Source organism: Apium graveolens, chromosome 4 (genome assembly GCF_009905375.1).
Source record: "Apium graveolens cultivar Ventura chromosome 4, ASM990537v1, whole genome shotgun sequence".
NCBI lineage: Eukaryota > Viridiplantae > Streptophyta > Magnoliopsida > Apiales > Apiaceae > Apium > Apium graveolens.
Window position 1 is genome coordinate 70,484,227 of NC_133650.1, and position 72,089 is coordinate 70,556,315.

Genomic DNA, 72,089 nt, shown 5'->3' on the forward strand with positions numbered 1-72,089 from the left:
ATCTGTGATTATATTCTGCTTCTTACTTAATGTCTTCAACTTGTACTTTCAAGCTCATTGTGCTTTCAAGCTTGGTGTTATTTTTTTACTTTTTTCGGGTATAACTTTTAGATCATAGTAGTGGATCTACAAGCTGTGCAATTGATTTCCCATGACATGAACAAAACCTTGTGTATGTGAAAATTTTGATTAACAATTTAACATACACTATGCTTCAATAGTTAAAACCTAAGAGTGAAGTTCAGTTCTACAGAACTCTGTGTTACTTAGCTTTTTCGTCATTTGTTGACCGATGTTTAAAATAGTTGAAAGTAGGAGGCGACCAGCAGGAACATATTCATAGAAGATAAAAGGGAAGGGTTTTTAGTAGAGCACTTGTTTCTCCTAATTTGAAAGATATTTTTAATTTCAGCTTACTGATGTAAGGATTGATTCTGCTTGCAGTTTCTTGTTAAAAAGTTTCAACATGAAATTTTCTGCTTATGGATGATAAGTTGTTACCAAATACACATACATATATGTATATATTTATATTTCATCTCTTACGTCTTTTGTGATAAGTTGTTGCTAAATACACATTTATATTTCATCTCTTACGTCTATTTTGTTGAATTTGATTGTTTGTTAATTGTTATTCATTAGGGAGACAATGTTCCTCCACCATTTACATCATTTGAGGCAGTTGGTTTACCTTCAGATATACTCAGAGCGGTATGGATCTTGTCTTTGGCTCTCTGCCAATCTGGCGACACAGGATTTTAAATTTCTGAAATCTTACATTTCTTTTTATCGAGTTTTTTCACTTTTGAAAATCTATTTCAACTTCAGAATTGATCTCTTGTACACTTTGATGCATCCAGTTATTACCCCCTGCATAACTTTGAAGTACTGTAAGAAAGTGTACCAGTTATTAACGGGTTTATAATTCATGAAGTTTCTTGGAGATGACCATTTCTGTTAATGATTTTGTCATATGGTCAGATTGGAAGCAGCTTCCTCCTGCTTCGACATATATCAGCAATCATTCCCTCCCTCAAATCGGGAAATGGTGCTCTTTTTGCAGTAGGCCCTCTAAAGTCGGTCCTTTTGATTTTAATTAATTTTAAAGGTTCCCTAATTTGCTCTTCCAGGTACTCCAGGCCGGGTTTTCTGCCCCAACTCCCATACAGGCACAATCATGGGCTATTGCTTTTCAAAGTCGCGATATAGTGGCCATTGCTAAGACTGGTTCTGGAAAGACCTTGGGCTACTTGATGCCAGCCTTCAGGCATCTTAAACAATGTCCCAAAAATCCTAAGTTGGGTCCCACAGTTTTGATCATGTCGCCGACTAGGGAACTGGCAACACAGATTCAAGATGAAGCTGAAAAGTTTGGGAGTTCTTCAAAAATATCTTGCACGGTACACTGATTCTTTAGTCCGTGATTGAGTTTTCAACATTCAAATTTATGCACAAGTCTTGGTTCATATATTAAAGCTGTTGGGATAAACTTTGACAATATACTGTATGAATGCATGTGGATATTGCTTTTGCTAAAATTATTTCAAGGGGGTCATTGTTTGATATTTGAGTTTGAGCTTGTCTGACTTAGAAATACTCCCTGTGTTATCTATCAAGTGTTTTTCAAAAAGATCATGTTATCCATTTTATATGTTATTAGTATATATTTTCCATAATTCTCTAGTGACTTTTGTGGTTTTTTCTTACCTGATCTTCTAAATAATACAAGTGTGATTTTGATGTTTCTTTATTCTTACCTACATAAGCTGTCAAGGTAGAGTTACTGTGAGCTTATAATAGCTTTAGAACTTCCACTCTCTAGTCAAATGAGTTTAGGAGTTTAAAATAGAAATTTATCAAAAACGAAAACAGCAACTTAAAAGAATTAGTCTTACAGTAATCAGTAAACTAGGGAATATTATTTGCAACACAAAAGTAAACTTAGTCATCAACATTAGTACATGAATGCATGTGTCTTTACTTGTAAAATGCTTATTAAGAGTACTTACATATTTTCAAAAAAAAAAGAGTACTTAACATATTTTTACTTATTTTCCCACTTAAGTGTTTGTATGGAGGAGCGCCGAAGGGTCCCCAACTGAGAGACTTGGACAGAGGAACAGATATTGTTGTTGCTACTCCTGGCCGTTTAAATGATATCCTGCAGATGGGAAGAGTGAACCTTGGTCAGATATCGTACATGGTTCTGGATGAGGCTGACCGCATGCTGGACATGGGGTTTGAGCCACAGATTAGGAAGATTGTAAAAGAGATCCCTGCACGGCGGCAGACCCTCATGTACACTGCCACATGGCCAAAGGAGGTTCGAAAAATTGCTACTGATATGTTAGTCAGCCCGGTTCAAGTCAACATTGGCAATGTTGATGAACTTGTCGCAAATAAGTCTATCACACAGGTACATCTAGCCCTTTTGTCCCTTAAATTGAATTTCTGTGATATTAATTTAGAGTAGGTACTGATATATATATTTAACATCTAGCATGTAGAAATTATACCACCAATGGAAAAACAAAGAAGGGTAGAACAGATAGTGAGATCTCAAGAACCAGGATCGAAAATTATCATTTTCTGTTCAACTAAGAAAATGTGCGATCAGCTTTCAAGGAATTTAAGTCGCCAGTTTGGAGCTGCAGCTATTCATGGAGATAAAAATCAGAGTGAGAGAGACGATGTACTGAACCAGTTCCGCACAGGTAGCTGTCCGATTCTTGTCGCCACTGATGTTGCAGCTCGTGGATTGGACGTCAAGGATATAAGGTTTGGTTCCCTGGTTGCTTTGTCTTGTGTATTGTTGCTTATTTTTTTTTTGGGTTGATCTTGAAACAAGCTAAAAAGGACAGATAAATGCATATTATTTTTGTCCAGTGCCTCTAAATCTTATATATGTCGTGCAACAATTTTTCTTTCAGGTTGGTGATCAACTATGACTTCCCCAAAGGAATTGAGGATTATGTTCACAGAATTGGAAGGACCGGAAGGGGTGGTTCCACTGGAGTGGCTTACTCATTCTTTGGTGATCAGGATGCAAAGCATGCTTCTGAGCTCGTTAAAATTTTGGAAGGAGCAAATCAGAAAGTACCAGATGAAATCCGTGGTATGACTTCAGGTGGTGGATTTGGAAGGTCTAGAAGCCAATGGGGATCTGGTCCTGGTAGGGGTTACGATTCAGGATATGGTGGAAGGGGTGGTGGTGGTCGTGGCTTTGAGAGCGAGTCATGTGACAGGTAAATACAGGTCTTTCTTTGACTAGTTTATGCTAGTGACAATTTTTTCGGTATAAATAGGGGATCATTATCGTTTTATACCTTGTAACCTCAGGAGTAAATGGTCTATAATTTTTCATATTTTTTCAGAGTACATTTTCTAATGTTCTAGACTTCGATTATTGTCCTTTTGCAGTTATAAAGGCGGAGGCGGTGGAAATGAGGTTGATGCCCAAGGAAGCTTTCATGCAAAGAGCTTTCACGAAAGCATGCTTTCTCGTCCACAGAAGCGAAGCCGCAGTAGGAGCCCCGGTGGGGGTGCTGGCCGATTTGACAGTTCTTCACAAGCAAAGACCACACTCAGGTGCATAGTTTCCATAAAGCCATGACGGAGCTGGCTTGATCACCAGTCACTTGATAATCGTAGTGGATACAGACTGAAAAAGAATTTATGAAGGTACTTTTGCTGGCGTCTTGACATCTAGTTTGCTGTAATATGCAAGTCCAAAATGTCTCTAGATTGGGTAACTTGCAAGTGTTTTGGTTATGTGGTTTGTTAATATTTATCATACTAGTAGCTGCCAATGCTATAGGAATAGCAGGTGGAAATCAAATTATGGCGCATGATACTGATGTGCCCTATTTTGGAAGATCTGTTTGTTAACAACGTATACCGCCGTAGTCCAGAAAGCCTTGATCATCGAAGGGGAAAGTGAAATATCTCAAAAAGATAGATAATGCATGTGGCATCATCGGAGACTTTAGTAAAAGAGCCTTTTCGTTGTCATTGAATTATTTTAAGAACACTTGCAAAATTTAGGGGGAGAAAAATTCAAGATAACACAAGGGGCAAGTTGACTTCTTTTTAATATGAAAAACAAATAAAAGAAATGTTTGTGCATAAATATATTCATAAAATAATATAGATTGTTATTTCCGACAAAAATAGAGAAAAGCCAAATATAAATAGTATCTAAATTAAAATCTGGGTTCAAAGTTGAAGACCCGATTTAGAGTTCTGAGCCCAAAGTATGAGCGAACGACCCCCTCCAGTCACATGGAAGGGAGAGCACGGTTTTGTTCGATTTTTTTTATAAAACCGGAGCGGAAGATTCTCGATTTTTAAAATTGCATATTGCTATCGCAACCGAATCATTAGTTTCGATTTCCGTTTCAGTTTCAAAAGTTTTAAGTTTTGTTTGTAATTTTTTGATGACAAAGAAAAATTATTGTAAATTGAATAAAAGGGGTCTGCTTAATTAAAGAAAAACATCATCTAAGTTTTCATATGAATCAAAATAAAAAATGACTTGTTACAAAATAAAGTTGTCTAAAAGCCAAAAGATGATCGATTAAATTGAACATAAAAGTCCCGGTTCGATTTCGATTTTGTTTCGATACTTTTCTCCCGAGACTTAGTTGGAGTTCTCATTTTTTGTGGAGTCTTGAAGTCAATTAATATTCTGCAATTAAAGTATTACGTGAAATATTGCATAACATATTATTTTGCGAATCATGTTATATAATGTTAGAAATATGTTGTGTACTTGATGATAACTTGAACAAAAATACTAAGTAGATTTTATTTAAGTGAATTTGTAGCTTTCAACGGATGATTATTTCAACATCCGTTGAAAGAGCAGCTTATATACAATAAAATTAGTAGCACATTTCTGCATACTTGAATGACTTAGTGAACTAGGTGTTGTAGAATGTTTAAGTCATGTTGACTACTAGATTGATATGAATGATAGGATGGTGAATTGTAAATATTAGATGACTTGTAATCTTGTATAAATGAAATATAGTTAACTGCCAAGAAGACAGTCTTAACGGGTGATTCACAAAGTTTCAACGAATGATCAACATAAGTCTCGACGGATGATCAACCAGAGTTTCAACGGATGATCAAACAGATTTCCAACGGATGATCAATCTAAGTTCCAACGGATGTTCAAATTCAAAAGAGCAGTTGATAGCGACTTGACAGTCACATGCGTTGGTTGTATGCAAATGGAATGTGATAACCTGTTTGAAGGATTTAGAGAACAAAGAAGCATTTCCATTTCTATGCTAAACAAATGATATTCAAAGATACTGGAAAAAGAAGTGTAGTAGCATAAAGTTAGACTAGATATAGTTTGTCTTATTATCTTGTCTTTTATCATGTAACTTGGTGATATATAATCCAAGTCTAGCAAGTTGAATTGTATCCAAGAAAGTAAGCAATTACCTGAGAAATAGATAACGCAAAATCTGTAAAGAATTTCTCAGTTCTTGTATTTCAACTTGTATGTGAACAACTTTGTTACACAGAGTTCTCAACTTAATATATATCTCTGGTGTAAAAGTTCAATCCACCAGAAAATTTTTAAATACTTGTATTTGATTACTTTGTGATTTGATTTCTTTAATACTTTCATTCCACACCATTGCTAAATCAAACACAGTTATATATTAATAGTAGAACTGTTCTTAAAATTAAAAAGAAACCAGAATTACATTCAAGCCCCCCTTCTGTAATTCTTGTTTAGATTGTTTGGGAATAACAATTGGTATCAGAGCAAGCTCTTGAAGAACAAAGAGTTTAAAGATCAAAACAACAAACAAGATGAGCATAAAAGATGTTGGAGTAAAGATTCCATTTCTGGACAAAGACAACTATCACCATTGGAAGGTGAAGATGCACCCGCATCTCCTTTCTCAAGATGAAGCATATGTGGACTGTATTGAGAAATGTCCACATGTCCCTATGAGAGCTGCTACAGGAAATGAACCATTTGTCCCAAAGCTAGAACATAATGGTCTGATCCTGATATTGAACAAGTTCATAAGGATAAAAAGGCCATGAACATTTTGTTTAATGGTGTTGATGGTGATATGTTTGACAACATCAAAAACTGTAAAACTGCTAAGGATGTCTGGGACACAATTCAAGTTATATATGATGGAACTGAGCAGGTAAGGGAAAATAAAATGCAACTTGTTAGTCCCTAACAATGCAACAAGAATTACAGAAGGGGGGTTGAATGGAATTCTTGAAACTTTTTATGAATTATAAAATATTCTAACTTAAAATATATATGACAGTGTTTTGATTTGCAAAGTGCGGAATGACAAGTTAAATATGAATCAAAACACAAAGTAATAAAAACACAAGTCTTTAAAACTTTCTGGTGGACTTAAATGTATCCACCATATATATATATATATATATATATATATATATATATGAAGAGAACTCTGTGAAGCTTGAATAGCTCACAGCTGCTTACAAATAAGAACAACTAAACTTACAGAGAAATGCTAAGGATACAGCTTACAATTGTTTCTCTGAGAAAATGTATTGCTTAGTCTTCTTGTTATTCTAATTGCTACTCTTGGTTTATATATCACCAAGATTACACAGTAATGAGACAAGATAATAAAACAAAACCTATCAAGTCTAATACTATGTTACTTCATTACTCTATTCCAGCATCTTTGTATATCTTCATAATAGCATGTAAATGGCAATGCTTCTTTGTTCTCAAAAACCCAGTTGAATAGGCTGCCACATTCCTTTTGCATACACTCGACGCATGTGACTATGTTGTCACTGTCAACAGATGTTTGAATTGATTATCCGTCGGGTACATGATCATCCGTCGGGTTGCCTTGTTGATCATCCGTCGAGTAGCTTTGTTGATCATCCGTCGAGTAGCTATTTGGTACTTGACTTCATTTCATTTATGTAGAATTACAAGACATCATCTATGTACAATTAATCAACCTATTATGCATATCTAATTAAAGTCAACATGACTTATATGCTACTACAGAATCTATACAAAGGTGTTTGCAGAAATATGCTACATGACTTATTGTTACATAAAATACTCACTCGATGGATGTTAAATCATCATCCGTCGGGACTATATTGAGTCATCCGTCGGGACTATATTTGCTTATCCGTCGAGTGCTACATATTTCACTAAGTTAAATCTACTAAAGTGTTTTGTTAATGAAATCATCAAGTTCACAACATATTCACAACAATCTCCCCCATGTTATGCCTACTATAACTGTAGCCATAAATTAAGAGAAATTTGATGATAACAAAACACCCTAAAAATACAAATTTAAATGGAAGTAGATAAAACTGTAAAGTGCTGCAATTAACAAAATGTACAAAGATTTGCTCACAGTCATTTTCAAGGTGCTCCTCTAGCCTGAGCAGATTAATCTATTTCCTTGAAGATCTGGATCTCTTTCCAAGCTTTCTGTTGTTTTCTTCTATCTGATTTTGGAGCTGTCTGTGGAATTCCAGTTCATCAGATTCTGAGAGATTTAGCATTCCTTGCATTTCCAAAAGAGTCTCATTACTAGAGATGCTCAACTGGTCTTTTAATATGAAGAATCTTCTAACTCCTTTATCATCCATGAATTCCATCAGCCAGTAGGGCCTTAGATGCACTCTATTCCCTGTGTAAAGAATAGTTAGAGTCTTTGGGAGTGCATCTTTGGCTCTAATACTCCTCAGTTCTTCAATTTTCTTTAGAACAAGTCTTCTAGCTGTCACATTGAATCCAAAGTTCTTCTTGAAGGATGAATAAACCTTTATCAACACAGATTGACTCTCTTGAAGGATCCTATGAAGTGGCCACTATATCTCTTTTCCTCCCTTGTACTTGAATACTAACCTTTCAGGTAGATTCCTGTAAGCATCAATCTCTCTAACTTCTTCCAGTTCATCTAGATAGAGGTTTAAATCTGAGAATTCCTTGATGTCACAGATGTACATGATGTCTCCCTTGTTGACTTTGGTTTGAGCTTTGGTTAGGGACATGGATCTGAGAGTTGAGGGCTTCACTTTCTTGACTGCTCTGGTCTTTATCTTCTTTGGCTTCATGAAGTGAGGTAGATTGAGTTCAGGTATTGGTAGACTATCCCAGTCTATTGGCTCATCCTTTGGAATGATAGGTTCACCATGAAAATTCTTGGATGGATCTATCTTGAATTCTTCATGTGCCACAGAGGGCATGGATGTTTGAGTTGTTGCAGATGTAGACTTTTTGGGAAACTGATCTTCCAATTCCTTTTTATCAAAATCCACTTTTCTCTTTGCATGAAGTTTGTATCTAAAACTTTTTATCTGCTGTGATTCTTCTTGCATTTTCAGTTTCTTAGATTCAGTGGTTTCAGATGATTGTTCAGGAATTTGTTGTGTAGGTTTTACAGCCTGTAGCTTGGCCAAGATAACAGCTTGCTCCTTCTTTTGTTTGACCTTTTTAGCATCTATAGCAGCTTGTTTCTTTTCTTGCTTCAATCTTGCCTTTTCTTCTTTCTTTGCTTCAGCAAATTGAGGGTGTCCAGCCACCACACAAATTTCCTTACCATTCCTGAAAACCTTAGAAATTCTTCTTTTCAATGCTGAATCAGCCGGATCCTTATAGAATGCAATAGACCTTGACAACAGTTTCTTCTCATCAGGCTTTGTTGTCTCATACACTGTGTCCAAAGGATTCTTTAGAGAGGATTTAGGATAGTTCACCTTTGGCTTCAAAATTAGCCCAGCCTTTGGAGATTTGATGCAGGATGGCTGTCCTCTTTCCAGATAATTCATGCTCATATCATTCACAGAGATTTTCCTTACTTGAGAGTGATGAATGGATGATTTTTCTGGCTTTTTTGCTAGCCCAAACCTCTTTTGAATGTCCTCATCAATTTTTTCCCAGTTGATTGGGCTCAACTGCTTTTTTTAGCTGCTCTCAATGTGGCTGCTGCTTCATTAATCAGATCAATGCTGTCTGTAGTTGGTGGCTTGGTGAAATCAATTGTAGGTACAATTACTTTGCTAACTTAAATATTGAGCTGTTTCTCCCCATCACTTGATCCTTTCTCCCCCTTTTTGTTATCATCAAGTTATGTGGGAGGGAGTTGAGCAGCCACCAACTGTTGGAGTAGTGCAGTCTGAGCTTTTTGATTGGTAAGTATCTTGGCCATTAACTTCTCTACAGTAGATAGTCTTGAGTCCATGACCTCAACTTTCCTATTGAGATCAGCCTCCTTCCTTAGCTTTTGAGCAATTTCAGTCATGGTGGTTGCAGGGAGTCTAACATCCATTCTTTCTATAACATCTTGCTTGACTTCAGAAATTTCCTGCTTGATTGCATCCACACTCTGACTGTGTTGAAGGGCTTGAATTTTATGCAGCTGAAGTGCTTCAAGATGTGCTGTGAGCAGCTTCTTTATGCTAGCATTGGAAGATGCCTGAATGACTGCTTGGGTGTCATGAATTAGCTTGAATAGAGTTGATTGGAGATGTGAGTAGGAACATTCTTTTGTAAGCATCCGGGAAGGGACATCTGTGAAGGGTTTTTAGCACATAAATGCAACGAAAACGTAAATTTAAATATTAAAAACCCGAAACCCTCCGCAGGATCCATGCGAAAAATAATATTTAATTCGTAGTTCAGTATGTTTACCTTAAGAAGCTTTACGTTAATGGAAAGATGGAGGTCTTTAGTAGCGATCCAAGAACGAAGAACGGAAATACCTAACAGCTGCTCCTCAAGTGTGAAGTACTCCACCGGTATCCACCAAGAGTACAATGTGATGGAGGAGGAAGAGGTTGAGAGAATTAGTTGCCTCCCTCTTGTTCTACTTTTGAATTAGGGTTAATTATTTGGGTTGAGGCAAATAGGGTTTATAATAGTATATTTATAGGCAAAATTTTCAGCTAAATTTTTTCCATAAAATATTATTATTATTAACCCTTTAATTGATTATTCTTATTAATCAATTAACTAATAATTAAAACACCTTTTAATCATTAATCCCTTTTCTAAACACTTTAGGAAAATAATTCTCTCACTTGATTTAATTTCCAAAATTAAATTCTTAATTAATAATATTAAGAATTAATTAAATCTCATTTAATCAATTATTAAATCTGCTAATTAATTATTTATTTCACAAATAAATAATTACCAACCATTATTAATTAATTCCTCCACCATTAAATTATTCTCTTTTATGGTGTGACCCTGTAGGTTCAATATTAAGCCGATAATAGAAATAAATAATAATAATAAAACTATTTTATCTTTATTTATATAAATTCTCTAATTCATTAAATATGATTAATTAATAAATTAATCATATTTATTCTACATCTTGAGGGATACTTCCATATCGCGACTATCCGGATAATACGAATTCACTGCTTAGAATACCAATAACCTATTCATTGAGTAGTTAAGGTACAATCAATTCCTTCTACCCTGCAATGTCACGATTAAATACAAGGCATGGAACTTGTGTCAAGCCTATCTTATTTAATCATTTGCTTTCACATTCACTATACTTAGTTCTATTTAATGTAAATTAGAAACTCCCTTTTAATTTCATTCACTCTGGCCAGAGATTCCTAAACTAGCATAAGTGGATCAGCATTGAACATTCTCTTCCTTCACTGGAAGGGGTAGATCCTTTATTGATCATACACTATCTTCGTGTACAAATTCCTATACCCAGTAGAGCCCTTATAATTTTCCCTGGAGACTAAGAACTAAACCAAAGCATAGTTCAGTGTACACAAGATGACTATGATGACCTCAAGTCTAAGGATACTTGTACAACTATCATTATGTGAACAACTGCTGACACGTGAGTGAACTCCATCAGTTGTTCAGCTGTGTGAGTCATGTTCAGTGAACTTATTCTATAATAAGCACCTACATACTAGCTATAGTGTCACCACACAAATGTCTATGAGAACAGACATCCTTCATAATGAAGCAAGCATAGTATGTACCGATCTTTGCGGATTACTAATTACCAGTTAGTAATCCTACGACCAGGAAATATTTAAGTTTAGAGTTATCATCTTTTAGGTCTCATTATTATGATCTCATCATAATCCATAAAAAGCTTTACTCTAAACTATGGTATATCTTATTTAAACACTTAAATAGATTAAGCCCGCAATAAAACCAAAACAAGTCTTTTATTAATATCAATGAAATCAAAACAGATTACATAAAATTTATTCCTAAATCATCATACATGATTGGACTTAGGACACATCTCTTTCAATCTCTCACTTGTACTAAAGCCAATCACTCTGGTATCTAATACCCATCTTGTCTTTATGACGATCAAAGTGACTTTGAGAAAGTGGCTTTGTGAGTGGGTCTGCTACGTTGTTATGTGTGTCAACTCTCTTGACGTCTCCTCTTTCAATACAATACAAGAAATGTTACCGCGCTCCCACTAACCTTTTTGTAGACACATAGTTCATCTATGTTTTTGATAAAACCAAACTCTTTGATTGTCTCATCAAAATTGATGTTCCATCTACGAGAAGCTTGCTTTAAACCATATATGGTTCACAGCAGCTTACACACTGAGTGTTCATATACACTTCCTCTTCAAGTTTCCCATTGAGGAAGGCCGTTTTCACATCCATTTGCCAGATCTCATAGTCGTAGTAAGCAGCAATCGCAAGCAAAATCCGAATTGATTTTAACAGGGTTACAGGCAAAAAAGTTTCATCAAAGTCAATCCCTTGGCTTTGCCTGAATCTTTTTGCCACGAGCCTGACCTTATAGGTCTCCACCTGCCCATCTGCTCCAATCTTTCTTTTGTATACCCACTTGCACCCAATAGGCTTAACACCTTCAGTCGCTTCAACCAGAGTCCATACTTGGTTGGTATACATAGATTTCATTTCGGATTTTATGGCACTATGCCATTTCTCTGAGTCAACACTACTCATAGCCTCATTATAGGTCACAGGGTCGTCATTATCAATGATTGACAACTCATTGTCATTCTCAATGACAAGGCCATAATACCTCTCAGGTTGGCGAGACACTCTCCCTGACCTACGAATGGGCTGTTCCACAGAAGGTTGTTCAGTCTGAATAGGTATTTCCACTTGATCCGTAGTAGTTTGTGCTTCTTGAACTTCATGAAGTTCAATTTTTCTCCCACTGTTTCCTTCAAGGATAAACTGCTTTTCCAAGAAGGTAGCATGTCTGGAGACAAACACCCGATGATCGGTGTAAAAGTAATACCCTAAAGTCTCTTTAGGATATCCCAAAAAATTACATTTTACAGATCGAGATTCCAGCTTATCTGGGTCAACTTTCTTGACATAAGCTGGACATCCCCAAATCTTAACGTGTTTAAGACTCGGTTTCCTTTCTTTCCATATCTCATATGGAGTTTGAGGAACAGATTTGGAAGGCACCTTATTCAGTAAATATGCTGAGGTTTCCAATGCATAACCCCACAGGAATACTGGAAGATTCACATAGCTCATCATGGACCGAACCATGTCTAATAAAGTTCGATTTCTCCTTTCAGATACCTCATTCAACTGTGGAGTATATGGAGGAGTCCACTGGAAGACTATACCATTTTCTTTGAGATAAGCTAGAAACTCTCCATTCAAGTATTCACCACCTCGATCTGATTGAAGAGTTATAATACTATGTTTGGTTTGTTTCTCCACTTAATACTTATATTCTTTGAACTTTTCAAAGGCTTCAGACTTGTGTTTCATCAAATACACATATCTGAATCTAGATCGATCATCTATGAAAGCAATGAAGTATGAAAATCCACCCATGGCTTGCGTAAACATTGGTCCATATACATCTGTGTGTACCAATCCTAGCAAATCTGCAGCCCTCTGTCCATGTCCACTAAATGGAGATTTGGTCATTTTACCCAATAGACAAGACTCGCATGTAGGATATGATTCAAAATCAAAGGGGTCAAGTAACCCTTCCTTATGCAATGTCCGCAGTCTATTTTCACTAATATGACCAAGTCCGCAGTGCCACAAGAAAGTGAGATTTTCATCATCCTTTTTTCTTTTATTAGTATGTTCAATTTGTAGTAGATTATGCTCTACGTCATATACATACAGACCATTGCTTAAAAGACCACTTCCATAAAGAACGTTATCTCTAAGAATTGAACATTTATTATTCTGAATAATAAATGAAAATCCAGCCAAGTCTAACATGGAATAGAAATAATATTCCTCACAATCGAGGGAACAAAATAATAATTATTTAGAACAATAGTCTTGCCCGTAGGCATATGTAAATAAAATGATCCTACAGCTTCAGCAACAACTCTTGCTCCATTTTCCATCCGTAGAATCACCTCCTCTTCTTCAAGAGTCCTACTTCTCCTTAATCCCAGCAATGAATTACAAATATGAGAACCACAGGCGGTATCTAATACCCAAGTAGAAATTTGACTTAGTGACATATTAACTTCGATCATGAACATACCTGAATCAGAAGCGGTAGTCTCACTACCCTTCTTCTTCTTCAATTCTGCAAGGTAAACCTTGCAGTTTCTCTTCCAGTGCCCCACCTTGTTACAGTGAAAGCAAACAACTTTGCTCTTGGGGTCTTCAGCTTTTGGTGGAACCGGCTTTTTCTCGCCTACTTTCTTCTTCTTGGAAGGGTTCTTCTTCCTTTTCTTAGGATTGGAACCTTCACCAATTAGAAGAACAGAACTCTTCTTAGGGGGAAAATTCGATTCCGCAGTCTTCAACATGTTGTGGAGTTCAGGCAGGCTGACATCCAGCTTATTCATGTGAAAGTTCACAACAAACTGCGAGAACGAACTCGGAAGTGATTGCAAGACCAAGTCCTGGCTCAGCTCCCCATCCATTTCAAAACCAAGTTGTCCAAGACGTTCAATCAAATTGATCATCTTAAGTACATGGTCATTGACAGATGATCCCTCAGACATCCTACAACCGAACAATTCCTTCGATATCTCATATCGAGCTGTCCTCCCTGCCACATCATACAACTCTTGTAGATGCATAAGGATAGTGTGAGCATCCATATGCTCATGTTGCTTCTGTAGCTCAATGTTCATGGAAGCTAGCATGATGCATTGAGCAACATTTGCATCATCTATCCACTTACGATACACAACATGTTCATCATTATGTGCACCGCTAGCAGGTTCAGTAGGCTTAGGTGAGTCAAGCACATATTCCAGCTTCTCAACCCTGAGAACAATTCTCAAGTTTCGAAGCCAGTCAGCAAAATTAGGACCAGTCAACTTGTGAGCATCTAGTATACTCCGGAGTGATAGTGCAGAAGACATAACGAATATAGTAAATCTGTAAATGATGAACACATAACAATACTTAGCAAATATTCAATTTCATTTCAAGACACTATATGAATCAGGTCTTTATTCATAAGTGGCTCCCACTAGTTTATCTAATTTATACAACCCCTAAGTGAAAATTAAGCATTCATAATGCTAGTGGGAATAGGGATCCTACATTCCATCACACAACCTCGGCTGTAGCATGAAACGTCATGTGATGTGCAATAGGCAGACAACTCTTGTCAGTTATATCTTATGTTATTCCCTAATAAAACTTTAGCCTCTTGAATAATTGAGTCACGGCTGTAGTACGACAAACTCAATATTCTAAGTCAAGTCTAACCCAACATTTCGTACAATTGAATCAGTCTCCAACGGCCCACCGCTGTAGCATGTAACGACCTTTAGATTCTAATTCAATGTACACATCTCTATGTAATAGACAAGTATTTCTTATTTCGAAATCAAAGCCCTCGGCTGTAGCACGAAACGACAATGATTTAAAAATAAGAACCACTTTCTACCATGTTGGAAGGCTATGACCGACACAAGCCCGTTGTGTCATTGGCCAATTACTACTTGATATTATTTAATTTTAGAGGGATTATATTATGTTACAATCATAATCATATTATAAAGAGATTCTTCCTTTTATATTAAATATTTCAAATCAATAATCGATAATCAGATGAATCCCAGATCGGGGGAGCATTGTCAAGAGGCGTCACTTAATACCCCTTTCTTACAGATAGAAATCTGCTTTTGATAGAATCATCCTTTCTCTCAATATTGAAAATTCATATTTAGTTACGTGTTTCATAAACACAAGAATCTCATGATTGTATTCATAATATTATTGTTAAGGCAATACACGATTCCTATTCTAGATTTTCTAGAGCACGCCTTATATTGATTTAAGTTCACCTAAATCTATCATCTCATGGTAAACATAGGCATATATCTCATATATAAAATTAAATAAACAAGTAAATATAAAGTGCAATAAAGTAAATGTGTTTGGTTATGGCCCCATCCTATGTGATCTTTATCAAGCTCATGATAAAGATCAAGGTCAATCTAATATGATGATGGAAATAAATACAGCTACTTATTACATAAGTCTTCTTCTTTGTTTAGACTTCTTGTATGCCTCGTCTTCTTCTTTGTATCACCTCCATTGGATAACCTTCTTGAGTCTTCAATTACATTACATGATTGAAAGTAAAACTAATCTAATGAACTTACATGAATAACTCGAGTCACATTCGAGATTTATGATTACAAAGATTGATGACATGCAAGTCGTATTTAAAACCAAAACCAAAACCAAAACCATTACACTAAGGTCGAAATGCCATAACCATCCACCATGATCATACAACACATAAAAGCATGTTAAAACACATAATCTGATCTTAACATATCATATTATCCATGATCTAATCATAAAAAAATATGACAAAAATCAGAAAAATCAGAATCAAATCAGAAAAACAAGAATGACTGTGTACGGGCAGTAAACGACGTCAAACGCCTTACAGACGAGTCGTTGATAGCTTTAGCTATCAGTTTTGTTGAGACGCTCGTTTACCTATGGAATAGGGTATTCGTTTGCATAAATCGAACACCAGACCCAGATTTCAGCAAATCTGCAGCAGCCAATTCAGAATCCGTATCTAATATGATTCTCATAATTAGAACAAACATAAATCATGTATATATCAGTATATATACATATTACATAATCATCTTATGATTATACAACTCACATGAATATCATATATTCAAAACCATACATATATAAGCATATTATATCAACATCAAATCATGGCGAATCACGTACATGCTCATATATCGAAAATAGTTAAACACATAAACGAATTAAAAACTTTTCGCAAGTAGCTCTGATACCATTGAAGGGTTTTTAGCACATAAACGCAACGAAAATGTAAATTTAAATATTAGAAAACCCGAAACCCTCCGCAGGATCCATACGAAAAATAATATTTAATTCATAGTTCAGTATGTTTGCCTTAAGAAGCTTTACGTTATGAAAAGATGGAGCTCTTTAGTAGCGATCCAAGAACGATGAACGGAAATCCCTAGCAGCTGCTCCTCAAGTGTGAAGCACTCCACCGGTATCCACCAAGAGTACAATGTGATGGAGGAGGAAGAGGTTGAGAGAATTAGTTGCCTCCCTCTTGTTCTACTTTTGAATTAGGGTTAATTATTTGGGTTGAGGCAAATAGGGTTTATAATAGTATATTTATAGGCAAAATTTCCAGCTGAAAATTTTCCATAAAATATTATTATTATTAACCCTTTAATTGATTATTCTTATTAACCAATTAACTAATAATTAAAATACCTTTTAATCATTAATCCCTTTTCTAAACACTTTAGAAAAATAATTCTCTCACTTGATTTAATTTCCAAAATTAAATTCTTAATTAATAATATTAAGAATTAATTAAATCTCATTTAATCAATTATTAAATCTGCTAATTAATTATTTATTTCACAAATAAATAATTACCAGCCATTATTATTTAATTCCTCCACCAGTAAATCATTCTCTTTTATGGTGTGACCCTGTAGGTTCAATATTAAGCCGGTAGTAAAAATAAATAATAATAATAAAACTATTTTATTATTATTTATATAAATTGTCTAATTCATTAATTATGATTAATTAATAAATTAATCATATTTATTCTACATCGTGAGGGATACTTCTCAACATATCGCGACTATCCGGATAATACGAATTCACTGCTTAGAATACCAAGAACCTATTCAGTGAGTAGTTACCGTACAATCAAAGCCTTCTACCCTGCAATGTCACGATTAAATACAAGGCATGGAACTTGTGTCAAGCCTATCTTATTTAATCATTTTCTTTCCCATTCACTATGCTTAGTTCTATTTAATGTAAATTAGAAACTCCTTTCTAATTTCATTCACTCTGGCCAGAGATTGCTGAACTAGCATAAGTGGATCAGCATTGAACATTCTCTTCCTTCACTGGAAGGGGTAGATCCTTTATTGATCATACACTATCTTCGTGTACAAATTCCTATACCCAGTAGAGCCCTTATAATTGTCCCTGGAGACTAAGAACTAAACCAAAACATAGCTCAGTGTACACAAGATGACTATGATGACCTCAAGTCTAAGGATACTTGTACAACTATCACTATGTGAACAACTGCTGACACGTGAGTGAACTCCATCAGTTGTTCAGCTGTGTGAGTCATGTTCAGTGAACTTATTCTATAATAAGCACCTACATACTAGCTATAGTGTCACCACACAAATGTCTATGAGAACAGACATCCTTCATAATGAAGCAAGCATAGTATGTACCAATCTTTGCGGATTACTAATTACCAGTTAGTAATCCTACGACCAGGAAATATTTAAGTTTAGAGTTATCATCTTTTAGGTCTCATTATTATGATCTCATCATAATCCATAAAAAGCTTTACTCTTAACTATGGTATATCTTATTTAAACACTTAAATAGATAAAGCCCATAATATAACCAAAATAAGTCTTTTATTAATATCAATGAAATCAAAACAGATTACATAAAAGTTATTCCTAAATCATCATACATGATTGGACTTAGGACACATCTCTTTCAATCTGCATCTCCCCCTATGTCCATGCTATCTTCCTCATCATCCCCATCAATTTCCCCAAAAGAAGCTTCATCCAGTTCAAAATCACTGCCAATGTTGGAAGGTATGGCAGTGATTGCATCCTTTGCTCTTTGTAAAGATTGTGTAGTGTGCACCAACTTCAACAATCTTTCAGCCTCCTCATTGCCCTGTACAACTAGAGTTTGGTAAGATGTCACAGGGTGAGTAAATGTCTCAGCATCCAGGGAAATGGAATCTATCACAGCTTGATATTCTTGCTGAAATAGTCTTTCCCTTTCTGCATCATTGACATTCATTGACTCACTTGCAATGGTTTCCATCCTTATCACTCCTGTACCTGCATTTCTCTCTTGATCTCTCTTTTGTTGCATCAAGGTCTCACCTTGGCTCCCCACCCTCACATCCTCACCTTCACCATCTAAGGTGGGACTCCTCACACTCACTTTTTCCAATCCTGAAGAAATAGATTGCATTTGTTCACTCTTTTCCTCTCCTTTTTCCTGGGAGCAACCCATACTCTCACTCATTTCACCCCTTCCCTCAATCCTAGGAGTGATTGCACTACTACTAATTCTTCTGCACTTGTAATAATTGATGAAATTTGAAGCTGTGCAGAGACACTCGACAGATAAGGGATATCCGTCGGGTTAGCAGTTTGACTATCCGATGGATAACTGCTGTTAAGCTTATCCGTCGGGATACAATCACTACTCGATGAATGAACAATATCCATCGAGTGAGTAGAAATGAATGAGTTTGGAGTGGAAACTATTGTGGACTCTGTGCAGATTGATGATAATTTTGGCATAGATGTCTCAACAGTTTCAGAAAGAAATGGCAAGTGAGCCAACAAATCATCTAGAAGATGATGCTCACTTGCTTGGATTTTTGGCTTCTCCAAGAGAGTTAAAGATAAAGAATTTGGAAGTGATGTGTTTATCATGTCAACATCCAAAGAGTGTGTGGGAGAATTTGGTGTTTTAGGGGCTTCAATTGTTAGAGATTTTGGCTCTGACTCCACATTTATTGGAGCCACATCAACCTGACTTTGAGAAAGTGCAGTGACTGTATCTTGAGCACCAGTTTGCATAGTGTGTGAACCTTGTGCATCCCCAAGGGTCTTTGATTTCTTTTTTCTAGTGTAAGTTTGGGGTGAACTTGTGTCCCTTACCCTTTTGGCCTCTGCTCTTGGCTGAGAGCTTTGTTCAATAGTCACATCCTTTTGGGAGGATGCAACTAGTAATGAGCTTATATCCTTATTTAGCACTGCAGTTTGTTGGAAAACTGCAGTGTGGCTAGGCTGGGAAACACTCACCTTTCCAACCTTATCCTTAGGGTTTCTTTGATGTTCACCCTGTCCCCCACCTTTCTTACCCACCTTCACACTCCCCTATTTTGGTTTGGTGGATTTTGCAACTGACATCTTTTGAGAGACACCATAGGGGGCTTTTTTTGTCTTTGTTTTTAAAATTTTGGGTTTGGCAGCTTGGGTAGGCAAATGTTGGGTCAATGATACAGTTGCCATAGCTACACTAGAATGCAAAGAAATTTGTGAGGCTAGAAGAGTAGAGACAGTTGAACTTACCTTACTTACTTGAGGTGCCTCCATAACTGGAAAATAGAAGAGTGGCACCTCTTTGTGATGGTTTGCCCTGTTCAAATCTGCAATGATTCTCCTTTCTTGAACCCAACAATCTAATTTGTTGGTTGGGTTCTCAAGCACAATATCCTCAGAGAGGTGGTTAGCAATCATCATTAAAAATCTAGTATAGTAAACATTTTTACCCCTCTTATTTAGCTCCCCTAATTTAAACCCCAACTCAGTTATAACAAGATCACTAAAGTTGAAAAATTTATCAGTTACTAGCATGTAAAGCATGTTGAGCATAGAGATATTAACTGAATAAAAATTGTTAATTTTACCAGAAAATACCTTAGTAACTACATCACACAAATAACTCCATTCCTTCTTAAGACCCAATCTCCTAATCTCACTTAATTTAGAAGTAGATAGTGAATAGCCCATTGAATTAAGCATATTAACAATGCCAGTGTCTGTGTGTGGAGAAGTTACAGTATTATCAGGAATTTTGAAATATTCTTTAACAATATCACTATTAACACATAATTCCTTACCTTTAATAGTGAAAGTGATAGTCTTATCAGTTGAGTTTTATGTTGCAGTCGTCCATATTAGTTCAACAACCGCACAGTAAATGGTGGGTGATTCCAACATGGCATAGTTGAGTTTGCAGTTCTTCACAAAATCCATCATTTTGTGGTAGTCCCCAGACTGCTGAATTCCCTTGTTCACTAAAGCTGTAAAGTTGTTCTTCTCGTAGATAAATCCAGTTTGAGACATGATCTTTACGACTGGTGCCATTATTAGAGAGTAAAAACTTATAGAGAGAGAGTAAGTGCTTTTGAGAAAGAGAGAAGTTAGAGCAGATGATTTGAGAATGATAAAAGAAAAGCAGTGAAAATGAATTATGTTTTTATACTATCTCAAAAATAACTGTAAAAAAAAAAGTAAAATAAAGTAACCAATAAGAATTGCCCAAAATAGCCTTTTTTTTAAAAAAAATAAACCGTAAAAATTCCATCAATTATCCGTCGTGTTATGCTTACAAACTGTCAGAGAATCAACGGCTAAGAATAAGACAATTCGACGAATGAGAATAAATCAGTTATCCGTCGAGACATAAAATATTTCAGAAAAGTAATTGATTTAATTAACAAAATGTATACCGACGGATGATCAAACTCGATGGATAATGATCATCCGTCGAGATGTAAATCCAAGACTGAGAAATCAATTAAATTTCTGGCTACTTTACAACTTGCAAATTATCTGTAAAGATTCAAGAGTAATTTAGCATACTTAACTCACTTACCAACCTTGAAAAGGTGGATTCATCCAGTGGCCTGGTAAATATATCTGCAAGCTGCTTTTCACTTGGAACAAAATGTAGTGCCACAGTACCATTCATTACATGTTCCCTTATAAAGTGGTACTTGATGTCTATGTGCTTTGTTCTTGAATTCTGTACTGGATTTTCAGTGATGGCAATTGCACTTATGTTATCACATAAAATTGGAATTCTTTCCACTTGTAGACCATAGTCTAGCAATTGGTTTTTCATCCACAGAATCTGTGCACAGCAACTGCCAGCAGCAATATATTCAGCTTCAGCTGTAGAAGTAGAAACTGAATTTTGCTTTTTACTGAACTAGGACACAAGCTTGTTTCCTAGAAATTGACAGGTTCCTGTTGTACTTTTTCTTTCAATTCTGCAACCTACATAATCTGTATCTGAATAACCAGTTAGATCAAAACCAGAATCTCTAGGATACCAAATGCCAAGTTTTGGTGTTCCCTTGAGATATCTAAAAATTCTCTTAATAGCTACTAAGCGAGATTCTCTAGGATCAGCCTGAAATCTAGCACAAAGACATGTAGCAAATATTATATCTGGCCTACTAGCTATTAAGTACATAAGTGAGCCAACCATGCCCCTATAACTTGAAATATCCACAGACTTTTTAGTAGTGTTTAATTCAAGTTTAGTTGCAGTGGCCATGGGAGTTTTTGCAGATGTGCAATCCATTAGATCAAACTTCTTTAAAAGATCATAAATGTACTTAGTTTGACTAATGAATATTCCATCACTAACTTGCTTAACTTCCAAACCAAGAAAGTAAGTTAGTTCTCCCATCATGCTCATTTCATACTTACTTTGCATCAATTTGGCAAACTTTTTGCAAAGTTTCTCATCTATAGAGCCAAAAATAATATCATCTATATAAATTTGAACAAGTATGCTAGAGCCATTAACATTTCTAAAGAATAAAGTTTTGTCTACAGTACCTCTAGTGAAGTGATTCTCTAAAAATTTTTTTGACAAAGTGTCATACCAGGCTTTAGGTGCTTGCTTCAGTCCATAAAGTGCTTTCAAAAGATAGTTAACATATTCAGGAAAATTTGGATCTTCAAAACCAGGAGGCTGACTGGCATAGATTTCCTCCTCCAAATCTTCATTCAGGAAGGCACTTTTGACATCCATTTGATAGACCTTGAAATTGGCATGGGCTGCATAATCTAAGAAAATTCTGATGGCTTCAAGTCTTGCAACAGGAGCAAAAGTTTCATCAAAATCTATTCATTCTTATTGACAGTAGCCCTTAGCAACCAATCTGACTTTATTCCTGACTACTATACCATTTTCATCCATCTTGTTTCTGAATACCCATTTGGTGTCTATTGGATTCTTTCCTTTAGGCTTGGGTACCAGCTTCCATACCTTATTCCTTTCAAATTGGTTTAGCTCTTCCTGCATAGTTAAAATCCAACCAGGATCCAACAAAGCTTCTTCTACCTTCTTTGGTTCTTCCTTAGATAGGAAACTGATATATAGACATTCTTCCTGAGTTGGTCTCCTTGTTTGAACTCTAGAAGACATGTCACCAATGATGAGCTCAAAGGGGCGATCCTTTGTCCATTTCCTTTGTTGAGGTAGATTAGCTCTAGATGAAGAGGCCTCATTGTTGTCTTGATGTGTGATTGAGTTTTGATTATTAGAAACTCCCCCTGAGTTAATGGATCTTTGATTTGAGAAAGGGGAACTTTCTGTAAGTGGTCTATTCTGACCTTCAGCTTCTTTTGATGGCCCGACGGATGGTGAATTTTGAGTACCGACGGATGAAGCTGGTTGTCTCCCGACGGATAGAACAGATTGTCTCCCGACGGATGAAGCATTTTGCAACTCGACAAATATTGAATTTTGTGCTTCATTGGTAGTAGATTTTTCTGCATTATCCTTTGATACTATTTCTTGATCACTTTCATCATCACTGTCATCACTAACCATCTCCACATTGTCAAATTTGAGGCTTTCATGGTAATCTCCATCTTGTAGACCTTCAATCTTTTTATCATCAAACACAACATGTATTGATTGCACAACAATATTGGTTCTCAGATTGTAGACTCTATATGCTTTACCAACAGCATATCCAACAAAAAATTCCTTCATCTGCTTTAGCATCAAATTTCCCATTCTGATCAGTTTGATTTCTCAAGATATAACATTTACAGCCAAAGATATGAAGAAAATTTAGAGTTGGCTTCTTGTTCTTGAACAATTGATAGGGAGTCATGCATTTTGCTTGATAAACCAGAGAAATATTCTGAGTGTAGCATGCAGTATTTACAGCTTCAGCCCAGAAATATGTTGGTAACTTAGATTCTTCAAGCATTGTCCTTGCAGCTTCAATAAGTGATATGTACTTTCTTTCTACTACTCTATTTTGTTGTGGAGTTCTTGTTGCTGAAAACTCATACAAAATCCCATTTTCTTCACAAAATGCTCTCATGACAGAATTCTCGAACTCAGTTCCGTTATCACTCTTGATTCTTCTAACTTTGAAATCAGGATGATTGTTGACTTGCCTTATGTGATTGATGATGATTTCACTAGCCTCATCTTTGGACTTAAGGAAATATGTCCAAGAGAACTTTGAGAAATCATCTACAATTACTAGGCAAAATCTTTTCCTTAAGATGGACAACACATTGACTGGTCCAAATAAATCCATGTGTAGCAGTTGCAAAGGTTCTTCAATCGTTGAATCAAGCTTCTTTTTGAATGATGCTTTAATTTGCTTTCCCATTTGGAAAGTATCACACAGTCCATCCTTAGAAAACTCCACTTGAGGAATGCCTCTAACCAGTTCTTTCTTTACAAGTTCATTCATGGTCTTGAAGTTTAGATGAGATAGCTTCTTGTGCCATAGCCAACTTTCATCTTGACTTGCTTTACTGAGAAGAAAAGTAACAAATTCTGCATTTGATGAGTTGAAGTCAGCTAAGTACACATTCCCTTTTCTCACTCCAGTGAGAACCACTTTGTTGCTTCTCTTGTTTTTCACAACACAGGCTTCTAAGTTGAAGGTTACTGAATTGCCTTTATCACACAGCTGGCTGATACTCAACAAATTATGCTTGAGACCATCCACTAAGGTAACCTCCTCAATGATGACATTGTCTTTTGAAATCAAGCCATATCCCATAGTATAACCCTTGCTATCATCTCCAAAAGTAATACTTGGGCCAGCTCTCTCCTTGAACTCTGTGAGCGGGGTAGAATCACCAGTCATGTGTCTTGAACAACCACTGTCCAAGTACCACAGATTATTTCTGTTTCTCTGCACACATTAAAATCAAATCAAGTTGATTTTGGTACCCAAGTTTCCTTGGGTCCTGCCTTGTTAGCTTTCTTTTTCTATTTCTTAGGTTTGATCTCATTTGACTTGGGGATATCAGATTCATCCTTAGTCATTTGAGTTGGACCTTTGAAACCATTCATTACAACAGAATTATCATGCATATTTTGATTAACAGGAAATGGCATGCTACTAGTAAACATGTTATTCCAGTAGGGCATGCTAAATGGCATTTGAGGCATACTAAATGCAGCATAATAAGGATTAGGTGCAAATGGCATATTAGCAAATTGTGCATTCATATTTTGTGTAGACATAGCATTCATAGGCATAGAAGGCATGACATTCATGTTGGGAAAAAGAGGTGGCACAGATATGGAAGTAGGCATGGCAGTTTTGCAATTAACAGACAGATGATTTACACTACCACACTTAACATAGATTTTTCTTGGAGCATATTTATCAGGAGTGTAGTTGTTATGCTTGTTAATCCCTACTTTATCATTTCTTGTTTTTCCTTTTAGCCTCTGTTTTAAGCTCAATCTTTTCTAGTCTGTCATTCAATTGCTTGATAGACAGATGACCAACATTCACTTTCTTCTCCTTCCTCACTTGACTAGATTCTTCTGAAATGAAGTTTTTGGAAACTGATCCATATTTTTCATTTAACTTGACAAGTTTGGATTTACTCACAGGTTTGCTTATAGCCGACAGATGAGGATTTATGTCACTCGACGGATAATCCTTTAGATTATTCGACAGATGACTTTCATCATCCGTCGAGTCCACATCTGTTAGCAATCCTTCAACCAAATTGGATTCCAGCTTCTCCTTATTCTTCTTCTAGGATGCATCACAAAAGGACTCAATACCTTGAACTTTGGTGATTTGAGCATGAACATCTCTAGATGTTTTCCATGCCTTATTCACCTCCAGTTCTCGTTCAAGCTGCTTCTTCAAAATCTCTTCTTTCTTCAAGGACTCAGTTAATTCATTCTTAGCAATCTTACAATCAATTCTCAATTTTTCAAATTCAATAAACTGAGACTCTAAGACATTATTCCTCTCACTTAAAAACAAATTGTTTTCTTTGATTTTAGCATTTTCCTTAGTGAGAGACTTAAGTGTAACACGCAAATGATTAATTCTGTAGACATGTCATTTATTGCATCATTACACTCAGCTTTAGATAAATGTGCAAGGTTAGTGGTGATTACCTGATTACTTGAAGAACTTGTCTCTGTTTCATCAGACTTGGCCATTAGGGCTAGATTGACATAGCTGACATCCTCATCCTCATCCATACCATATGCTGCCCAGTCATTTTCTTGTGTAATGAAAGCCCTTTCCTTTTATTTGAGCAACTCAAAATATTTCTGTTTATAATCCACAGGCTCAAACTTCTTCTTGCTGGAATCTGACTTTCTACACTCACTGGCAAAGTGCTCTGCCAAGCCACATTTGAAACATTTGAATTTTGATTTATCCACCATGTTTCTACTTGGCTTAGTTGCTCCAAAGTTCTTCTTGAACTTGAGCTTGGAAAATCTTCTGGAAAGAAATGCTAGATGTTCATCAATGTCATCCATATCATCTTGGCTCAAAGAATCTTCATTTTATGCTACCAGCCCCTTGCCCTTGTTTTCACAGACCTTTGAAGTAGACTCAACAGCTTCTATCTTCATCTCCTTCTCTTTCTCTAACTCAGCAACCAGTACAATGGACCCTCCTTTCTTTCTCCCTTTCTCCATTCTTTCATCTTGCTCCATTTCAAGCTCATAAGTCTTTAGAATGCCATACAGTCTCTCTAGTGTGAGCCCCTTGTATTCTTGTGAATTTCTCAAGGAGACTGTCATTGGTTTCCATTCTTTTGGTAGGGATCTCAGAAATTTGAGGTTAGAATCTTTGGTTTGGTAGACTCTTCCATGCAGCTTTAGAGCATTTAGTAGCTTTTGAAATCTACTAAAGATATCAGTGAGAGTTTCACCTTCTTCAATGTGGAAGTGCTCATATTGCTGAATTAGTAACTGCATCTTGTTTTCTCTAACCTGTTTAGTGCCATCACTGATAATCTGAATTGTATCCCAAAACTTCCTTGGCAGTTTTGCAATTGATGATGTTGTCAAAAACGTCACCATCAACTCCATTGAACAGAATATTCATGGCCTTCTTGTCTTTCCTGACTTGTTCAATATCAGGATATGACCATTCATGCCTTGGCATGGGAACTGATGGCTCATTTCCAGTTGCAGCTCTCATTGGTACATGGGGGCCTCTCTCTATGCAATCCACATAGGCCTCATCTTGAGAAAGTAAATGGAGATGCATCTTTACGTTCCAGTGATGGTAATTATCTTTGTCCAGAAAAGGAATCTTGACTCCAACATCCTTCTTGTTCATCTTGCTGTTTGTTGTGATCTTTAAACTCTTTGTTCTTCAAGAGCTTGCTCTGATATCAATTATTAGTCCCTAACAATGCAACAAGAGTTACAGAAGGGGGGTTGAATGGAATTCTTGAAACTTTTTCTGAATTATAAAATGTTCTAACTTAAAATATATATGACAGTGTTTTGATTTGCAAAGTGCGGAATGACAAGTTAAATATGAATCAATACACAAAGTAATAAAAACACAAGTCTTTAAAACTTTCTGGTGGATTTGAATGTATCCACTATATATATATATATTTATATATATCAAGAGAACTCTGTGAAGCTTGAATAGCTCACAGCTGCTTACAAATATGAACAACTAAACTTATAGAGAAATGCTAAGGATACAACTTACAATTGTTTCTCTGAGAAAATATATTGCTTAGTCTTCTTGTTGTTCTAATTGCTACTCTTGGTTTATATATCACCAAGATTACACAGTATTGAGACAAGATAATAAAACAAAATCTATTAGGTCTAATACTATGTTACTTCATTACTCTATTCCAGCATCTTTGAATATCTTCATAATAGCATGAAAATGGAAATTCTTCTTTGTTCTCAAAAACCCAGTTGAATAGGCCGCCACATTCCTTTTGCATACACTCGACGCATGTGACTGTGTTGTCACTGTCAACAGATGTTTGAATTGATTATCCATCGGGTACATGATCATCCGTCGGGTTGCCTTGTTGATCATCCGTCGAGTAGCTTTGTTGATCATCCGTCGAGTAGCTATTTGGCACTTGACTTCATTTCATTTATGCAGAATTACAAGACATCATCTATGTACAATTAATCAACCTATTCTGCATATCTAATTAAAGTCAACATGACTTATATGCTACTACATAATCTATACAAAGGTGTTAATCTTGCAATTTAAAGGAAATTTCATTAATATATCAGATGAGTACATTTCATGAAATTTATCAATTACATGCAAAAATTACAAGATAGTCCTATTCTAAGATTCTTAACATCAACAGCCTTAGTCCTAGTCTAAGAAGACCTATCGACTAGCTCCTTCTGCTGTTGACGAAGAGCACTGCAAGACGGATGATCCGTTCTTGCTGACGGAGAGCTTTTCTCCTTTCCTCTTCCAACCGATCAAGATGGAGGTGATATTCCATCGAAAAGAACAAGAGGTCTATGTGAACCTCTTGTGGAACTGAGTTCCAGAGTTCTTCAGGAATGGTGGTGACATGCCATTCCTGTTGCCAATCATCACAACTCAACTCGATATTGAAAGTTTCATAGTTCATGAACAAGTTGAAACGAATCATTTTTATTGATGAGAATAAAAAGAGATTGAGTTTGTGAGAATATGAAAGATGTTTTGGCTGAGATGAATAGTCGGTTTAAATAGCCAATAGAATACCAGGGACGCGAGGACTGGTTAACGATTACAAGTAAAAATAATGATCCCTCGACTCCCTAGACTGATGTGTAATAATAACAGTCAGTAAAAGATCTAAAGCAAGAGTTAATGGGCACGGGAAATAATTAACAATTACTGTGCACATACAGTTTTTCAAGACATACACGTTAACCACTAACCCATAATGATTATGACTGTTTTTATCTCACCCAAATTTATTCTGATTTAAATATGACTGTTTCAGATTTTACCACAAATAAGTCAAGTAAAGAAAAATGTCACGTAAGCATCAAAGATTCCATCAGGATTTAATATCAGAACTTAACTTATATCAGATTTTAACAGTCATCTGAACATGGCTTCTATACTCGAAAAGTGAATATCTTTTTCTATGATTTTTCATACAAATACTGACTTGTTTTCTTCAGAGTTTAATCATCAGAACGTCCATCAGAACTTGTCCTCAAAATTTATGCAAATGACACTTAACTGTTTGTCAAAAACAACTTAATCACCACAGTAGTTTTCATCATTCATATGGAGTGAAAGTGTGTGCATTTAGCAAAATATCAGATAAAGATTAAAGTCTGATAAACTTCAGTACATCTTAGAAATAAGGCATAACTAAGAAAAGTGCTTAAAATCTGTCATCAATCATGAAGTCTACTATAGAACAAATTTATGCAAGAGTCCACCTCAACTGTTTGTGCTCATTTTTTGAATCTTTTGAAATTCCTTTTTACAATGGCTTCTCAGTGTAAGTGAGTCACGACTGCTTATCAGAATTTATGATGTAATCAGAGTATTTCTCCAATAATCATAGAGTGTGAAAAGTCACCAAGAAAAAAAATTGCTTTTCTAATGCATATTACTTAATACCAGCAATGCACTTGGGTCTTCCCTTTCACATTTTTACTCTAGATCTCAAAGGAGTACCTGACTTTTATTCTTTTCTTTTCTTTTCTATTTATAAGTGAGGCTTATCTGCACTTAGTTCATTCTTAAGATTTACTAACAACAGAATTTGACAGATAAGAAACAAGAATCTAGTTTGTAACTTAGTAATAAGATACACAAAGTAAACTTGACTAAGCTCAATATCAGAATCTGCTTGTGTTAATGAGTTTCCACATAAACAACTAATTCAAACATGGGATTTCTAGTATGTTAAAGACTACTAGGTTAGCATCTAGCACAGTTATTCTCATTGGATTTAATAGCCACAGAACATTCAAAACACTTATCTGAGTATATAAATCCGCATCATATAACAATCAGCATTTAACGAATTTTCAAATTAAGCACAGTTATATATAGATAATACAATCTGTAAACACTGATCATAAAGCCTGATGCATGAGAACAAAACTAAGCAGATTTAGAGAAAGAACCTGAAACCATTCCAAGTTCATTTACCAATCTTATAAAAGTAGCTTCACATAGTGGTTTTGTGAAGATATTTGCTAGCTGTTGATCTGTTGGAATAAAATGTAATTCCACTGTACCTTCATCCACATGTTCCCTTATGAAATGGTACCTAATGCTGATGTGCTTTGTCATTGAGTGTTGAACTGGATTACCTGTCATAGCAATAGCACTTTGATTATCACAGTAAATAGGGATTTTAGAAAATTCTAACACATAATCCAGTAACTGATTCTTCATCCAAAGAATCTGTGCACAACAGCTTCCTGAAGCAATATATTCTGCTTCTGCAGTTGATGTGGAAATTGACTTTTGTTTCTTGCTAAACCAAGAAACCAATCTGCCTCCAAGAAATTGGCAGCTTCCACTAGTGCTTTTCCTGTCTATTTTGCATCCTGCAAAATCTGCATCTGAGTAACCAATTAGCTTAAAATATGATTCCCTAGGATACCACAATCCTAGATCAGCTGTACTCTTAAGGTACTTGAAAATTCTTTTTACAACTAATAAGTGAGGTTCTCTTGGATCAGCCTGAAATCTTGCACAAAGACAGGTAGCATACATGATATCAGGTCTACTTGCAGTTAGATAGAGTAAGGAGTCAATCATACCTCTGTAGTTAGTAATATCTACTGATTTACCAGTATCCTTATCTAACTTGGTTGCAGTGGTCATGGGAGTGGATGCAGTTGAACAATCTTGCATTCCAAATTTCTTCAGTAAATTTCTGGTATACTTGGATTGACAGATAAAAGTGCCTTCTACAGTTTGCTTGTCTTGAAGGCCTAGAAAATAGCTGAGTTCTCCCATCATACTCATTTGATATCTTGACTGCATTAGCTTTGCAAACTTCTCACACAGTTTGGAATTAGTAGAACCAAATATGATATCATCAACATATATCTGTACCAAAAGTAAGTCCTTTCCATGGTTGAGGTAGAATAAGGTCTTGTCAATTGTGCCTCTGTGAAATCCACTTTCCAGAAGGAATTGAGCTAAAGTCTCATACCATGCTCTTGGAGCTTGCTTAAGGCCATAAAGTGTTTTGTCAATCCTGTAGACATGATTGGGAAATTTAGGATCTACAAAGCCTGGAGGTTTGTTCAACATATACCTCTTCATCCAATTCTCCATTGAGAAAAGCACTTTTTACCTCCATTTAAAGACTTTAAACTTCTTGTGAGCAACATAAGCTAAAAAGATCCTTATGGCTTCTAATCTAGCAACTGGTGCAAATGTTTCATCATAATCAATACCCTCCTATTGAGAGTAGCCTTTAGCAACCAGTCTTGCTTTATTCCTTGTAATTATGCCATCACTGTCAGTTTTGTTTCTGAACACCAATTTTGTACCAACAATTGATTTATTCTTTGGTCTTGGCACTAGGGTCCAAACTTTATTTCTTTCACATTCATTTAACTCTTCCTGCATTGCTTGCACCCAATTAGGATCTTGAAGAGCTTCTTCCACTTTCTTTGATTTAGTCTGAGATAGAAAAGAATGATAGAGACATTCATTTGAAGTTGCAGTTCTAGTTCTGACACCTACTTCAAGATCTCTAATGATTAGATCAGGTGTATGTGCTTTAGTCCACTTCATTGCAGATGGAAATTGATCTCTAGAACTGGATCCTCCCCCATGATCCATGATGTCTCCATCGGTATCTGATGCTCCCCTGTAGTTATGCTCTCTGAGACTTCAGAAATTGAATTTGATTTTTCAGGAGTTGAAGAATCAGAGCTTCTAGAATTATCAGAATTTGGCTCATCAGAACTAGATGAATCAGAACTTGAAGAGCCAGTGACAGGTTCTGATGCTTCTCGAGAGTCTTGAGATGTGGTAGGTTCTTCAGCTTGCTCCCCCTGGACAGGTGCATTTTCCTTTGGAGTTGTTACCACAGATTCAATGACATCAGAACTTAAACCATCAGAACTTACAGGATCAGGATTTAAGTCATCAGAATTTCCAGAATCAGAATTTAAATCTTCATTCTCAAATCTCAACTGATCATGATCATCGAAATCTTCAAGTCCAGTAATCTTTTTATCATCAAAAGGGACATTGATAGATTCCATGACAACTCTTGTTCTCAAATTGTAGACTCTGAAGGCTTTTATGGAAAGTGGATATCCAACAAAAATTCCTTCATCAGCTTTTAGATTAAATTTGGACAGTTATTCAGGATGAGTCTTAAGAATAAAACACTTGCAACCAAATACATGAAAGTATTTCAGATTTGGCTTCTTCTTCTTCACCATCTCATATGGTGTTTTTCCATGCTTATTTATAAGTGTAACATTTTGTGTAAAATAAGCAGTCTGCACAGCTTCAGCCCAAAAATAGGTTGGTAGCTTTGCTTCATCAAGCATTGTTCGTGCAGCTTCAATGAGAGTTCTGTTCTTTCTTTCTACAACTCCATTTTACTGTGGAGTTCCAGGTGCAGAAAATTCCTGTTTGATTCCATGATCTTTGCAGAACTCTTCCATGATTGAATTCTTGAACTCAGTGCCATTATCACTCCTTATGATTTTAACAGAATCTTTGATCAATTTATCCAGCTGTTTGACATGATCAGTTAGGGTAGATGCAGTTTCAGTCTTTTTATGCAAGAAGTACACCCAAGTGTACCTTGTGAACTCATCCACTATAACCATAGCATATTTCTTCTTTGCAATAGACATGACATTGACTGGACCAAATAGATCAACATGCAGTAGGTGATAAGGCTCAAGAATTGATGACTCAGTTTTGCTCTTGAAAGAAGATTTTCTTTGTTTTGCCTTCTGACATGAATCACAAAGGCCATCAGGAGCAAATACTATTTTTGGAAGTCCTCTCACAAGATCTTTCTTTACAAGCTCATTTATATTGTTGAAATTTAAATGAGAGAGTTTCTTGTGCCAATTCCAGCTTTCTTCAATTGATGATCTACTCAACAGACAGATTGCAGAACCATCAGTACTTGTTGAAAGTCTGGCTTCATAAATGTTATCATGCTTGTATCCTTTCAGAACCACTTTTCTTGTTGAATTACTTAAAACTTCACAGTGTTCTTCAAAGAAATCCACATGATAACCTATGTCACATATTTGACTTATACTCAACAGATTGTGTTTAAGTCCTGAGATAAGAGCTACTTTTTCAATGATGACATTCCCAAGATTGATCTTGCCATATCCCAGAGTTTTTCCAATGTTGCCATCTCCATAAGAAACTTCTGGGCCAGCTTTCTCCACAAAATCTGATAGTAGGGCTTTATTTCCAGTCATATGTCCTGAACATCCAATGTCCAGAACTAGGATGTTCTTCATGTTGCCCTATAATCACAAAGACCACTAATGGTTAGTTTTAAGGACCCAGACTTGCTTGGATCCTTTGGCCTTTTTAAGTTTGTTAAAATTTGCAGCGGATTTAACATCAGATTTTATGCTAACATTTTTCTTATCAGTATTAATAGTATCAGACTTTGCATCATACTTTACACTAGAAGAAATTAAAGCAACTTTCTTCAAAGAAGGTTTTATCTGATAATAATCATAGTACAAACTATGATATTCCTTACAAGTATAAATGGAATGCCATATACTACCACAATAAAAACAAGGATTTTGTGGCTTAAATCTAACAGACTGACTCTTAACTCCTGACTTAGGAGGTAAGGAGTTTATATTCTTATTCTTCCTGCAAAAAGAAGCCAGATGGTTAGAGTTTCCACAGTTATAGCATTTCTTTCTAAGAGCATTAGGAACAGGCATATAATTGTTACTTTTATTCACACTTTCCTTTCTATTCCTATTTTTCCTAGCTACTTTTACCTTGTTTACACTGGTAATCTCTTTCAGCTTATGTTTAAGCTGCTTCCTCGTCATTAAACCTATGTTAACTTCAGTAGGTTTATCCTGTTCTAATTTGTCAGAAGTTGACTCTGCTATCACTTCTGTCTCAATATCTTTCATCTTTTTAGAATCAGACTTTACAGTTTTAGCTACAAATTTAACAGGATTTACCTTTGGCTTAGTAGTCTATTTAACAATAATTGGCTTAACTTGTTCAGTTCCTTTTTCACTTTTCTCATCTCCGTAACCTAAGCCCTCTTTCCAGTTTCTACTACTTAGTATATCCTGAGTTGCTCTGCCAGAGTTAGTCCAAGTCCTGATAATCTTTCTCTCCTTTTCTAACTCAGTTTTTAGAGATTTATTCATTTTTAGCACTTTATCTCTAACATAGAATGTATCATCTCTATCCTTCTGAGTTTGATGGAACATAACTAACTCTTTTTCTAAATAATCATTCCTCTTTTTAAAAGCAAGATTTTCAGAAGTTAATCTTTCACATGTTAAAGTGTAATCTCTATAGCTAATAAACATGGTTTTAAGATATAATCTCAACTCAGTAATATCATCAGTATGAAAGGCATAAGTTGTTTGAGGTACCTTTAACTCAGCAGCATCAGAACTGCTATCAGCATTTGCCATCAAGGCATAGTTCTCCTCATCTTCAGAATCTGAAGTGTCTATCCAGCTTTTCTTCTTTGTGACAAGAGCCTTTCCTTTGTCACTATTTCCTTTCTTGCAGTCAGGAGATATATGGTCTTTCTCACCACAGTTGTAGCATTTGACATTTAAGTAATCTCCTCTGTCAGACTTTCCCCCTTTGCCTTCAGATTTTCTGAAGCCCTTCTTATCAGAACTTCTACCTTTCCTAGAAAACTTCTTTCCTCTTCTGAATTTCCTGTAGGCTATATTTGTGATACCCTTCACCATAAGAGCACACAGCTTCATCATCTCTTCATCAGCATCTATTTCATGTAGACTTTCAGTTTCTGAATCATCATCATCATAACTTGATGATTCTGAATCAGACTTTATGATGAGAGCCTTTCCTTTTCCTTTCTTTGAGACAGCCACTTTGGGGGATTCCTCCTCAGCATTAAGAGCAACTGTTCTTGACTTTCTTCCATGTCTCTTACTTCTTTGATCCATCTCAAGTTCATAAGTTTTGAGCATTCCATAAATTTCATCAAGAGTAGTTTCATCAAGAACATAGTTATCTCTTATAATAGTAGCTTTCAAATCCTAACTTTCAGAAAGAGCTAAAAGGAATTTTAGATTTGAATCTTCAATGTCATATTCCTTATCCACCAGTGACAGATCATTCAAGAGTTTGACAAATCTGTCATATAAGTCAGTTAATGACTCATCACTTTTCGAGTCAAAGTGTTCATACTCCTGAGTGAGTATAGTCCTCCTGTTTTTCTTGATTGCATCAGTTCCCTGACACCTTGTCTCCAAAGCATTCCATATCTCCTTTGCAGTCTTGCATTGAATTACCCTATTTGACATGACATTATCAATGGCACTATGTAGCAAATGCCTTACCTTTGCATCCTTGGCAATAGATGAGATATCTTCAGCTGTGTATGCATACACGCTCGCTAGAGTGCCTGAAACACAACAAGGAAACAAGTAATAACAATGTCCCAATCAATAAACTTTAACGACCACTGATGACAAACACATGAACTAAAAATTAACATCGAGTCTCCGGCAGCGGCGCCAAAAACTTGTTATGACGAAAACCCGCGCTAATATTCACGCAAGTATACGCGATCACAAGTAATATAGAATTATTTCTAGTTATTCCCACAGAGACTGGTTTAGGTTAATTTCAATTAATGCACTTATGCAACAATGGTATGGTTATTATTCAATGCTAAGACGAATAACAAATTGAGGTTGTGTATAACTAAGATTAACTAAACGATTATACTAAAGAACATTAACTAAGAGATTAAAAGGAATTGATTACTATATGACACAAACATAGTATTCTAACTTCATTACTACTTCATTCAATAGCCTTTTTGTTCTTAACCTTAGCATAAAATGGTGATGATACTAATCAGATAATACGAAACTAGTAAACGCCAACTTTCGTTATACGAATACCCTACTACCAGACATCCACAAAAGAGATCGAAGCTGAATAGACACCAATTATATTGAGACCCTACATGTCTATAGAATTTGACAACATAACGGTTTAATGTACAAGTTATCTATCATGATTACATAGGGCAAGATGGTTAAAATTACCTACGAATCATGCATATCAAATACATGAACCTATGCTAGCATGGCAAGTTCTAAACCCCTATATTCACTTTCGCTTCAATAGAGATTAACACACTATCTTATAAGTTCGTGATGCTCATAAGACGAATAAGCACAACCAATACTAGGTTATCATACAATCACCACACACTAAGGTAGCGAAACAAATTTACAAAACAAATCCATAAATAAATCCGCTAGAACCCCACGATAACGATTAGCTCATAATCAGACTCATCATCAACGTGGATTCCAATGAAAGCATGGTATAATAAACGTAGTCTTTATACTGAATAAATAATAAACCAAGTACGTAACAAGAGTATAGGTTCAACAAACAAGAAACGAGCATCCAAGATTACAACTTAGAACAAAGAATCACAAGAATAAACTAGGTCTTCTTCGCCTCGGTTGAATTATACTATAGGTATTCTCGTTGATCTCTCCTTAAGCTCTGGTATGTCTTATTATTGAAAAACGATCTTAAGTTGTCATTATATAGCAGCCCATGCAGATTAGAAGCCGATAAATCATAATTGTAAGGGAATCGGGATTCTTTCATCCCGACCTGGCCCAGCCGCGCGCTTCACCAGCGCGGGCGCGCTGACCTTCTGTACTTTTGACGCGGCCGCACGCTAGCCCAGCGCGGGCGCGCAGTCCTTCTGGAAAAACGTTTGATTTTTCTTCTCTTTAATTGATGGTTCTCGACGGTCTTTGCACAAGCGATATTCATAACACCTTCCAAACACCATTTTAACATCAAAGCAATGCTAAATCACCTGGATCCCTGATTATGACTGAAATGCAAAAACACTACAAAACACATCAAAAACACAAATAACTTGAGTACAAAACACCAATTCAAGCCTTTATAGGACGCTCCAAGTGGACATAAATGCCACTTAACATTTTATAAATCTGAATTTCCAACTTTGTGTCTAATTAGGCCTCACTTAATAATCAAACAACTGAATTACTAATTTAATAATAATAAATTCAAATTTCATTTATCGATTAACTAAGTCCAACTTAATCAATGATAAATAATTCAAAAATCCATATTTAATTTTATTACGAATTTAAATTAAATATTCCTCCAAACTTTCTTTGTGCGAGCTTTTAGGTTATTATTACATTGACAATAAATTTAATATCTCATATTAAAAATATAAATAATGAGAACCATCTAGTAATACATCATTATTAACCAAGTAACAATAATTAAATCGGTGATCCGATTAAATCTTTCGTGAATAATGTTCAATGTAATATAATCTATTTAACCATAAATTATATATTAAACTTGAGGCATGTAATGTGTCATCATCTTCATGGTTTAATCCAGGTTTCCTTAATAAATGAGTAGACTATCATTTCAAATCAACGTTTGAGTGCGGCACCACACATTTTGTTAGGTCACACAACACTGTAGAAGGGGGTTGAATACAATGTAGAATACAATCAAATCGATTTAAAGCACAAGTAACAGAAAACAGATGTATTCGATATAATAAACTCTGTTACAATGGATTTGTTCTCTCTCAGTGATGAACAAATATCACGAGAGCTGTTAGGTTACAATATATGATCTTCTCGATGATCGTAACTCTTATAGAGTAAACCTATGTCTGTGTTTATATAGACACACAGTTACAAGATAACTTCTAGTTGATATGGAATATAATTATGTCTCCTAAAATATATCAACCAGATATCTTATATAATTCTTCTAGTCCTCTAACTCTTTCCATGCATATCTTCTTCTTGTATTAGTCTCGATCTTCTTTCTTATGAATCAGTTTCCTTCCTTAACTGTTAGTCCTCCAGTACTTAAGTTTTGATATCCATCTTTTGATATTATCTTCTGATAATCTAAGTCCTGATATCCTTAAGTCCTGACTTCCAGTAAGTCCTGATTCCAGTAAGTACTGATATTTCCTGTTAGTTAAGATCTGAAAACTAAATATTAAACATATTAGACATGACATCTCAAATATATCCAACACATTTCATAGTCTAGCTCACACAATAGGCTAATAATATCACTCCAAAAAATAGGAGGGTTAAATTCTTTCTAGATCATTCATATTTCTCAATCATAATATAACCGAAATCCACTTTTATCATTACCCGATCAAAGGTAACTTTTAATGTAATCAAAATATATCAATCATCATATAAAAATGTAATGATTTCAAGTCTAAGTACCATTACATCATTATCATTGTGAGAATTACTTATGACAAAACATACATGTAAAATCTCACATTGGGTCTATTCAGCACCATGTATATTTACACGTGCCTGGGTTTTCTACCTTAGATCACTATACCTATGATCAGTGAGATGGGATCATTAGTCAACAAACACACTGATCTTAATGCATTATTATTTTCCCTTAATAATAATACTCGATGTGGGATATTTGGGAATATAAGTACTATTCTCGTAATCTCATTTTCAAGTCATGTACTTAGAGATATGGAGTTCATATCATATTCCAAAGACATTTATTAGTCTAATATTTTTATCGCAGTATATTAAGACATAATAAATTTTAAAGAGAATAACCAATAGAACATAAACATTAATAATTCAAATGTTATATACAAAATATAATAGTGTTGTCTGTAGGGCACAAATACTAATAGAGTAGTGTTCTAAAAATTATCGAGTCGGCCAAGTACTCGGTCCGAGTACTCGTTTTTAACCACTCATCTGATCCGATTTTCGAGTAATTGGGTTCAAAATCGATTTTATAAAGAACCAGTCGAAACTCTATTTTGACTGTGAGTACTCGAGGTCAAACCCTATTTGACTTTCTTAATTTTTAAAACTATCCCAAAAAAATCAAATGTGAAATTGAAATTATTATAGCAGGTCGGTCTAGTTATATGTCTTTATTTTTTTTGTAAAGTATTCACATTTACTAAAATGGTTCGTGGAATCTTATTATACTTATATATATATATATATTTCAACTATATTATTTATAGTGTGTTATTAAATTATTATTATTAATTAGATGTTTTATTTCTTATTAGTATTTTGTATAATTTTATATTATCTAACAAAAAATAATATATAAGTTTTAATACATGTACACAAAATTTTGAATAAATAAATTTAATATATGAGAGCTAAAATTAATAAAATAGTGATATATGATTAGTAATCCAAGTACTCATTACGAGTACTCTCTGTTTTGAGTACTCGATTTTTCAAAATAAAATCGTGTCGAATCGATTTCTGAACAATTCCATGCAGATGTGATAAATATTATCGATAATTAAATCTCAAATTAGAATTGTGCATAAAATATATCTTAAACAAACTAAGAAACTATATACATTGGTTCATTATTATTTTTAGTAAAGATTATTATTACTTTTAACAATATATTATTATTATTATTATTATTATTATTATTATTATTATTATTATTAATACTCCGTAGTTACCAAAATAAATGTCTTAAGGCCATCTCCAATAATTTTGAACCAAAAATTTAAATTTGGATCACTAACTAATCTAAACTCTGATCAAAATTTGTGAGAAACTCCAACAGCGTGATCCAAATTTTGATTCAAATCACTTTGAACATTTTATAATACAAAAATATCATATTATACTTTTTTATTTTTAAATTTAATGTTTAAATGTCATTAACTATTTATATAATATATAATAAATTAATTAAATCAAAGATAATGTTTTAATCCGCATAAAAAAATATAAAAATTAAATACTTAATTAACTAAAAACACATTCATTTTTTTAATTAACATATAAATATCATTAATTTTCATTAATTAGTCACAAATCAATTTAAAATCTAATAAACTAATATTACAAAAATAATAAAATTATTATTTTATACTAAAGTAAATTTGGATTCACCGATCCAAATTTGGATCACACCATTTAAATTAGTGTTGGAGGAGAATTTGGAATAACCCGTTCTAAAATTGAATTTTTGGGACACCATTGAAAAATGCACTAATTTCTTTCGGGTTTTTCACGCACTTACACGCTTACTAAAATTACATTTATAGATTTCAATTTATCATTTTTCTTTATTTTGTAAAAAATTATACAAAATAAAAAGTATAATACTCGTACACATATGTACTTGCATTACTTAAATTGAATCATACACAAGACTCTCAAGAACAAACTCAGGGGGAGTACCAACCCACTCCCGCAAGTCTGACACAGAATACGTCGCCCTTGCTAATACATGAGCTACGACATATGTATTGAAGGATCAAATGGTAATTAGAATTTATTATCAAAATTTGAGAACACAACGGCACCTCCGCACCGGGTAAGTGGCTTATCAAAATTTGAGAAGCTGGGACTTTGAGCGCTCTGGTTGGCAAAAATAGTAAGAAACAAAGAGATTTCTCAAATCTTCAATGGACTCATCGTCTCTATCTTCTCAATTCAAATCCAAAAGGTATCTCTCTCTCTCCCCCCCCCCCCCTCCCTCTTTCCAAATAATTTTAATATTATATACATTTCTATACATTTTCGAGCTCATACCACGAGTTCAATCATATCTCCTTGTGCACACTCCAAAGCTTCAATTTTAGTTCAATTCAATCTCTAATTGAACGTGTATTGTATATATTAATACATCTTATTAATTTCATCCCTGTATTGTTTTTCGGGAAACACTAGCTGTTTATTTAGACAAACTGGACCAAACTCTAGACGTGCACTTCCAAGCTTTGTTGACTTAAGTAATAATCCAAAGGCAAATGTACCAACAAGATTGTTTTTCGCCTCTTCGAATGGCGGTTATAGACAGGGGACACATGGCATTGGCAGCAAAGACGGTGTCATTATTGTTGATCATGGTTCGCGTAGGAAGGAGTCAAATCTTATGCTAGGTAAGATATTTTTTTCTTATTTCTCTTCCATGAAAATTAAATACTGTTAGTAAATTATTATTTGGTTTTCAGATGAGTTTGTGATCATGTTTAAAGATAAAACTGGGTACCCGATTGTGGAGCCTGCTCATATGGTAAATGTTCCTTTTCCTAGTGTCTTCTAATGTTTTAAATTATTGTAAGTAAAAGAGGCGATAATGATACTAAATTGCGTAAGTGGCGTATATTATGTATGCATTGGTGGAAGCGGGGGTAGGGGGAACATTATGCCTCCTTAGATTTTGAGACAGAGACTATAACTGTGCATCACACAAAGGTTTTAGTAGCTTAGATGGTAACAAATGAACAAATTATTCATCTAGTCCTCTCATCCAAGGCGCTAAGTTTGTAAATTGACATTAAAGTATCATGAAATTGTGCCCCAGTTGTTTTGCATCTTAGTTACACCAGTGTAAATGACTGTCATATTTATTTTACTAGTTCAGTTGTCCCACAATTTTTTGGTCTTAAGTGTAAGCTTTAACTTATTTTAAAATTGACAATTTACAAGTTGACAAGATCTACCTAATTCTACAAAGCCATGCTGATTAATGACCTGCTTTGTGTTTTCTTCGAGGAGTGCATGGAATTTTGGCTATATGGTATTTTTTTCTTCCTGAAAATCAGATTGACAGCTCTTCTTATGTTTTTGGAATAATCAGGAGTTGGCAGAACCATCCATTAAAGACGCTTTTGCTTCATGTGTGAATCAAGGGGTCAATCGTGTTATTGTGAGCCCATTTTTCTTGTTTCCTGGACGACATTGGCACCAGGTAATTTGCAGTAAGAATGAAATATACCATTACGATAGGAATGTGTAAATCTTGTAATCGTAAACATATATACTTTTGTTATTGAAAAAGAAGCTGTTGTTACCACTTGATTATATGCATACTTGAATATTTTTACCTCGTGTCTAGGCAGGCTTTTGCGCAATTATTTTGAAGTCCATAATAACAAAAAGAATGACACTTCTGCTGCCCTGTGACCAAACTGGTTTTACAGGATATTCCTTCATTGACAGCTGAAGCTGCAAAGGACCATCCAGGTGTATCATATATGATAACTGCACCTCTTGGACTGCATGAGCTACTTGTGGTAAAGTTCTATGTGATACATTATCTTTATGTATCTATGTTAAAAAAAAATCACAAAGTGTAGTGTAGCCTATGATTCATTGCAGTTCTTTAATATCTTTAAGATCTATTGCTTATTATAAGGATTTCCCTATCCTTTTAAGCTCCAAATTTAATAACACTGGTTTCTGTAGATTATAATTTCAGTTCTGTAGTAGAGATTTTGATGATATTTATATTGTAACTCGAAGAAATTGAAAACTATTTTACATGTCAAAAAATATGCAAGATTAAAAATATATTTTAAGGCTTCTACTAAATCATTATAAGCTTAAAAGATCCGGAATTGCAGGATGTTGTGAATGATCGAATTCAACATTGCTTGGGCCATGTTGCTGGGGATGCCGATGAGTGTTCAGTTTGTGCTGGAACCGGCAAATGTCAGCTGTACTGAAGCCCGATGGTGTAGTATGGGCCGTTCCGTTTAGTGGCCAACTAGGAATGAAGTTCCTTTGTGCATTGTCAAAAATGCTTGTATTAACAGTTGTTAGCATCAGATCATGTTGTTTAACGCCTTGCAGACAACTTTAGTATAGTAAGTATGCCTTGGCTTTTCATTATTGTACAACGGTATTATGATCTGTCAGATAGAGAGCCCTAAATATGTAGATAAAAAATGGCTATACTTGACTTGCACAAGCTACACATATTTTTTGTATCAAAATCTTCTCCAGAAAGAAATTTTTTCCCTGGCATTCTTTTTGAATTTATAGCTGATAATAACATGCCGTAGTAGCTTGACATGGCAGCATGATTGTATTATATTACATGTTGCCGAATTGATTTGAGTATTTTTTCCAGTGAGTCGTTGGATAATAAACTGCAGTTGGTTTAGAAAATCATGGCATTAGGGTGTTTAGCGGGAAATCCTCACATAAATGAAGACCACAACATAGATGTTCCAATTTGGGTTCTCCTTGGCTTGGTGTAATGACCCACACGTGCATACTTCACAGCCACTATTTTAAAAAATTTGTGTGCAGTCTCCTAGAACTATGGGAGGAATGAGTGGGATGTAGATCAGTTTGTTAATATTATTTTAGGTAGAGATGTTAATCTTCTGGCTCGCATTCCTTTAACTCCCTCTACAACTAAGACTTTTAGGTGTGGTATTGTAATAAAACAGGCGTGTACTTAATGAAGTGTGGATATAAATTGTTAATGTGAGGGTGGGCAAAAAATCATACTGATTCTGATTTCTCGTCATTCAATCAGTTATGGAGGGCTTCAGGTCCTCCAAAGGTCAAACACTTGCTATGGAGAGCTTGTACTAGTAGTTTGCATGCTTATCAGTCCTCGCTAATGGAGAAGTTCCGGAACCATTATTTCTTGTGTAATGGTGCAGTTGAAGGTGTGCGTGTAGTTCACATGCTTACTGTTTGGCTGGGCTCGCTGTCTTCCATTGAATGATCAGTCTTTTGCCTCGTGGTGGGATGCGTTTTTAAGGTCTAATACTGCAAAAAATATGTTGTCAAGCTGCTGTGATTGTTTTACATGAAAATTACAGACATCACAGGAGAGGTTCACGGCAAGAACAAGATGTCATGTCAAGACGGGAACATGAGGAAGGCTTCGTGGATAACTTCAGCAGAAGCAGCAAGCATTTGTGAACAAGACTTAGTCCAATGATTTCCGAGTTAATAGGCGAAGGACGAGGCATACATATCCACATGATCAACATCCATAATGAATTTGAAAATAGAGAAAAGTAAGGGGAGTTAGAGAAAAAGAAGGGATGACCAAGTAGATAAGATGAGGCTAAGGAAGAAAAAAGAGAATTCAAGAAACACACAAAAAACAGTAATATTGATCATTTTCCATAGCAACGTCAGCTCGAGTTCTTCACTAAACCACACATATATTACATCTGAAATCTTAACCTACAAATACATGTGTAAACACATCATTTAACAATGTTGTTTGTTCTTGTACATTAGCTTAAACTCATTGTAAACAATATCATTTTATTTTTACCTATTTTTACCTAGTGGATCATATTTTTGGTTGGGTACACAATCCCATCCGCGATTTTTTCCCGTTCACGGGTTTTCCGCGTCACCAATTTCGTGTGTCTTGTTTATTTATTTTGCATTCATTTAGTCACATTACTATAGATACAATATTGATTTGTCCTTAGCATTTAACCTCACAAATCTTGGTAAAAACAATTGATGTCGTCTGTGGGAACTTGCTAAGGATTTGATTGACACATTACGATGGCAAACGACGAAGAACAACTTATAAACCAGGAAGGTGAAGCTGAAAACAACAAAGAGATGGCTGCGACATTGAAACGGTTGCAAGACGAAATGGAGAAGATGTGTTCTGAAAATGAAACATTGAAGAAAGAACTGTCTACGGCCAAATCAAGAACTAAGACTACGACGAAGAAATCATCCCAAGCGTGATCAGGCGTTTGGACATGGATGGTGCAGAAGATTACGATCAACACGAAGGACCAACGAATGGAACAAATGATGTTATTGACATAGAAGACATGGAGGAAGTACCAAATAATGATGATGACATGGAAAGGAGGCGTGACGAGCAACGATACGATGATCGTCAAGGAGAAACTAACAGGAGAAGGTCACGACATGGGAGTACTAGATCCCAGAATCAAATCGCAGAAGAATTTAAAATGGAACTACAAGAAGTGAGAGACTTGATTGAAAGGATTCCCGGTGTTCCAAAACCACTAGAGAAGGCAACCCCAACAAGCTACGATGATTCGCCTTTTCAAGACAACATTGCCATGATAGAAATACCAAAATATTTCACGGTACCGCAAATGAGACCATATGATAGAACTAGTGATCTATTGGAACACATTGCGCAATATAAACAACGAATGTTCACGGTACCAATTACGCGTGATTTAAAGGAAGCTTGTATGTGCAAAGGTTTCGGTTCTACGCTATCAGGACCGGCTTTGCAATGGTTTGTGAACCTTCCGCATGGAAGCATCAAGATGTTTGCCGATTTGGTAGACGGATTTGGTAGACGCGTTCAACATGCAATTTGCAAGCAGTCGGGGTTCGAAATAACTACCAGCGATTTATACAAGATTTTCCAACGAAGTAGGGAGCCATTGCGTGATTATTTGACGAGATTCAACAGAGAGAAGGTGACCATCACCAACTGTGATGTCCCTACGGCTATTGAAGCGTTCAGGAGAGGATTAGAACGGGAATCCCCACTTTATAAGGAATTGACAAAGTATCCATGTCGAACAATGGATGACGTACAGGCCAAAGCCATAGCGCAAGTGAGATTGGAAGAGGACAAAATGGAAGAAGACGAGAAGTACTAAAAAATGTCAAGAAAAAATATGACGCCAAGATCTTGGGATTACAAGCCCTATACAAGACCTACCAGGGATGAAGTCTATGTCAACTTGACACGAGAATCTGATGAATGGAAGAGGGGGGAACGTAGCGATTGGAGAAAGGACCCCAACCTGCCACCAACTTATGACAACTATGGCTTCACGATAACGCCTACGACCATGATGAAAGAGTTCACCAAGTTGGGGGATATAGTCAAGTGGCCAGTGAAGAACAACAAGCCTAAAGCGAACCCAAATTCCAAAATTTGGTGCGACTATCATGGAGACTACAGACATAAAGCTTATGACTGTGTGGCCTTGCATAAAGAGCTACAATTTCTGACCAGGAAGGGATATTTCACGGAGTTCATGACATCAAAGAAGACGTCTTATGTCAGGAAGGACGTGTCGCCTAGAAAGGACAACATAACACCATTAAGACAGCCACCACCTCCACCACATCACAAGGTGATTAACTTTATCTCAGGTGGATCAGAGATATGTGGATCAATATATTCATAGGCTAAAAGAGCATCCGAGAAACAAATGTACGAGTCACACAAGTGGGGGTAGGCAACGACAGTCTGCCGTCCTTAATATTTGATGAATCAGACAAAAGAAACGTACGAGAACCACAACAAGATGGACTAGTTATTTCTCTACCTGTGAGAAATTGCTTAATCAAAAGAATATTGGTGGACAATGGGAGCGCTGTCAACATCATGATGCTTAGCACACTAACACAAATGGAATTGGCGGAAAGTGATATGATCAAGAAGTCGACGTCACTGGTGGGATTTAGTGGGGAGATAAAATGCACATTGGGGGAAATCACATTGCCAACATATGCTCAAGGGGTCAATCTCTTGGAAAAATTCTATATAATCGATGTGGATTCGAGTTACAACATAATCATGGGAAGGCCTTGGATTCAAAACTTGAAGGCAGTGCCATCCAAATATCACCAAGTGTTAAAATTCCCAACACCATGGGGAGCCCAGAAAATAAGGGGGATCAAAACATGGCTCGTGACTATTACATGACATGTCTGAAACCAACTGTTCAACATCATGGGAATGAGACGCCTGTAGCTATAATTACAGTACCGAAATGCTTAGCTGAAGTAGATTTGCAGACGGGAGACAAGAAGGTGTTAATAAGGGAAGACCTCTCCCCAACAATTGAAACTAACTTGATAAATTTCCTGACTATGAGGTTGGATGCTTTTGCATGGGAACATGACGACATAACAGGGATAGATCTGACTATCATCACACATAAGCTAAACGTTGATCCCAGTTACACACATGTTCAACAAAAATGAAGGAATTTTGCAGCAGAAAGAAACAAGATAATAAATGACGAAGTGGAAAGGCTTATAAAGGCTGGAATGGTTAGAGAAGTTGATTACCCTGAGTGGTTAGCAAATGTCATCATTGTACAAAAGAAGAACGGGAAATGGAGAGTTTGTGTTGATTACACAGACTTAAACAAGGCTTGTCCTAAAGACCCCTATCCATTACCTCACATTGACACCATGGTAGACTCGACGGCTGGTCATGAATTGCTCACGTTCCTAGATGCATCAAATGGCTTCAATCAAATTCAAATGGAACCATCTGATTGTGAAAAGACGGAGTTCATAACGGACAGGGGGATATATTGTTACCTAGCCATGCCTTTTGGACTAAGAAATGTTGGGGCTACGTTTCAAAGACTTGTCAATAAAATGTTCAAAGATCAAATAGGGCAGACGATTGAAGTCTACATTGACGACATAGTTGTCAAGTCTATTAATACAGAAAATCATGTTCGCGATCTTCAAGAAGTATTTGAAATACTAAGGTCATACAACATGAAATTGAATCCATCCAAATCTAACTTCGCCGTATCATCAGGAATGTTTCTTGGACATATGGTGACAAAGAGAGGAACTGAAGCAAATCCAGAATAAATTAAGGCAATTTTCGAATTGAAAAGCCCATCGAACATCAAAGACATACAAAAACTGACAGGACGGGTTGAAGCCTTGAACAGGTTCATTTCACGTTCGTCAGACAGGTGTAAGATTTTTTATGACGTGTTGAGAAAGAACAAAGGATTCTCGTGGTCAGAAAAACATGAGGCTGCTTTAAATGACTTAAAAAATTATTTAACTACGCCACCACTTCTGTCCAAACCCATTCAAGGAGAGGACCTGTACGTGTATCTGTCCGTAACTGATCATGTAGTGAGTGGTGTACTCATAAAAGAAAGTGAAGGTGCCCAGTCGTATGTGTACTACGTCAACAAGAGCTTGGTAGATGCGGAAACAAGGTACACATCTCTTGAAAAATTAGTAATTGCATTAGCTATGACTTCCACTAAGTTGAGACATTATTTTAAATCACACAAGATACATGTCATGACGAACTTCCCTTTGAGGAACGTCTTGAGTAAACCTGATTTGACGGGAAGAATGGCAAAATGGGCAATATGACTAAGTACTTACGACATCACGTATAACACAAAGACTGCGATAAAGTCACAAGCTTTGGCTGACTTTGTGGATGATTTTAGTCCAAGCCAGATGACAGATGTTGAATAGGAGTTTCAACAAGTTCTTTCAATGACGTGAAGCCTTGTACATTGTATATATATGGGGCATCTAATGTCAATGGAACAGTATTGGGGCTTGTCCTCAAATCGCCACAGGGGGATATGATAGCTCAATCAATATGTTGTAACTTTAAAGTCACGAACAATGAAGCTGAATATGAGGCATTGATCATGGGACTCACGATTATTAAAGACATGAAGATAAAAAACATTGACGTCAACTGTGATTCGCTACTCATTGTTAATCACGTCAAGGGGTCTTATGAAGCCAAGGATCACAAGATGGTTGCATACCTGGACATCACTAAAGAGTTAACCAACCATTTCGACAACTTCAACATACAACAGGTTCCAAGGGAAAATAATGTGCAAGCTGATGCATTAGCCGGATTGGGAGTTGTGTTCAAAGGTTTAGATTTAAACAACATCCCAGTGGTCCACATCATGAAGCCTGTGATGGAAAGTCTAATTCTTGAATCAGGAGTAATGACCCTTGATCAACGTGATGACAATACCGGTGAAGATGCAGACAGCTGGATGAAGTCATACATGGATTACTTGCAATTTGGAACAGTGCCAACCAACAACAATGAAGAAAGGATTCTCAGGATGAAGTCGTCAAGGTTTACAATTATAGATGGGGAACTATTCAAAAAATCTTCCACGAGGCTGCTATAGAGGTGTCTGAAAAAGCATGAGGCGGATATGGTGCTAAGGGACGCACACGAAGGAGAATGTGGGAATCACACTAATGGAAGAAATCTGTCTTTACAAATTTTACGCTTGGGTTATTATTGGATGATACTAAGACGGGATGCCCTAGATTATGCAAAAAAATGTGATGCCTGCCAACGACATGCACCTGTCATACATCAACTGTCTGAGCATCTTAACATGTCCATTCCATCTTGGCCTTTCATGAAATGGAGAATGGATATCATGGGAAAAATGCCACCTGCACCGGAACATAAGGTGTTCATGTTGGCTATTACCGATTATTTTTCAAAATGGATTGAAGCTGAGGCGTTCAAGCAAGTGACATCATAGGAGGTAATTTCATTCATTAACAGAAACATTCTTTGCAAGTTTGGTGTACCATCCGAGATTGTATGTGACAATGGATCGCGGTTCATAAGCGATAAGACTGAAAAGTTTTGCAAACGTTGGAACATTAGTCTGATTAAATCAACAACAAGATATCCTCAAGCCAATGGACAAGCTGAGTAAAACAACAAAATCATAATCAACAACTTAAAGAGACGATTGGCATCATGCAAAGGAAGATGGGCTGAAGAACTGCCTTGGGTGTTGTGGTCGGACAGGACAACTCCAAAAACATCTACAGGACAGGCGCCTTACAGTCTAGTCTACGGTACTAAAGCTGTGTTACCAACATAGGTCATGATACCAACAACAAGATATGGGCTCTTGATAAGTGACGCGAACAACATAGAATTATCACACGACAAAGACACTATGGACGAATTACGAAAGATGGCAAAAATTCGGTTAGCTTCTTATCAACAAAGGGTGGGCAATACCTACAACAAACATGTTAATGTAAGAACTTTCTGTTGTTGGTGACATGGTGCTGAGAAAACCGTTCCAGAACACTATGGATGTGATGGTAGGGAAATTTACTGACACTTGGGAAGACGCTTACTTCATTGATGTCGTCGTAGGACGTGGGGCTTACTAGTTGTCAAGTATGGACGGGATACAAGTACCAAGAAGCTGGAACACTTTTCATTTAAAACTTTATCATGTATAAAGTTTTTTATCTCATCTTTTTAAGTTTCTGTTCTTAGAAGTTGCTGATCAATAAGTCAATTAGGACATAGTTAGTTGTTGGTAGTCGTTTGTGTTTGGCATGATATTGTTTGCTACTTGTCATTGTTTGCTTTTGATGAATTATCTATGAAAGATCGATTTTATGTTCAACTTGCTATGAGCTAATTTACAATGCGATATGATTATGCTTACATTTTCAAGTAATTAACTCAAGTTGTGAATTACATTAGTATACACTTAAGACTATGCTTGTTCACTCAATTCAAATATGCACTTCAATTCTGTAATAACTCGAATTTTTGAGACTTTATAAAAACATTTAATTAATAGTAACCCTGACGGACGGGGAAAACTTGTTAGCCCACACTATGTAGTGCACGAGAAAATGAGTTTCGGAGTTGATATTATGATTATACGTACCAAATGAGTGTATGTAAAAGTCGTCGGAATTCGAAACTGGACACTTTCATTTTTTTTCCGAGAATTCACCAGAGACTGAAGGAATTAGGTTGAAGGAATAAGAATTAAGGAATTGAAACCAAGGATTATTAAAAGGGATTAAAGGAGTAATAAAGGATATCAAGAGGGATTTATAGAGCCCTGGCAATGAAACCACAGATACGTTCCCTTCGAAACGATCAACGAGAACGAACGATAAATGAATCATAAAATAATTAAACGAGTGAATAATGCAAGTAGTGCAAGGATGTGGACACAAGTTAAACACCAAGACAACACTCTTACACCATGAGTAAGTGACACTTGGAAAAGAAATTAGTGGTGTTAATTAAGCCACCAAGCTAACACCTCACTCTTTCTTTTAACCACACAATTAAGCAAACATCAACCAAGTATATATCTTTGCATCATTTCATTTTTCACCACAAACACAAACAACCAAGTAAAACTCATCTCTTTCCCCCATTTTTTATCAAAAACCCGAGAGGAAATAACAATTGAAATGGTGGAAGATGAAATGCTTGTATCTTGAGTTTTTCTTGGCCATTTTTCGCGTTCTACCTATCAAATTGAACCCCTCGAGAAGCTCTACACATTTACGGTAACTACTATCCTCACCTCCTTGATTCTCAATTCCGTTTTTAATGTTTTATAGTTCAGATGAATAGTTAACTAAAGAATTAATGTTGTGTTCTTGATTTCGTTTTGAGGTTTTGATCAGTATAAAGCTAGTTAAGGATCATCTAAGATTTTTTAAGCATTACTCACTCTCCAAGGAAGCTATAAATCTTTGACCCAACCTTATTTAAGATTTAAGTTCAAGATCCTTTTAGAATATAGTTGTAAACCTAGTTTTGATGGAAGTATTGTTATAATCTTGATATTTAGCTAAGTAGATTTAAGGTTGATTGTTGTTGTCTCAAGAACATGATGTTCTTGAGAGGAGTTAGTGTGGTGATGATGATATGTTGATTGTTGGTGGTAGTATAAAGATTTAAGGTATAAACGAAACTCCGATCGTAACCGTAATCTCGCTAAAATGAACAAAACATAACTTTAAGTTTCTGCAGAAAGTCTCGAAGATGTAAACTATAGTTTCTTAAAAATAACCCTAGATTATGATAGAAAATGTTATAAGGATCCTTTAGGCGCTTAAATCTCTTGATTCCGATTTACGGATAAAAAGTTATGGCCGTTTTACTAAAAGTGATTTACGCGACAAAAACTGCTACGAAATATGAACTTTGAAAATAAAAAGGATCGACTTAAAAATGTTCTTAAATCATGAAATTTTTACAGAGAGTAAGAAATATAGTTTATTAGCTGCCATAAAATTTCAAGTAAAAATAATGATTTTTCAATTTTATAAAAATATCGGAACCGAGACCGCGCGATTAGAAACCGAAGAATCCATAAGCGGAGCCGACGACGAAAATGAAAATGGACTTAAGATACTTTGAAAAAGGAAGCGACCGTAATGTGAATAAGGACTTAAATAAATAATAAGGGTAATATAAGTTGAGAGGGTGCATAATGATTAGCGCATGAGTGCGGATAGCCGTAAATTAGAATGGGACATAACGAAACGAATTGTGTTTATGATTATAGATTTCTGAGCGGAACCTAGAGCATCCTCCACCTTGAGATACCCAGGAAAGTTTTCAAACCCTACATTTTAAGAACTGTTGTGTTGTGAATATTTTACAAAACGGTGATATATGCATGAGAATGCTTTAAACTGTTTTACGAAGTTTGAGATGTATTACATTACTCAATTGTTGATAATTTCTAGTATATGTTCATACCGAGTTCGAAATGTTATATTTAGACCGAGAGTCGGTCGGTGTACGCTTATAAAAACCCGAAAGTATCCGGAGGAGTTTATAATTGAGAACGTTAACTCTAGCGAGTAGCGTGGCGTGTATATATTTTAGACCAAGGATCGGTCAATAAAAATTGATGAAAACCCGGAAGTATTCCGGAGGTGCTTTATTTAAGAATATTAGCGCTATGGTAGAGCGTGATGTATAAGTTGTAAGACCGAGAGTCGGTCAATTTTTTTTTTTGTAAAATAAAAACCCGGGAATCATTCTGGTGATATTTATCGGACGATTAAAGTCCATAGCAGTTACGTTTCAAGGGACTCAACGTCCACTTACGAAATATTAAATACCTCAAACTTTTATTAAAATGATTTCCAAAGATCGTATTCCCTTAACTATATTTTATTGTTCGAATAATGAGCATTATTTAACTAATCATTTATTATGGAGAAGTATTCTCCGGTGAATATTTATTTAAGACTCGATTAAATATTAAAGATCATTAAATTATTTAAACATAAATTAGTTGAGGAATATTATTTTAGATATTCCTTTAAAACTAAACTCCTTCGAGGTTTAATTATTTATCGATTATCATTTAATTAATTATTATTTATTAAAAAGTTTATTTATTATTTAAAAATCATAGAATCTGATTTAAAATACTTTCTGATTTTCTGAAAACCATTTGAATAATTTCGGATCATCGAAAAATATCATCTCGACTTATTTTGAATATTTTGAATATAGTTTCAAGGAGAAACTCCCCCCCCTATTTAATTATTTGTTGACAACGGTCAACTTACATCCTTAGTACTTCCTTAAAAAATTTCGGAAGTACGTATACATATATATATACACCCTAATAAGATAACCTATTTCTATCAACAAGCAAAACGCTTAGGGGAAACTTCGATGTGGTTCGAATTTCCGAGATATGATAGAATTCTTTTAAATGGACAAGGGAGGTGTAGACTATGGTACTATGTATGCTAGATGGACTACCAAAGGTACCGCAGACGAAGGTACTCTGTGTACTCAGGAACTTGTGAAGTATGTGTATACCCAAAATGGGACACGTAGCCCGAATGCGGCCAGGGTGATAACCGGGATACAAAGGTGTCGTCCTTCTACTAGTAGAAAAGGTTACTATTATCGTATTACGATTGATCATCGTATGCGGTGGCTCCAACGAGTGTCCTATTCTTCCAATTGGAATTGTGATGCAATACCATAACCCAAGCCTACGTGCTGGGTTTACTATTAAGGTATTTGCAGGATAATAAAATCCACTAAAGGATTGTTTTCATAAGAAGGTGTGTATCACCAAGGAAAACTATTTTCGAATAAAATGTAATTATCATATATGATGTTTTACGTGAGTTTATCATACGGTCATTTTCATACTGTACATTATTATGATGGGCATTATAGCTCACTCTTGCTTTCTTTTAAAGAACACAACACAACATATAACCATTATACCGGTGTGGAACTTAGTCGCTTGCAGTCATGGGGAGAATCCCTGGCAGCTTTGTCTCAGGTGTGCCAGAGTATCAGATAGGTGTAAGATATCAGTCGTAGTTATTGTAACTTCATGTAGAGGTTATGAATAATTGTTTGAGATCCTTTAAAGTACATTTGAGTTTTAATAATAGATGATACTGGTCGTACGTCGTTTCTAAGGCTATAACTTGTGAGTGTGTAAGATTGGGGGTCTGTGATATGGAATTATTGGATTATTGAGTTAATGCAGGTTACATATAATAACCAGTGTATTTTTAAATTATTTAAATATGTGATTATTATGGAAAATGTTAAATAAAATATGTGTATTGGTTTTGACTGCTATGTGTTGTTTGATTATTATCTATGTGTGATTTATGATGTAACGGGTTGTCCGCGTGATTAATTAAGGAATCGTATTGAATTGTTTCACTTTTAAAGTGGATTTAATGCAAATTTATTTGTATAAATATTTGAAGTGTCTCTAAAATTGTTGTTATAATTTTATAATTACAATAATTATTTTTAGGATTTTATAAAATTGAGAAATCAATATTTTATTGATTATTTATCTTCAAATGATTTTCTGATTACTTTTATTTGTAAAATCCATAGTTAATTCCAGAATTCTTCAAAAATTATGAAACTCGTATTTATTTATGTTTGGAATATTTTGAGAATTTTAAAATTATTTTGGAAATTTTCGAGATTAGTTTCACTCGCACGTCGATTCGTTTAATTGCTAAAATCTGGTATAAGTTGCGTTTCAGAAATTATTTTAAAATTATAAAATTTATGTTTTTATTAACTTCGGGATAATTATAACATTTTAAGACTATTTTTGTGATTTTCTGAAATTGTTCTAAGTGCAGCTCGGTACGTTAATTATGAAATACGGATATGTTGCGCGTTTTAAAAATGTGTTAAAAATTTTGAGATTTATATTCTATTACTCTCGGGGTATCTATATAAATTTTAAAAATCATTATGGGTCTATTTCGATAAGTTATTGGTTACCGCGGTACCCGTTATAAGATTAAAACAGATCAGAAACTCGATGCGATTCAGATAAAAACTGACACGTGTCTTATTAAAAGACACGCGGCAGCATAAAGAAAGCAGGGGGGTGACTCTGTTTTTGCTAATAAACATCAATCTCTCTTCTTTATTCCTTTCATGTCTTCCCTCTCTCTCCTTATTCCTTTCTAATTCTCCCTCTCTCTTTCTTGTACTGGCGGCGCTGTACTTTCTTTTTCGGCGACCTTCGCCTCTATTTCTTGGTCTCGTTGCCAGCGGTAGTCCGGTGGGTTCTGCCGCCTTGGTATCGGCCTGGTTAGTGGTTCCTCTATATATACACACACGTGCGTGTGTGTGTGTATCGCAGTGAAGGGTATGGTTGTTGTTCGATTTTTGTGTTCTGTAATTTTGCCCTTGTATCTATCTCCGGTTGGCCTTGCTTTTCGGCCGGTTTTTTTACTTCCGGCCTGTTGCTTTGCTTTTTGTGGTTGTTTCTCTGGTCTGTTGTGCGGTTATGTTTTGTTCCTGTTGGGCCCTGTCCTGTTGGGTGGATTGTGCATTGGATTGGACTTTTGCAGAATTGTTGTTAACTTAAATTCCCTTTTCTTGCAGGAATTTATTGATTACATTCTTGATATTAAATTGTTCGTATCAAAAGTTATTTTTATAACTAATCGATAGAATTTTGCGTTGGAAACCCGAGAATTTATCGGGTACCCGCGGAATTTTGTCGCCATCCGCGATGACTTTTACGAGTGGACGGTGGATCGTGATGATTGATATCTGAGTACTAATATTTTAAAAAATAAATAAAAATGAAATACGAGTAATAATAATAAATTAGTTGGGACTTGGTACGTTGTAATAAAGGTTAAGATTGTGGCTTGTTTTTATACTTTAACCTGTTGCGATCCGGGGCTATGTGAAACAGGGTCATTGCAAATAATATTTCCTATACAGGTTTATATATTGTGTATGTGTTGTGGACCCCAAACTTCTGACCCGGGTTTGGAGGGCGCCACAGGTTGGTATCAGAGCTACATGTTATAAGTCACTGAAACAAGCCTAGATTATCGGGATTGGGTAGAGGGTTAGGATTATGAATAGGAGATAGAAAGATAAGACGTTGTGAGGTTGAGTGTGATTGTATAATAGGTCTCCGGTGCGGTACGTGTTGCGATTCAGGATTCTTAACTTGCGAGGTGATTTCCAGACAACGGTAATGGCAGATCCTGATTTCCCTGTATCATCTGATCGTTTGGAGCTTTCCGTTCGAGGATCATCATCTCCTCTCAGATTTGATTTGTACCTTGTTCCTCCATTAGTATTAATGGTACTACCTTCTGTTATAACAGTTGCACCTCTTCGAGTTATTCTACGCTATTCTACCACCTCTTGATACGAGATTACCTATTAAAGAACCTCCATCCATTTATTCTTATTTTACTGGACATTCAGCTGTGAGTGTATCTCTTTAGTTTACCCCACCTCCTGTTTAATATCCTCGGTTTAAAACTTGTTCTAGAAAGCAACAGTACCTACGAGAATGGATTCTAGAGCTACAGTAAATGGCGAGTGCATGAGCTATCAATAAAGGTGAGAAGAAGTATAGAAAGAAGATTCAGGTGTTCCGAAGGATAGTTATTACAAGATTAAAAGAGGCCCTTAGTGATTAGGCCACCCATGACTAGCTTGTGGAATGTATTAGATAAGTATTGAAAAGAGAGTTAGAGGAGATTATGGTTCTGGAGCTTTCTTGAAGATAATTAATGGTGTTATGATAATGTGATATATTTACAGTAACAAGGTGATGTGACATCAATCGATTTGTTGACTATTGGATAGTCTGTTCTACTTAACTACTGCAACGATAATGTCGGGAGTATTACCAGTATGGAAGCTTTGATGTGAAGCTACGAATAAGATAACATGCAACGACAACTGAAGTTTTCGTTGATTAAGGAAGGCAAATGGACACGATAAAGGAGAAAAGGTATATTGAAGTGAACGGAATTTTATGTGATTGTTTCTTTAAATTGGTACCTTATTATAGCTAAGAAGGACAACAACCAACTCATATAGTAAGGACATGCGATTTTCAAAATTTTCTTAAACAAACTCTCGAAAGAGATTTTCTTAACAAATTTTCAAAGGTTGTTTTAATAAAATAAGTTTTAAACCTTGGTTGTCAAGTTACTACTTGAGTTTTCTTGTTTATTAAAATACCCGGATCACTTGGAAGGATGTTTGTTTCAGACTTAGTATTGTTAATTCAGAGAACAATGTAACCCGCGATTATGAAGAAGTTGATTATTCCTAACAGTTTGACAAGGTTAACAACATAATCCGCGTACAGAGTAATTATTCATCCAGTGATAGAGACTGTTAAAGTTTAAAGAATTCATTGATGTAAAAGGAGCCTGGACGTGATCGAAGAAGATTGGGAAGATTTCCAAACTTTTCTAAAAGAAGAATATTATTAACAATGGATCGTTATGTTGGATGATTCGTGGTTATTCTAAATTGAAAAGAGGCAACTCGAGGTTATTTGATAAGGATGCCATTATGATTGAATTGTTAAAGTATTATACGTGTAGGTGCGATGTTAAAAATGCAAGACGTGACAAGTAAGAATCTACCATAATGTTTAATTTGAGCAATGGAAATATGATCGATCAAGTTCGAAAGATGAATACAAGTGAAATGTGGATGATGACCAATGGTGTCATTTTTGTCTTCAATATTACAGCGTATATTCCTTTTTTTAAATCCTAAAAATGTATGAACATATTTTCTTAAATAAACTCTTTGTTATGATATCGAAAAGGAGGATATTGCATTCCTTTCAAATTTAATTGTTTCCCTCAAGTTTTGCTTTCTGATTGGGATAAACAGTATTATGGTGAGACACTTTGTCAGAATGACGAAGAATCGGGTGGGACGCCACCTAATCATGTGATGTATGCCATATGGTATGAAAGACTGGACATCTTAAGTACCAATGTGGTTGTCTCATTCATATTCAAATCCTTGATTCTTCTTTCTTTTCAACTTTAATTTTTGTTGAATTGTGAATCTTTCTAGTTGTTTCGTTGTACTGTCATTCTTTGCAAGAGTTTTTCCAACAGAAATCAACGTATTATGGACCAAGCGGGCAAAGTTCCATCTACCTCTCACGCATGGGAAGCAAACCAAGGCATATGGCAGGAATTGCAAATCACTAACCCAGTCAGGGATGCACTAAGAATCAAGGGAATCTACTCCAATAAGGAATACGTCTTCGAGAACGAGAATATGCGATTTTCCTGTAAAATATATTATTCAGAATGCGGATGTGAGGACATGGATGATTATGGTGATTATGAATAGAAGTCAGGAGTAAACAGAATTTGAAAATTTTATAGTTTCAAGATATATTTCCAGACGAATTACCAAAATTTTATCCAGATAGGGAAATGAAGCTCGCGATTGACTTAACACCTAAGACGAAGCCAGAGACCAAGGCCTTACACAAAATGGCACTAATTAAAATGAGGAAGTTAGCAAAGCAGGCAAGGGATGCTAGAAGAAGAAGCGATTAGACCCAGTGTATCCTATGAGGTACACCGATATTAATTGTTAACAAGAAAGATGGAAGTATGAGATTGTGTGTCGATTTGTGAAAGATCAACAAATTTACTATCAAGAGCAAGTATCTATTACCTCGAATTAATGATATGTTTGGTCAAACATAAGAAGTAAAGTATTTTCTAAAATTGATTTAAGATTTGGGTGTTACCCATTTGAAGATTAAACCTATGGACATATCAAAGATAATTTTCAGAACTAAGTACCGTTCTCGTATTGTCATTTGGATTAACCAATATACCAATAATATTTAAACTTGATGGACAGAATCTTTAAGGAATATCTGGATGAGTTATATTTGTGTTACTTAAAGTCAACGGAGGACCATGCGAAGCATTTAATGACAACTGGGGAGTCGGAGAAGAAAGAAATTGTATGTAAAGTTTACAAGGTGAGAGTTTTAATGGTAGAAAGCATAAGTAATCAGTGAGGAGGAGACCAAAGGAGATCCAGTAGAAATTAAAGTTACCATGAATAAAGAAAGGCCAAAAGCACCAACAAAGGTAAGAAGTTTTACCATGGACCGGCTATACTGAAAATTTGTACAAGATTTCTTGAAAGTTGTAATACCTTTGACGAAGCTAATCAGGAAAAGCAATAAGTATATATGAAATGGAGAAGGGTGAAGAAAGTTTTGTGGAGTTAAATGAAAGAATAATTACAGTACCTGATTTATCACTTTGAAGGTATCAAGGAGATTTGGTAGTTTGTAGTGATGTTTCTCATAAGGGAGTAGGATGTATGTTGATGCAGTATAATAAAGTTATTCTATATGCACCAAGACTGTAATATCCGGGATATATCGTGTAATTATTTTTGCTATTAAATAATTATTATGTGTGTTCAGTATCTGTTCTGTGAGTTAATTGTTAAGTGTTATCTATACTTGGATATTCAAAAATAATATTAATTGAGTATTTTAATTTTTATATGTCCAAAATAAAATATAGATGATTGTCATATCTTCTTAATTATTTTTATGTTGATTTATGGATTTATAAGGATCATATGAAATTTATAAAATCTTTTTCCGAGTATTTAAAATCTATTTTTATAAAAACGGGAACCAACCGACGTCACCCGTTGTTACGTTTTTGGAACCCGAAACTCTTCCGAGAACTCCTTCCTAACCTAATTGTAATATTCCGAGCATATTCCATGTTTCGACTTTTTCGATCCGGTGTACGGTTTGTCCTGCGCGGGTCCCGGCACAACATTTTCGATACAATATTCGTTTCGGTAAATCAATAAAACCCGTATTTCCGATAAACGGGAGCTTTTTATTAAACTATCCCAATTATCACTTCGTAGTACGTGTAACTAGGCGCTGAGACCAAGACCGCAGTACAAATTGTACTGATTTGGATAATTATCCCGAAAACCGATACCGTTTGGATCAGTTTTTACAAATAAACGTACCGTTTTATATCCGGAATGATCCAACGGGATACTAATTTTCCGTAAATATAAATAGCCTTTTTCCGTATTTTATTTCGTATCAAAATCATTTGCAGACAGATAAATATATAATTTTACAGAGAAAAATCCTATATTCATAGCCTGTTTCAAGAATCAAACCAACTTTTGAAGGTGTTATTGATCTTTGTTTGAAAAGCTCAAGTACTGGATTTGAAGGTCTTTAGAAGCTCTATCAGAATCTGTAATCCATACACCTGCAGAATCAAAGGTTTAATTTCTAAAAATTTAATTATTTTCGAATTATTTTTATGAAAAATATGAATTTTTGTTCGGATGATTGTTTGTATGATTTGATGATTGCATGTTCTAGAGCTTGTTTTCCTGATGATTTTGGTATATTATACGTCTGATTTGGAGTTCAATAACATGTTCAAAATTGAGTTTGATTTTCGAATTTCAAAATTAGGGTTTATAACCCGTATGAATGTTCTTAATTGAAATTTGGGGGTTTCTTATTCTGGAATAGATTGATGTTGTGATATAGTGGATTGTGTTCTCCGTGAAATTTGCAATCTAGTCGTATAAGTTTCATGAATCACCGAGGTCTGTAGAGAAGGGAGTTGTCTTTTGAAATTTTTCGAAGTTCGTCGGAAACTGCAAAACTTCACGGCCAAATTCCGGCCAACTCAGGGATGATTAGAACGATTTGTTGGCTTGGTTGTGTTCCTGGTAAAGTATAGATGTGATCTGGAGGTGTTGGTGGGGTGAGGACGCCGGGAACGTGTTCTCCGGCCACCTCTGTGTTTTCCGGCGACGGGGTGTAAAATTTGCAGTTTTGTCCCTGAACTTTTGGGAACGATACAGTTAGGTCCCTGAAGTTTCCAGACTTTGCAAATTTAGGATTCCTGTTTATAAAATGTTTAAAAATCATATTTCCTATTTATTTTTATTATAAAAATTCATTTTTAATTTCTGAAAATTCTAAAAAAATTATTATTTTAATTCCGAAAATTATTTTTAATTCACAAATAAATCTGAATTAATTAGTTAATTAATTTTAGTTAATTTTTAATTGATTAATTGGTCAATTAATTCGAAAATTAATTGATTAATTGATTTAATTAATTATTAATTGATTTTAATTAATTATTTAATTAGATTTAATTATTTAAAAATGATTTAAAAATTCCAAAAAATAGTTTCGAGCTTTAAAATAGTATTCTAAATTATTTCCAAGGCTCGATAATTATTCTAAAATTATTTCGGAGCCAGAATTGGCCAACCGAACCCTGTTTATTAACCCGAAATTGATCCAACGACCCGTTTTAATTCCGAAAAATGTTTTAAAAATCATTTTAAGTACCAGAAAGCCTATTTATGACCCGAGACTTCTTTATAAATGATATATCATTGATTACGTGATGTATTATGTGCTATATGTGGCTTGTTAATTGACTATCGGTCTATATATTCAGTGTTTACTTGATTATTGCATAATTTTCAATCCGTTAATCGGATTTGGGTAAAACGAAGGGTAGATAGAAGTATGTGTTGAATGGAATTCTATGAGTCAATTATTGATAGATGCTTATGATATGTAAGCAGAAGAGGCAAGATGTAGGAAAGGGAAACAGATAGTTGAGGAGTAAGACGGTTGTGATTGGAAGCAAGTGTAGTGTAGTAAGCTAATACCAGGCAAGTGTTCTGAACTTTCTCGAGATATTGTAGTACTTGATAGTCTTGTTGATATTGCAAGTGCTTTGAAGCACTGAAACCCAAACCCTGATTCCGGTTATTGTTCTTGAGCCATGAATCTTATTCTTTCTAGACCATTGATTGTTGTGTACCCAAATACGAATCTCAAGCATACGATACTACTCTACAAATACATGCAAACAAAATCCCAAACACTGAACTGAATTACTTGTATACTCAATCATTGCATCTTATGCTTTGAAAGCCCAAATCTTTGAAACCCTGAAATGTTGATTCCTTTGTTATCCAATTCTTTCATTTCCCAGCATCCAAGCTTTTAAATTGACTTATTGATCCTTACAAGGATTGAAACCCTTTCATTGTTAAACACTTATTGTTGTTATTGATTCTGGTTATTGTTTATTATTGCATATTATGTTATTATGTTAGAATTGGACTGTTTTTATAAAATTGTGGACCAGATTCGTGGTCAGACCATATAATGGTCAAGTTAGGCCAATGTGTGCCTTGGATCCAGTAGTTAGAGCAATGATGTGTGCCTTGCTCGGGGTTAGTGCGTGACTGATCAGCAGCCTAACCTTGGTTTTTAAATTAAAAGTATAATATCCAATTCTAAATCATAATCCATTGTTCACTTGATATCATAATCATGTTCACTTGATGATCATTATTCTCAATTTTGTCATTGTGACTTGCTGAGGTAGTTAGCTCATTTGTGCAATGTTGTTTATATTCTTTCCAGCTAAAAAGGAACTAGTTGGTAAAGAGGATCCCCAGTCCAGCGCGAGAGCTAGGGGTTCAGGTTGAGGAAGCTGAGCTAGTAGGCTTCTTTTGGAATAATTTAAGTCTGTTAAAGGTTGTAATAATGTTTAATACTCAGTTTGAGTTTGGAATAGTTGGGATTTGAACGGTTTGTAATATATTAGTGTATTTGGCTTGTGTGCATACTTTAACCTGTTGCGGTCCGTGGTGGTTGGTAAGTAGGGTCACTGCATATATTATTATTATTATTATCTTTATTATTGTTATAAGCAGGTTATAGATAAGGTGTGTGTGGACCCCAAACTTCTGACCCGGGTTTGGAGGGCGTCATAGGTTTGGTATCAGAGCTACAAGTTATAAGTCACTGACACAAGCCTAGGGTAACGGGAATGGGTAGAGGGTTAGGATTAGAAGTAAGGAATAGAAAGATAGAACGTCGAGAGGTTGAGTGATTCGGTATAATCGGTATTAGTATAGTTTGCGTTATGGTACGATATTCTTATATTGCGATATGATTTCAGATAGCAGTGATGGCCGACTCTTTTATTCCCGTATCAACGGATCACTCAGAGCCTTCAGTTGGAGTGCCGTCTTCGGATTCACGTCTTGTTGTTCCACCCGTGTTGGCTATACTACCTCCACCTGTGTTGCAGCCCGTACCATTGCAGGCTATTCCACCTCCAGGCGTGAGGCCACCTGTCAGAGGACCCCCACCTGCTGATTCAGGCTTTACTAGTCATTCAGTCACAGGAGTACATTTTCCAGTTCTCTTCCTATCCTGTCCCATATCATCAGTTTGAGGCTTGCCTTATGGAGCAGCGATTCCTACAGGGTCAGATCCAGGAGTTATTGCATATCATGCGTACCAGAGAGATGGGGAGTGGTGAGAGGTGACTTAGGGAGAGGCTCCAGGCGTTTCGTAGAGCAGCTGCTGTGAGGATTGCTGAGGCTACACATGAGGACATCACCCCTGATTTCCTAGTAGAGTGGGCTAAGTGGGTTCTAGAGGAGCTTGAGGAGATAGGAGGTCCAGATTTGCCATAAGCCAGAGATTCAGAGATGGAGATTCTGAGCAGTGTTGTTGTGATTGTGTAGTATGTACAGTAGTGTGTAGTGTGTATTAGTAGATTTTTGAGCTATATTTATAGACTAGCTATGCTGACTAGTGAGTAGGTTATTGTACCCTTTTTGCTTTTACTTCCGAAGCGTCTTTACGCTTGTACTACCTAAAACTTTTGATCTATATATATCAGTACCTTTTTTCCTTTCCAGCACTGTCATTTACTTTATTGCACCTGTTTTACCTTACCTTATTTATTGCACTAGTTATACCCTGTGATACCTGTACCCTGTTTTCCATAACTATTTATATTCTGTAAAGAAGCATGCAATTTACTTAGTTACAACTGTTTTCAAAAAGAGATATTCCTGTTTTATAAAACTTTTCCTTTATGCAAAGATTTGATTCAAAAGCTTAATAAATTGATTGATTCTTTACAGAAAATGCCTCCCAGAAGAAATACCCGCACCAACACCCAAAATGAAGAAACCAATAATAACAACCAAGATGATACAAACCCGAATGTGAACCCAGGACCCATGGACCCAGCAATAGCCCAGATTCTTCAAATCTTGGCCCAACAAACAGTTCACCTGGCACAACAACAACAAAGACAGACCAACCCCCAGGTAACTTTTAAAACTTTTCAGGCAGTAAACCCACCAGAATTCAAGGGTTCTTTAGAGCCAATTGAAGCAAATGTTTGGTTAAAGGAAATAGAGAAGGCATTTGCCTTAGTGAAAGTAAAGGAAGAACAGAAGGTTGAGTTTGCAAGTTACTATCTGAAGAATGAGGCCACCTATTGGTGGGAAATGGTGAAGACATTGGAAGGCACAAATGTTATTACTTGGGAAAGGTTTAAGGAGTTGTTTTTAGAAAAGTATTTTCCTCAGTTTGTTCAGGATCAAATGGAGCTGAAGTTTTTAGAATTAAAGCAAGGGAGCATGTCGGTAATAGATTATGAGGGTAAGTTTGAGGAATTGTCAAGGTATGTACCGTCATATGTGGATACTGATAGGAAGAAAGCTAAAAGATTCCAGCAAGGTTTGAAACCATGGATCAGAGGGAAGGTAGCCATTTTTGAATTGGATACCTATGCAGGAGTAGTACAGAAGGCTATGATCGCAGAGACAGAGAGTGAGATGTTCCAGAAGGAAAAGGAAAGCAAGAAAAGGAAAGTTGAGGGAAGTGAGGGTCAGTCACAACCAGGGAAGTTTCCAAACTTTAAGAAGGGCAAGTTTCAGTCAGGGAGAAATTTTAATTTCAGGAGACAAAATGCAGGAGACGGAGGCCAGGGCAACCGTCCAGCTAATGTGAATCAGCCGAATCAGTTGAGATTAACTTTTCCAGATTGTCAAGTATATGGAAAGAAGCATGGAGGAGTTTGTAACAAGTTGAATGTGGTATATTTTAGATGCAACCAAAAAGGGCACTATTCGAGGGAGTGCCGAAATCATCCAGCTAGAGAGCCAGCAAATAAGGATCAGCCTATCCGAAATCCAGCAGTGAAGGTTCCAGCCATTGGATTTACGTGCTTCAAATGTGGAAAGCCAGGACATATGGCCAGGGATTGCAAGACACCAGCCCCAGTCAGTAATGCATTAAGGATTTTGGGATCTACCCCAACAGTGAATGAGACTCCAAGGGCTAGAGTTTTTGACATGTCGGTGAAGGATGCTATTCAGGATACGGACGTCGTGGCAGGTACGCTTAATGTGAATTCTTTATGTGCCAAAGTGTTAATAGATTCGGGAGCAATTCGATCGTTTGTTTCACAAGATTTTATTAGTAAGTTAAATTGTCCAGTTGGGTATTTAAATGAAATAATGACTGTGGAATTAGTAAATCAAGAACGTGTAACTGTGAATCAAGTTTGTGGGAATTGTGAGGTTGAGATTTCTGGTAGTAAGTTTTATGTAGATTTGATACCATTTAAGTTAGGAGAATTTGACGTTATATTAGGGATGGATTGGTTATCTAAGCACGATGCCCAGATAGATTGTCGAAATAAGAAGGTAATAGTGAAGACGCCTGACGAAAAGATAGTAACATTCAAGGGACAGAAGCAAGTAAAGAAGTTCTTAATAATAATTCAAGCCAAGAAGTTATTACGACAAGGATGTGAGCATTTCGTAGCATATGTGATCGACAGAAGTCAGGAGCCAGCAAAACTTAAAGATATTCCAGTTGTAAATGAATTTCCAGATGTATTTCCCGACGAGTTACCAGGACTTCCTCCAGATAGAGAAATTGAATTTGCGATCGACTTAACACCTGGAACAGAACCAGTATCCAAGGCCCCGTACAGAATGGCGCCTGTTGAGATGAAAGAGCTAGCGAAGCAGTTACAGGAGTTGTTAGAGAAAGGAGTAATCAGACCCAGTGTATCCCCATGGGGAGCACCGGTATTATTTGTCAAGAAGAAAGATGGAAGCATGAGACTATGTATCGACTATAGGGAGTTCAACAAGCTGACAATCAAGAACAAATATCCGTTACCCAGAATCGATGATTTGTTTGACCAGTTGAAGGGAGCCAAGTACTTCTCCAAAATTGATTTAAGATCGGGATATCATCAACTGAAGATCAAGCCAGAAGACATACCAAAGACAGCTTTTAGAACAAGGTATGGACATTACGAGTTTTTAGTGATGTCTTTTGGATTGACCAATGCCCCGACAGCGTTTATGGACCTGATGAACAGAATTTTTAAGGAGTATTTGGATAAGTTTGTTATTGTGTTTATAGACGATATTTTAATCTATTCAAAGATGGAAGAGGATCATGCGGAACATGTGAGAACGGCTTTGGAGATTTTAAGGAAAAAGAAGTTATATGCTAAATTCTCGAAGTGTGAGTTTTGGCTACAGGAAGTTCAATTCTTAGGACATATAGTCAGTAACGAAGGGATCAAAGTGGACCCGGCAAAGATCGAGGCAATTACGAATTGGGAGAGACCGAGAACACCCACTGAGGTAAGAAGTTTCTTGGGATTGGCAGGATATTATCAACGATTCGTTCAGAATTTCTCAAGGATTGCAACACCATTGACAAAGCTTACACGAAAGAATGAAAAGTTTATATGGAACGACATGTGTGAAGAAAGTTTTCAGGAATTGAAGCGGAGATTAATCACGGCACCTGTTTTGTCACTTCCAGACGATCAAGGGAATTTCGTAATTTATAGCGATGCTTCTTACAAAGGATTAGGATGTGTTCTGCAGCATGACAAGGTGATTGCGTATGCGTCAAGGCAATTGAAACCACACGAACAAAAGTATCCTACTCATGACTTGGAGCTAGCAGCTATAGTTTTCGCTTTGAAGATTTGGAGACATTATGGAGAGAAATGTGAGATTTATACGGATCACAAAAGTTTGAAATATATATTTACCCAGAAGGAACTTAATATGAGGCAAAGGAGATGGTTAGAGTTGATCAAAGACTATGATTGCTCGATTAATTATCATCCCGGTAAAGCGAACGTTGTGGCAGACGCATTGAGTCGGAAGGAAAGGTTAAATGTATTGTCAGTACCTGAAGATATATATAAGGAATTTCAGAAATTGGAATTGGAAATTAGAGTTTGCAAACCTGAGGAAGCGAAAGTGTACCGTATGACTTTCCAGCCGGAGTTGTTGGAGAAAATAAAGAAATGTCAGGAAGATGTAATGGATCAAGATATAAATCATTTGGTAGGTGAAGAATTATACACGCAGAAGGATGATCAAGGCATTCTGAGGTTTTCATCTAGAATTTGGATTCCACCGGTGATGGAGTTAAAGAATGAAATTTTACAAGAAGCACATAGTTCAAGATATTCCATCCATCCAGGGAGTACCAAGATGTATAGAGATTTAAAGAAGAATTATTGGTGGCCAGATATGAAGAGGGAAATTACGGAATGGGTTAGCAAATGTTATACCTGTCAGAGAGTTAAAGCAGAGCATCAGAGACCAAGCGGGTTGCTACAGCCATTGGAGATTCCAAAGTGGAAGTGGGAACATATTACCATGGATTTCATAGTTGGATTACCAAGGACAAGGGCTAATCATGATACCATTTGGGTTATAGTGGATCGACTTACCAAGTCAGCTCATTTTCTGCCTATAAATGAAAGATTTTCGCTCGATAAGTTAGTCCATATGTACTTGAAAGAGATCGTAGTTCGTCATGGAGTTCCTGTGTCTATTGTATCTGATCGAGATCCAAGATTTAATTCAAGATTTTGGAAGAGTTTTCAAGAATGTTTGGGAACAAGACTGAATATGAGTACAACTTATCACCCCCAAACGGATGGCCAAAGTGAAAGAACGATCCAGACAATCGAGAACATGTTACGTGTTTGTGCTATTGATTTCAAAGGAAGTTGGGACGAACATTTACCTCTGGTAGAGTTTGCTTACAACAACAGTTATCATGCCAGTATTGGGATGCCACCCTATGAAGCCCTTTATGGACGTAAATGTAGATCTCCGGTATATTGGGACGAAGTAGGAGAACGCAAGATACTTGGACCTGAACTGGTACAGCAGACAAAGGAAATTGTTGAAATTATTCAGAAAAGATTAATAGCCGCACAAGATCGTCAGAGGAAATATGCAGACCAGTCAAGGAAAGACATGGAATTTGAAGAAGGAAGCTTGATATTACTGAAAGTATCACCATGGAAAGGACTAACGAGGTTTGGGAAGAAAGGGAAGCTAAGCCCAAGATATGTCGGACCTTTTGAGATCCTAAAGCGCGTTGGCAAAGTAGCTTACGAATTGGCGTTACCTCTGCAAATGGAGCACATTCACAATGTTTTTCACGTATCTATGCTCAAGAAATATAATCCAGACTCTAGGCATGTAATAGAATATGAGCCAATAGAGCTTCAGGCAGATTTATCATATGTAGAGAGTCCGATAGAGATTCTAGAGGAAAGAGAGAAAGTATTGAGAAATAAAGTGGTAAAGTTAGTAAGAGTATTGTGGAGAAACCCAAAGGTTGAAGAGTCAACCTGGGAATTAGAAAATGATATGAGAGAAAAGTACCCTCATTTGTTTTATTAGGAGATTCTGAGGACAGAATCCTTTTAAGGGGGGAAGGATGTAATATCCGGGATATACCGTGTAATTATGTTATTAATAAATGATTAATATATGTGTTCAGTATCCATTATGTGAATTAATTGTTAAGTGTTATCTGTGTTTGGATTTTTAAAAATAATATTAATTGATTATTTTAATTTTTATATGTCCAAAATAAAATATAGATGATTGTCATATCTTCCTAATTATTTTTATGTTGATTTATGGATTTATAAGGATCATATGAAATTTATAAAATCTTTTTCCGAGTATTTAAAATCTATTTTTATAAAAACGGGAACCAACCGACGTCACCCGTTGTTAAGTTTTTGAAACCCGAAACTCTTCCGAGAACTCCTTCCTAACCTAATTGTAATATTCCGAGAATATTCCATGTTTCGACTTTTTCGATCCGGTGTACGGTTTGTCCTGCGCGGGTCCCGGCGTAACATTTTCGATACAATATTCGTTTCGGTAAATCAATAAAACCCGTATTTCCGATAAACGGGAGCTTTTTATTAAACTATCCCAATTATCACTTCGTAGTATGTGTAACTAGGCGCTGAGACCAAGACCGCAGTACAAATTGTACTGATTTGGATAATTATCCCGAAAACCGATACCGTTTGGATCAGTTTTTACAAATAAACGTACCGTTTTATATCCGGAATGATCCAAAGGGATACTAATTTTCCGTAAATATAAATAGCCTTTTTCCGTATTTTATTTCGTATCAAAATCATTTGCAGACATATAAATATATAATTTTACAGAGAAAAATCCTATATTCATAGCCTGTTTCAAGAATCAAACCAACTTTTGAAGGTGTTATTGATCTTTGTTTGAAAAGCTCGAGTACTGGATTTGAAGGTCTTGAGAAGCTCTATCAGAATCTGTAATCCATACACCTGCAGAATCAAAGGTTTAATTTCTAAAAATTTAATTATTTTCGAATTATTTTTATGAAAAATATGAATTTTTGTTCGGATGATTGTTTGTATGATTTGATGATTGCATGTTGTAGAGCTTGTTTTTCTGATGATTTTGGTATATTATACGTCTGATTTGGAGTTCAATAACATGTTCAAAATTGAGTTTGATTTTCGAATTTCAAAATTAGGGTTTATAACCCGTATGAATGTTCTTAATTGAAATTTGGGGGTTTCTTATTCTGGAATAGATTGATGTTGTGATATAGTGGATTGTGTTCTCTATGAAATTTGCAATCTAGTCGTATAAGTTTCATGAATCACCGAGGTCTGTAGAGAAGGGAGTTGTCTTTTGAAATTTTTCGAAGTTCGCCGGAAACTGCAAAACTTCATGGCCAAATTCCGGCCAACTCAGGGATGATTAGAACGATTTGTTGGCTTGGTTGTGTTCCTGGTAAAGTATAGATGTGATCTGGAGGTGTTGGTGGGGTGAGGACGCCGGGAACGTGTTCTCCGGCCACCTCTGTGTTTTCCGGCGACGGGGTGTAAAATTTGCAGTTTGGTCCCTGAACTTTTGGGGACGATACAGTTAGGTCCCTGAAGTTTCCAGACTTTGCAAATTTAGGATTCTTGTTTATAAAATATTTAAAAATCATATTTCCTATTTATTTTTATTATAAAAATTCATTTTTAATTTCTGAAAATTCTAAAAAAATTATTATTTTAATTCCGAAAATTATTTTTAATTCACAAATAAATCTGAATTAATTAGTTAATTAATTTTAGTTAATTTTTAATTGATTAATTGTTTAATTAATTCGAAAACTAATTGATTAATTGATTTAATTAATTTTAATTAATTATTTAATTAGATTTAATTATTTAAAAATGATTTAAAAATTCCGAAAAATAGTTTCGAGCTTTAAAATAGTATTCTAAATTATTTCCTAGGCTCGATAATTATTCTAAAATTATTTCGGAGCAAGAATTGGCCAACCGAACCCTGTTTATTAACCCGAAATTGATCCAACGACCCGTTTTAATTCTGAAAAATGTTTTAAAAATCATTTTAAGTACTAGAAAGCCTATTTATGACCCGAGACTTCTTTATAAATGATATATCATTGATTACGTGATGTATTATGTGCTATATGTGGCTTGTTAATTGACTATCGGTCTATATATTCAGTGTTTACTTGATTATTGTATAACTTTCAATCCATTAATCGGATTTGGGTAAAACGAAGGGTAGATAGAAGTATGTGTGGAATGGAATTCTATGAGTCAATTATTGATAGATGCTTATGATATGTAAGCAGAAGAGGCAAGACGTAGGAAAGGGAAACAGATAGTTGAGGAGTAAGACGGTTGTGATTGGAAGCAAGTGCAGTGTAGTAAGCTAATACCAGGCAAGTGTTCTGAACTTTCTCGAGATATTGTAGTACTTGATAGTCTTGTTGATATTGCAAGTGCTTTGAAGCACTGAAACCCAAACCCTGATTCCAGTTATTGTTCTTGAGCCATGAACCTTATTCTTTCTAGACCATTGATTGTTGTGTACCCAAACACGAATCTCAAGCATACGATAATACTCTACAAATACATGCAAACAAAATCCCAAACACTGAACTGAATTACTTGTATACTCAATCATTGCATCTTATGCTTTGAAAGCCCAAATCTTTGAAACCCTGAAATGTTGATTCCTTTGTTATCCAATTCTTTCATTTCCCAGCATCCAAGCTTTTAAATTGACTTATTGATCCTTACAAGGATTGAAACCCTTTCATTGTTAAACACTTATTATTGTTATTGATTCTGGTTATTGTTTATTATTGCATATTCTGTTATTATGTTAGAATTGGACTGTTTTTATAAAATTGTGGACCAGATTCGTGGTCAGACCATATAATGGTCAAGTTAGGCCAATGTGTGCCTTGGATTCAATAGTTAGAGCAATGTTGTGTGCCTTGCTCGGGGTTAGTGCGTGACTGATCAGCAGCCTAACTTTGGTTTTTAAATTAAAAGTATAATATCTAATTCTAAATCATAATCCATTGTTCACTTGATATCATAATCATGTTCACTTGATGATCATTATTCTCAGTTTTGTCATTGTGACTTGCTGAGCTAGTTAGCTCATTTGTGCAATATTGTTTATATTCTTTCCAGCTAAAAAGGAACCAGTTGGTAAAGAGGATCCCCAGTCCAGCGCGAGAGCTTGGGGTTCAGGTTGAGGAAGCTGAGCTAGTAGGCTTCTTTTGGAATAATTTAAGTCTGTAAAAGGTTGTAATAATGTTTAATACTCAGTTTAAGTTTGGAATAGTTGGGATTTGAACGGTTTGTAATATATTAGTGTGTTTGGCTTGTGTGCATACTTTAACCTGTTGCGGTCCGTGGTGGTTGGTAAGTAGGGTCACTGCATATATTATTATTATTATTATCTTTATTATTGTTATAAGCAGGTTATAGATAAGGTGTGTGTGGACCCCAAACTTCTGACCCGGGTTTGGAGGGCGCCACAAAGACAACCGAAACCTTATGAGCAGAAGTATCCTACTCATAATTGGGACTAACATTAATAGTATTTGTTTTGAAAGATTGGGAAATATTATATGTAGGAAGGAAGATGTAAGATCTATACGGACTATAAGAGTATGAAGTATGTACTCACGAGGAAAAATAAATGTAAAGGCAAGCAATAAGCAAAAAGGAGATAACGAACATAGAAACGGTACCAGAATAATTAGCTATGAAATTTTAGAAGTTGGAATTGGAAACTAAAGTTAATAATCCAAAAGGAACAAGGATGGATAGTATGACCTTTCAGTTGAAATTGTGAAGGGAAAGACAAGATGTCAAGAGAAGATAATGGATCATGATGTTAGTAGTTAGTAAAAGGAAAATTTAAGCGCCCAGGAGAACGATCACGATACCCCCCAGGTTTTCCTCCCGCACTTGGATGCTACAAGTAGAAGGATTAAGAAATGAGATCCCACAGGGAATTCACAATATAAAGTATTTAATCTATTGAAGAGATGCCAAGATATATGGTGTTAGATATATTTGATAATGTCATGGCTAATATGTTTTATGTTTAGCTTTCAGATCTTACTTGAACAGGATAAATCAGTACTTAACTGTTGATCAGTACTTATACTGGAAGTCAGGACTTAAGGATATCAGTACATATGTTATCAGGAGATAATCATCAGAAGATAGATATCAGAACTTAAGTGTTGAAGGACGATCAAATAAGGACAGTAGCTGATTAAAGGAAAGAAGATCAAGATAAACATAAGAAGAGATAT

At 35.7% G+C, this 72,089-nt stretch overlaps 2 protein-coding genes across 3 annotated transcripts in view; both read left to right on the plus strand.

The window, feature by feature from the left end:
* The window catches only part of LOC141718050 (ATP-dependent RNA helicase-like protein DB10), a 6,898-nt gene extending 3,003 nt beyond the window's left edge, over nucleotides 1-3,895 (plus strand). The window contains exons 4-10 of one of the 2 annotated variants that reach the window (XM_074520392.1): nucleotides 643-711; nucleotides 982-1,062; nucleotides 1,131-1,400; nucleotides 2,066-2,416; nucleotides 2,501-2,778; nucleotides 2,931-3,245; nucleotides 3,421-3,895. In XM_074520392.1, the coding sequence (XP_074376493.1) occupies nucleotides 643-711; nucleotides 982-1,062; nucleotides 1,131-1,400; nucleotides 2,066-2,416; nucleotides 2,501-2,778; nucleotides 2,931-3,245; nucleotides 3,421-3,613 (1,557 nt within the window). In that variant the 3' untranslated portion in view covers nucleotides 3,614-3,895. The remainder of the gene's footprint in view (nucleotides 1-642; nucleotides 712-981; nucleotides 1,063-1,130; nucleotides 1,401-2,065; nucleotides 2,417-2,500; nucleotides 2,779-2,930; nucleotides 3,246-3,420) is intronic. The other variant, XM_074520393.1, reaches the window with a different exon arrangement.
* A 35,920-nt stretch (nucleotides 3,896-39,815) lies between these two features.
* Nucleotides 39,816-42,316, plus strand: LOC141716770 (sirohydrochlorin ferrochelatase, chloroplastic). The gene is made up of 6 exons (XM_074518954.1): nucleotides 39,816-40,060; nucleotides 40,285-40,496; nucleotides 40,569-40,630; nucleotides 41,198-41,308; nucleotides 41,541-41,633; nucleotides 41,964-42,316. The coding sequence occupies exons 1-6, from the start codon at nucleotides 40,020-40,022 to the stop codon at nucleotides 42,063-42,065; spliced, it is 621 nt and encodes a 206-aa protein (XP_074375055.1). The 5' UTR covers nucleotides 39,816-40,019; the 3' UTR covers nucleotides 42,066-42,316.
* The last annotated feature ends 29,773 nt before the right edge of the window (nucleotides 42,317-72,089 follow it).

Excerpts from the sequence above, each read along its gene's own strand:
- LOC141716770 (XM_074518954.1), top strand. The coding sequence starts at position 40,020 with ATGGACTCATCGTCTCTATCTTCTCAATTCAAATCCAAAAG. Across the intron at positions 40,631-41,197 it reads TTGTGGAGCCTGCTCATATG|GAGTTGGCAGAACCATCCAT; the intron begins GTAAATGTTCCT and ends TGGAATAATCAG. Across the intron at positions 41,309-41,540 it reads CTGGACGACATTGGCACCAG|GATATTCCTTCATTGACAGC; the intron begins GTAATTTGCAGT and ends CTGGTTTTACAG.